The 69,194-nt window shown below is 38.6% G+C and overlaps 9 protein-coding genes and 1 long non-coding RNA gene across 12 annotated transcripts; 1 reads left to right on the top strand and 9 right to left on the bottom strand.

The window, feature by feature from the left end:
• Window positions 1–428: 428 nt before the first annotated feature.
• Window positions 429–3,184, bottom strand: LOC114824470 (U-box domain-containing protein 9-like). Its single transcript, XM_029101597.2, has 2 exons — window positions 2,615–3,184; window positions 429–1,770 (listed from the first exon to the last, which is right to left on the bottom strand). Exons 1-2 carry the CDS (start codon window positions 2,948–2,950, stop codon window positions 691–693), a joined length of 1,416 nt encoding a protein of 471 aa, XP_028957430.2. The 5' UTR covers window positions 2,951–3,184; the 3' UTR covers window positions 429–690.
• A 705-nt stretch (window positions 3,185–3,889) lies between these two features.
• Window positions 3,890–9,631, bottom strand: LOC103451403 (U11/U12 small nuclear ribonucleoprotein 48 kDa protein). Of its 3 annotated transcripts, none has more exons than XM_070820082.1 (6): window positions 9,508–9,631; window positions 7,587–8,982; window positions 7,052–7,166; window positions 6,643–6,750; window positions 5,323–6,058; window positions 3,890–4,274 (listed from the first exon to the last, which is right to left on the bottom strand). In XM_070820082.1, exons 2-5 carry the CDS (start codon window positions 8,933–8,935, stop codon window positions 5,342–5,344), a joined length of 2,289 nt encoding a protein of 762 aa, XP_070676183.1. In that variant the 5' UTR covers window positions 8,936–8,982; window positions 9,508–9,631; the 3' UTR covers window positions 3,890–4,274; window positions 5,323–5,341. The 3 variants fall into 3 exon arrangements, with proteins under 3 accessions (XP_070676183.1, XP_028957428.2, XP_028957426.2); XM_029101595.2 differs by having other exon boundaries at window positions 3,890–5,218; window positions 9,508–9,629; XM_029101593.2 differs by lacking the exon at window positions 9,508–9,631 and having other exon boundaries at window positions 3,890–5,218; window positions 7,587–9,018.
• Window positions 9,632–9,806: 175 nt separating this feature from the next.
• LOC114824469 (pentatricopeptide repeat-containing protein At5g18390, mitochondrial) lies at window positions 9,807–11,599 on the top strand. Its single transcript, XM_029101596.2, has one exon. The coding sequence runs from the start codon at window positions 9,845–9,847 to the stop codon at window positions 11,216–11,218; it is 1,374 nt and encodes a 457-aa protein (XP_028957429.2). The 5' UTR covers window positions 9,807–9,844; the 3' UTR covers window positions 11,219–11,599.
• Window positions 11,600–11,664: 65 nt separating this feature from the next.
• LOC114824468 (probable UDP-N-acetylglucosamine--peptide N-acetylglucosaminyltransferase SEC) lies at window positions 11,665–20,328 on the bottom strand. The gene is made up of 28 exons (XM_029101592.2): window positions 19,832–20,328; window positions 19,385–19,530; window positions 19,172–19,270; window positions 19,029–19,079; window positions 18,656–18,772; window positions 18,466–18,522; window positions 17,845–17,964; window positions 17,636–17,698; window positions 17,462–17,540; window positions 16,862–16,971; window positions 16,714–16,767; window positions 16,559–16,626; window positions 16,362–16,464; window positions 15,726–15,928; window positions 15,468–15,564; window positions 15,025–15,096; window positions 14,822–14,898; window positions 14,607–14,723; window positions 14,429–14,513; window positions 14,179–14,346; window positions 13,794–13,904; window positions 13,625–13,711; window positions 13,389–13,516; window positions 13,185–13,267; window positions 12,857–12,962; window positions 12,604–12,750; window positions 12,267–12,387; window positions 11,665–12,148 (listed from the first exon to the last, which is right to left on the bottom strand). The coding sequence occupies exons 1-28, from the start codon at window positions 19,986–19,988 to the stop codon at window positions 12,035–12,037; spliced, it is 2,940 nt and encodes a 979-aa protein (XP_028957425.2). The 5' UTR covers window positions 19,989–20,328; the 3' UTR covers window positions 11,665–12,034.
• A 2,313-nt stretch (window positions 20,329–22,641) lies between these two features.
• LOC114824541 (ankyrin repeat-containing protein BDA1-like) lies at window positions 22,642–23,448 on the bottom strand. Its single transcript, XM_070820304.1, has one exon. It carries the CDS (start codon window positions 23,446–23,448, stop codon window positions 22,642–22,644), a length of 807 nt encoding a protein of 268 aa, XP_070676405.1.
• Window positions 23,449–29,530: 6,082 nt separating this feature from the next.
• On the bottom strand, window positions 29,531–33,716 carry LOC103451097 (probable leucine-rich repeat receptor-like protein kinase At5g63930). The gene is made up of 2 exons (XM_008390529.4): window positions 30,301–33,716; window positions 29,531–30,170 (listed from the first exon to the last, which is right to left on the bottom strand). Exons 1-2 carry the CDS (start codon window positions 33,227–33,229, stop codon window positions 29,785–29,787), a joined length of 3,315 nt encoding a protein of 1,104 aa, XP_008388751.3. The 5' UTR covers window positions 33,230–33,716; the 3' UTR covers window positions 29,531–29,784.
• A 4,553-nt stretch (window positions 33,717–38,269) lies between these two features.
• Window positions 38,270–44,243, bottom strand: LOC114824466 (uncharacterized). Its single transcript, XM_029101590.2, has 13 exons — window positions 43,750–44,243; window positions 43,476–43,647; window positions 42,914–43,131; window positions 42,635–42,695; window positions 42,273–42,345; window positions 41,819–41,896; window positions 41,522–41,679; window positions 40,810–40,978; window positions 40,108–40,573; window positions 39,536–39,970; window positions 38,983–39,186; window positions 38,675–38,808; window positions 38,270–38,548 (listed from the first exon to the last, which is right to left on the bottom strand). The coding sequence occupies exons 1-13, from the start codon at window positions 44,122–44,124 to the stop codon at window positions 38,392–38,394; spliced, it is 2,700 nt and encodes an 899-aa protein (XP_028957423.2). The 5' UTR covers window positions 44,125–44,243; the 3' UTR covers window positions 38,270–38,391.
• Window positions 44,244–45,925: 1,682 nt separating this feature from the next.
• Window positions 45,926–48,279, bottom strand: LOC103408677 (GDSL esterase/lipase At5g18430-like). Its single transcript, XM_008347510.4, has 5 exons — window positions 47,943–48,279; window positions 47,652–47,782; window positions 47,259–47,501; window positions 46,820–47,072; window positions 45,926–46,334 (listed from the first exon to the last, which is right to left on the bottom strand). The coding sequence occupies exons 1-5, from the start codon at window positions 48,217–48,219 to the stop codon at window positions 46,102–46,104; spliced, it is 1,137 nt and encodes a 378-aa protein (XP_008345732.3). The 5' UTR covers window positions 48,220–48,279; the 3' UTR covers window positions 45,926–46,101.
• A 12,872-nt stretch (window positions 48,280–61,151) lies between these two features.
• Window positions 61,152–63,409, bottom strand: LOC103434237 (GDSL esterase/lipase LTL1-like). Its single transcript, XM_029101589.2, has 5 exons — window positions 62,854–63,409; window positions 62,620–62,747; window positions 62,208–62,450; window positions 61,837–62,089; window positions 61,152–61,627 (listed from the first exon to the last, which is right to left on the bottom strand). Exons 1-5 carry the CDS (start codon window positions 63,080–63,082, stop codon window positions 61,395–61,397), a joined length of 1,086 nt encoding a protein of 361 aa, XP_028957422.1. The 5' UTR covers window positions 63,083–63,409; the 3' UTR covers window positions 61,152–61,394.
• Window positions 63,410–66,393: 2,984 nt separating this feature from the next.
• LOC114824465 (uncharacterized) lies at window positions 66,394–67,645 on the bottom strand. Its single transcript, XR_003772800.2, has 2 exons — window positions 67,371–67,645; window positions 66,394–66,977 (listed from the first exon to the last, which is right to left on the bottom strand). It is a non-coding gene; the product is annotated as an uncharacterized lncRNA (long non-coding RNA).
• Window positions 67,646–69,194: the final 1,549 nt, after the last annotated feature.

The following is a 69,194-nucleotide window of genomic DNA, read 5'->3' as shown; positions in this document are numbered from 1 at the left end:
GCATGATGTGAGTTGTCCTCTAGGGTTTATAATGGCTTGTAGTGAACTGTGGTTTGCATTTTTCTTTCCTTTTTATTTTTATTTTTTATTATTAAAGTTCGTAAATCCTATTAGTGCCCACTAAACATGTCGTTATCGAACATAATTATGGTTTAACGACTTAATCCAGTGCTTAAGTATTGTATTAAAAAAGAAAAGACGTCGGAAATTAAGCAGCCTGCCGACGCACTTAAAATATTAGGGTGGAAGAAACTATGGAGGCCCTACAATTAATCACCATTCAATCACAAAATCCAAAAGAAACATTATATTTATGATGGCATTTCAAAGAGGCACAAACCTGACAATGTAACACGTGACGAGAGAGATATGAACATTGTGATATACCACCGTTTCTACCCGAGAATCGGAAAATGAGCCGGAAAACACACAGAAACGATATGTACTAGTTGTGATTTCTTTTGCCATCAAAGAGAGGTGAAATTCCAATGGCCCTTACATGTCTAGAAATGGACTAAAATCTTATGGACCAAAACTTTGCCTAGGAAAATTTCAAGTAATGTGTACAAATCTGTGAGCTCTTTTCTGTGTACAGGTGGAGTATAGTACGAAATATACGACATTTACATGGGGTGTGATAGGGTAATACCTTCTTGGGGGAGAAAAAAGAGAAGAAAAGTTCGATTTCTGTCAAGCAGTGTGCGTTATTGAACCGGTCCTATTCAGCCTTTCAAGAATTCCGCTGGCCTTTCTCTTCGCCCTCGAAGTGCCGGTTTGTACAAGTCTAGAAAATGTACCATTAAGCATTTCCTCTTCCTTAATTTCCTTCAGTTTGGTCCGGTCAGCAAAACAGATTGTGTAAAGGATTGCGACACAGTTCTCCTTGCTGCGCTCGCAGTCGCTCTCCCTTGTGATGCCAATCAAGCAAGGCACAGCGCCAAGCTCACACATTTCCTGAACAGCTCTGTGATGGCTGGATAGCATTGCAAGTATAGCTAACAACTCTGCAACTAAAACACGATCCATAATCTTCTTCAGAATCACCCTGACTGCTCCAGCATTGACGGCCCTTCCCTTATTTTCAAGGACAGTACACAGGCTGAATACCGCCGAAGCAGCATCCTTCATTGCTAATGGATGCCCCTCATCTAACAGGTCAATCAAAGGCTTTATAGCACCTGATGCTCCAATAGTAATCTTGTTGGATTCAATTGCTGATAGTGTGAAGAAAGTTGCAGCAGCATTGCTTCTTGTTTGAACAGTTCCAGATATTAAGGATTCAATAAGCAGACAGATGACTGAAGCGTTCTCTGCAACTAATCTTTTGTTATTGTCATGAATTGAGAGGTTTAGTAGTGTGGTGATCAGATCTTCTTGAAGATCAGGATGAGCATCAACCTGTCCCAGTGAAAGTGGATTGAGCAATTGCGGAATGGTCTCGGTAGACTCGCCAAAAAGTGCCCGAAATGATGAACTTCGCTTTGTTAGCAGTCGAAGCTCTTTTGCTGCTGCTTTCTGATCAGATAGAGATGATGACATCTTCTCAAGCAGTGAATTCAGATATCCTCGGTCTGCATTGGTGACAAGTTGCTCATCAATATCCTGAACAGGTTTCGGAAGCTCAATTTCACGCTCCCTGCACCATTGTGAAATCATTTCTCGAACCAGGTGATTAGGGGTAAGGACAGTATGAGAGATGACTTGGTTTGTTTGAGGGCACGTTCTGTGGCCTTCGTTCAACCACCTCTGAACGAATGGTCGATCAAAAGTCTGTAATCCAATAAAGATATGTAAAACATTAGAAACTGCATGAATTCAAGGTGCTACCAACCAAAGGCGTGAACTCAAAACATCTGACAGATACACGAATTCTAAGATCATACGGTCAAGGAGGATGCTAGCGATGCTACCATATTTGCAGGAGCGGTGATCTGATCCTAAATAATTCATAAACGCTACAAAACGCAAGTAAATAACTGTTTCTATACCTACTTTGTATATGCAATGAACAAATTACTCATTGAGGTTTTATAATCACAGCTCATCTCAGAAGTTCAGTTGAAGCAGTAAATCCCTATTCGATCAATACCAGCATTTCGCGGAGATAAACGCACAGCATACATATGTGTGTGTAGCATTCGCGGAGATAAACGAATAACATACATATGTGTGTGTGCATATGTATATATATACAATACAAACACATATATCAAAAGAAAAACTACAGAAGTTTCCTTTGGGAGTACTACTCTCGTGATCAAACAATTTTTCGACTTTTCCCATTACAATGGAGGAATGACAACATAAATTACTGACAAGACCATTAAAACTCCGACAGTTCTTCATATCAAACACATAGTAGCAAACAGTTTCACTGCAAAGAAATTGCACAACAAATTACCGCAGAAAACAAAACAAAAAAAAATCTTGAAATCCCAACTCCAAAAATGAAGAACCAATCTTGATGCGAAAGCAAAAACGAAAATCCCCAATATAAGAACAACCCAAATCTTAAAAACACGAAATTCCTGCATGCAAATTCGAATTAGTCACGAATTCCTCAAAATTTTCACAGATACAGAAAAGAAAAGTTGTAAATTTGTGAACCTGATACCTCGCCAGTGGCCAAGACAACAGGGTCGGCCATGAGCTCTCCGGAAATGGGACATCTGAATTCTTTAGGAACGGCAGCAAGAACACCGCCGCCATGGCTACCGCCTTCAGCGAGTTTGAAAGAGAACGACTTTTGGGACTTCAGGTCTTTCAAAGAAGCCAAGGTTCTGATGGCCTCGTCGGCTGTCTCGACCCTGTAGTCATCTTCGTCGACAATGGCCTTCACCAGCCTCTCCAGCTGCTTCTTTATCTCCACGGCCTTCGCCTTCTCAGCCGCCGTGGACGCATCGGCTTCGGTCACAGTTCCCTCGCCGGAGACGAAACCTTTCCTGGCCATTTGCGGAAGAAAGAAGAAAAATTGAGATCAGTGGTTGCTGTTACTCTGATTATTCGTCTCAGATGAATGGGACGTCGAGAATTGTGGACCGCAGCTGCAGCTGCATCATCTCGTCAGTCAAAGGAAGGAGAGAGAGAAAGACAGAGAGCGATGCTCTGTTTTCCTGGATTTCTTTTTGTCTTGGTTTTCTGTGTGCGACTGACTGAAATGAGAGAGAGAAGGAAGGAGTGTGACACGCAAAATTCCCTTTCAACTAGCACGTCTAAACTGGACTTGGATTCTCTGCCCTCCCATTTCGGTGCCCTCTCCGTGCCCTCCTGTTTTGTGTGGTCACGGTTAATCCATGCTAACATTTTATATTGTTTTTTATAAAAATAATAAGACAAAAAAAATAGTAATATAAAATATTGACGTGGTTTAACGACCACACAAACATGAGGGCATGGGGAGGGCACCGAATTGGGAGGGCAGAGAATCCAAGTCCGTCTAAACTACCTCAACATTACGAACTGTAGATTTTTTTAACGAAAACTAATGAAAATACTTGAATTTTAACAATAAGGATAAAATAAAAGGTAAAATGAATAGTAATAAACTGTACTGAAAGCTTTTCGTTAAAATTCTCATTTTTTTAATGTCCAAAAAACAGATCGATACACCATATATTATTATTATTATATAAAAGAGTGAAAGAGAAGTCTTTTTAAAGTATTCATCTACTTGTATAATGAAATATAACGTATGTGTCCGTATTCCGAGCACATTGAAAAGTCTCTCACTGAGACTGGATGGTCAGACGATATCATGGAGAATAAGCCTCTGTATAATTGGAGGAGTTCAACCCAAATGTCCAAGACAAGTGGCTATCCAATAATAATAAGTAAGATAATGAGCATTACCATCACTTGAGATGGCCCGAACAGATGATTTTAAGTACCATTTGGATAAACTTAACAAATTTACTAATAAATATATAATTAAATAGCAATTTACATAATCTCTACAAAATTAAAAAAGACGAGTACATAACAAGCATTCTTCTTCCATCTACATATTTCAATGAAGGTAAGAAGAAGCCAGGTTTCCGACTTGCACTGCTTCCGATTTGTAAGAACTCGTTGAATCAATTCATCGGAGAACTGCATTCCATGAGCAAAACAAAACCATTGCATACAACTGAAGGTCAAGGCACCAGTAGTATGCTTCATCCACTTATGTCATCACTCTCCATGTTGACATAACCAGAGAACAGAGACGTTCGGAGCATCGCGCTTCCTTTCACGAACTTCTACATGCTAGCAGAAGCTGGGGGCATTTTTCATATCTACAAGGCAAAGAGACAAGGGTATCAGAAAATTCAACCATGACATCACATGTAATGCTGTATACTACAAAACTGGAGTAGAAAGCAAGTAACAAAAAAAGGAACCGGCCGGGGGGGGGGAAGGAGGAGGAGTTGAAAGCTTCCCCAATCGAAAATACAAGGGCCGAGAGATTTACAATGATGCTATTCTTTGCAATCCAACGACAAACCTGTTTACCCTTATTTGCAGATTGGGATCTGATACCATGGCCCTCTGTCAGACAATGACCCAGCCGGTCTTTTGAAAGGATTTATGTTATGTATACTTTTCTGTTCTTTTTTAATGCATGAAGCTTTAAGTGCAAAGAAATAGAGAAAATATATCACTTGGGTAATCGGATTCCCTTGGACAAAAATGCAGCACATACATGCGCAACATGGAAGTAATCGGTGAGACAATCAGGTAGATTTCTCAGAGAGAGGTTAACAGGATTAACTTGGTTCATCGATATCATTAATGTACTTAATTTGGTTTGGTCAGAGAGAGGTCTGGCCCAAAAGAAAATTCAGAGCGAGGTTAGCGTGTAAAGAAACAGGATTGACATGTAAGAAGAGTTAATAAGGTGGTGGTGTTTTGTCTCACTTAGCTAGACTAACAATTGCTAAATGCGAGACATCACAATTGCAAGGGTTATCATATTGAAACCGACGTAAAAACAGATAAGAGGAATGCAGTAAATAACAATCTCAACTGATAACATGATTTTGACTAATGAGGGTAAAAATCATAAGGAATATGGGAATATAACTATTCCATCAACTTATCATCTACTCAGAACGTGAATGAGCGAAGAAACAAGGACAACTGAAAATATCTAAATGCTTAACAGCTCATAAAAAAACAGTCAAGGATACAAAGGAGGATACAGGTGAAGTTAAAATTGCTGAAGCCTGATGACTTCGGGCTGCAAATTTGGTCAGTAAACCATGTCACAAAAGAAATGTCACCTTCAAATTCAAGTGAGAGCATACTATAAGTACATAAAAAAAAAAATCAAGAATAACTTACCGACATGGCAGTCATATTTCTAATGGTAGTCGGGAATTTTCTCTGTTTCAGAACGTCTGCCTGCTCTAGCATACTTTCTGTTAGTAGAGAGATCGTCTTCATATATATCATGAGGCTCCAGAGGATCATATCTATCATCAAACGTATTTTGTTCCATAGAGTTTGAACTGTGATTCTCATATGTGTATCTATCCCTTCGAACTTTTGATTTCAGATGAGAACTTGACCGAGAAGATGATCTATCTTGAAACTTGGATATGCCAGAAGATGACATTTTGGTTTCATAATGCTTCATCTTTGTCACGTCCAGATCATCTCGTTCCCTGCGATTGCGAGTATGTCCGTGTGACCATCCATGATCTCGGCGACTTTCTGGACTTCTCGAATGATTTTCTGTATCGCGCCTGTCCCTACTGACACTTCTCTGATCTTCTAGATATTCATGGCGTCCCTCAAGACTACGTTTTGGTTTTTCGTGATCCTTAGTATAAGCATCCCTGGCTGTTGCAGAACGAATAGCATCACTAGAATGAGACTGTTTACTGCTATGATACGGGGTACTTGCCGCTGACTCATAACTTCTTTTTGTTGCCTTATCAGCATCCATGGTGATGTCAGGAGCTGATGGTAGCTCCAATGGAATGTTCCCTTTCCCTTCAGTTCCATTCTCAAAGCACTCAATCCCACCAGCTTTCTTCATTTCCTCCATGTATACCTCTATAATATCCCTCATTTTCTTCAGAAAGTTTAGAAGTAAACATTAAATGCTAATAAAATAAAAAGAGCAAAAAACTGCAGACGTAAATGCTTCAACAGTGAAAAAAAAATGATTTTCTTTAGTTATTCCTATTTTCCTACCATCAGTCCAATAAATCACAACATATTAAAATCAATTATTTTTAGCTCCACTGACCGAGTTTGAAACATAGATCACTCAAGGATTACCATTGTTTCTATAAGTACACTCAAAAGAAATGTTCTTGATGTTTTACCCACCTCAGTACCCTCCCTGCGTTATTGTGTGGTATCTTTAGTATCAATGTCAATGTCATATATTAGCAGGTAGAGAAGTGGAAATGTATCCTTTTAAGACAATTCTTTGTATCTAGGTTTAATTTCAAACATCGAGGGCTTCTGATGAGGTTTTCTTAGAGTCTAGTACCCATAAAATTCTTTTCCTTTTCAATATTTTGTTTGTTTTTCTTTTGTAAGAACTCAAGAAAGCCACAAATAATACTAGCCAGAATAACTAAAATGATATGCGTAGTATAAAATAAGCAACAAGAAATAAACATTCCACAAATATAAACTGCGCCATACCTGCAAAGGTGTTCCCTTCACCTTTTTACCACGATATGACATTCTTCGTCTTTTGTAGTCTCGTTCTTCTGCCAATAACTCTTCTCTAGTCTTAGTCTTGTTTGTTTCCTTGAGTTCAACCAACAAAGAAGAACCAAATTCAGGAATTTCAGGCTATTACTAGGTTTATTCTTCATCTAATTAAAACCATACTTTAAAATGCAATAATCGCTAGAAAAGACAAGATCTTTAATCATGATAGGATACTCTCTACACTGTTGAAATTATTTTTGATCTCTCTGAGAATCTTTTACTTAATCTAAAATGGCAAGAAAGAATCCAGACTCCCAGCAGAGAGATAAGCTGAATCACTTTAAACAAGCATCGTGTGTCTGCTAAGTTATCTTGAAACAATGATATTATCCGGTACCTGGTCACGTGATTTCTCCTGATGAATCCCATCATGGTCAATAATGGGTTTATACTGACTTCGGTGTTTCCGTTCCTCATGAGCTCTCTGTGATACATAGTCATGATCAACCACCCTACAAAGAAAGACAGTACATGAAAAACTTAGCATTTCATAATCAATCCCAAAAACAACAGATATGTCAAATATGGAACTGACAAATAGCCATATGAATAAGAGTCTAAGACTTGTATGAGTGTAACAACCCAGTTGGAATAAATGTTAGCAAAAGGACAGTTTGCTCCAAACAGCATAAATGGCCAATAATAACAAAAACAAAGTACTGGCTATTTTACAAAGGTTTCTATGAAGATCCAAAGCACTGGCAGATCCCTGGCCTTTTTAGTTACTAATAATATTTCTTCTAACAAACTCCCGTGTTTAGCACTTGTTTCTATTCACCTCCCTCTGCTATGCTTCAACTAGATTTTCAACATATTAAAAGTAAACCTGAAAGCAAGCTCAACATAAAAATGAAATTGAGCATAGTGCATACCGTTGATATCTAGTAAGGGTGTTTGAAACCCGTTGTGCTTTAATTTTTTCTTCTAGCAAGGACCTTTCATGCAATGCTGCAACGGCTGCTGCAACCTGGGACACAAATACCACCCTACCGATAATGTTTTCCTTCATCATGCTATTCCCTTCATCATTTGTGTTTAGTGGTTTCATAACTTCAGCATCCCTCACACCATTGCCATTGGCATCCAAATTCAACGAACCCCCTTCAAAAGCAGGAGACGCTATCACCTGTTGGTCCAATGGGAAAATTAACGAGCCCACTGCAGCATCTGATATGCATTTCTTAAGGACGCTTATGACAAAAACTTTCCCATTTTGTGCACCATACAGTATGGAAAGCTGAGAGGCCAGCCACCTCAAAGCTTGAACCAGAGTGGGACACTCAAAACTTTTACTCTTTGGATCTCCTTTCTTTACCTTACTTAAAGCTTCCCTTAAAATAGCCTTCAAGCACAACTGGAAAAGTACAAGTATATGATCCCTCATAGCCACATCAATCACAACTCCAAATTGTGGTGAATTTGCAATCACCCATATGGCTAAATCACATTCTTTAACCACACCCAACCCCAAAATGACACAAAGAACACAGTACGAGTACATAAAAGGAAACTCATTCCAGCCCGCAACTTCGGATTTAATAGCCCACAACTCAGATGGAAGAATTCTACACCACTGGTTGTCAAAATCCATAACCTCTCTCTCTCCTGGACCAATAAAGTTTGCACACTCAGCTGACAAAATTAATGGAAGTGTGAACATTCTGTTGACACCATCCAGAGCAGAAAAGTTAACGACACTAGGGCAATCATTGTAGAAGAAATTGGAATCGAAATCCGCATAGTATTGCTCCAACGACAAGCACAGGTCAGCCTCTGAGCCATTAACTGTTTGAAGAAAACTTTTTCCAGTGTGGGATTGCTCAGAGGATTTGAGGGTTTTGGTGTAGTTGCGAGGTGGGAGAGTGTCATGCTGGAGAGGGTGAGGATGGGAAGGGCAGTGGAGGGAGTGGGAGAAAAGAGAGTCAGGGTGCACACGGTGGTGAGGGTTGAAAGGGCAGGCGACAAGGCCACTATGTAAATTATGGTAACTTGAGTTTTCGAGAGGGAGGAGAGCGGAGAGTGAGTCAAGGGTCTGGTTAGACTCGCAAATGAGGCTATCGAGAGACGAGATTGTGGTCAAAAGATCAGGGGGCAGAGGATGAGTGAGGATTCCGGGAGGTGTGCTTTGTGGCTCAGAGTGGAAGTAATCGGGGTTAGGATTATGACTTGAAGGAAGGAAAGTGAAGGGTGGGTGGGAAAATTGAGCAGGAGGACGGTTCATGGCGGATTCTAACCAATGTCCAGCTCAAAAATTCACAAAATTTCCACCTGCAATTTTATCCGATACAATGATACGGTACAAAATCAGCTGCCAGAAGTTCCCAACATATAAGCATGCATATACACGCAAACACACACACACACACACACACACACACACACACACATACATACATACATACATACATATATATATATATATATATATATATATATATATATATCATATGGGTCGAAATTCGTATGGTATAAACAGAAATAATCTCCAGATAAAGAACTGAACTAAATAATTTTGAAGATTTAAGCATTTAAAAGAGCAAATCACACCATACTAAGAGAAATATGTATACAATAATACATGAATACAAACATATATATACACACATACATGCAGATATATATTTATTTATTTATTTATTTATTCCAAATATTTCATGAATAAAACCAGAATCTCAGTAAATATTTTCTACAACCATCTTTAAACCACCAAATCAAATCTTAGCTTGTTTTATCGCCATCGAAACGGCAACGTTTGGCTTTACAAGTTCGACGAAGAGAGGGAGAGAGAGTTACCCGATGCTGAATCCAAAGCGACGTCGTTTGCTTCCTTCTTTCCAGCCTGAAAGCAGCGAGAGCTGAGAAAGCTTTCTGCTTTCGTTTCGAGATGTAAGCTCAGAAGGTTGAAGACGAAGAAGAAGAAGAAGAAGAAGAAGAATACGCCACGACGTCGTTTCCTCAACTATAAAAGGGCCCAATTGGGGTAATTTCGTGAATACCACTAAATACATAATGTCTCTTATACCCTTCAAAATACAGAATTTAGCAATGGTATTATTGGAAATTCACACTTCACTCCCGCTCTATAGTAAAATCACTCAATTTTGCAACCTCTTTGGAAGCAGAGAAACATATGTTGGGCGCCGCCAAAAACTTACCGGTCCTCCACAGACCGCAACCACTCCGCCGCCTCCTCCGCCACTTCACCACCGCCCTCAATGCCGCCCCTCCAAACGGCGTCGTCCCGACAAAAGACGACTACTTCTCAGCCATCCATCACATCTCCAACATCGTCCGTCGCGACCACTACCTGGAGCGGACACTCAACAAGCTCCGAATCGCCGTCGACTCGGACCTCGTCTACCGCGTCCTCCGCGCCTGCTCCGCCCACGGCACTGAGTCGCTCCGATTCTTCAACTGGGCCCGGACCCACCACCCCACCTACCACCCCACGACCCTAGAGCTCGAAGAACTCGCCAAGATCCTCGCTCGCGCCAAAAAGTACGAATCGATGTGGAAGCTTATCGAATCGATGCAGACCCACCACGGATTAACCCTCTCGGAAGAAACCCTCTGCTTCGTAATCGAAGAGTACGGCCGCCACGGCCTGGTGGATCAGGCGGTGGAGCTTTTCAATCGGGCGCCGAAGACCTTCCGGTGCTCCCAATCCGCCGGAGTTTACAACGCTCTGCTGTTCGCGCTCTGCGAAGGGAAGCTCTTTCATGGGGCTTATGCTCTGGTGAGGAGGATGATCCGAAAAGGGGTTGTTCCGGATAAGAAGACGTATTCCATTCTGGTGAATGCTTGGTGCTCCAATGGGAAAATGCGGGAGGCCCAATTGTTCTTGGAGGAGATGAGCAGCAAAGGGTTCAATCCGCCGGTTCGCGGCCGCGATCTTCTCGTCGAAGGGCTGCTCAATGCTGGCTACGTCGAGGCTGCGAAAGGGATGGTAAGGAAGATGGTGAAGGAAGGATTTGTGCCTGATGTTTCTACTTTCAATGCATTGATGGAGGCTATATGTAAATGTGGGGAGGTTGATTTTTGCATTGATTTGTATTGGGAAGCAAATGGTTTGGGGCTCTGTCCTGATATCAACACTTACAAGGTGTTGATTCCGGCGGTCTCGAAGGTGGGGAGGATCGATGATGCGTTTCGGCTTCTGCATAACTCGATCGAAGAGGGGCATAAGCCGTTTCCGAGCTTGTATGCTTCTATAATTAAGGGAATGTGCAGGAGGGGGCAGTTTGATGATGCATTTTGTTTCTTTAGTGAGATGAAGGTTAAGGGGCATCCTCCCAACAGGCCGGTGTATACCATGTTGATAACGATGGCTGGACGCGGAGGGCGGTTTGTTGAGGCTGCGAATTACTTGGTGGAAATGACTGAGATGGGGTTGATGCCGATTTCGCGGTGCTTTGATTTCGTTACTGATGGATTGAAGAACTGTGGGAAGCATGATATGGCTAAGAGGATCGAACAATTGGAAGTTTCTCTCCGCGGCGCGTGATGTGTCGATAGAGCGTTGAAGATGACGGAATTTGGCAGTTTTGAGGATCTAGTGGCTATGTGCATTGTGCGTTGCCGGTTGTGCTCGAGGAGAAGGATGAGGCCCCTGCTTCCCGGGGTACGATGAACAGAGTGCATGGACGAAACAATGGCCTTTTGGTACTCAATTGGTGTACACGATGAACGAGCGTGTAGCACGCCAACAGTCTACAGAAAAATTGACTCGCGGAGATTTAACATTGCTACAATTTGTAAGATAAAGTATGAGATTATGATACGACCCAAAAGCTTTGTGTAATTTAGAAGATAAATTATTATGCTTCTGGTTCATATTTTTTATAAACAGTGCAATAAGAAACGTAGGACAGAATTTGCTTGCAAACTGAATGCCAAAGAGAGACAAGTTTTTGGGCAAAACTTCGGTTCAAGCCGAAAGAAAACGGAAAATGTCTCAGAAAGATGTAGTTTACGATCGAAAATGTAAAGAACGAGCAGACGGAACCAATACATCACCCTTAATGATACGACGGTTGACGCGGGAGACATAAATCAGCACACAAGTATACCATCTCCATTACATAAGAAACGTACAAATCACAAGATTATATAGTGGATGGAGGGGGATGGTGTGGAGGGGGATGGTGTGGAGGGGAGCAAGTGGAAAGAGCGACATACTGAATACTGCTACTCTCTCCTTCGACTCGAAACATGTCCAGTTTGGGTAATGATTATATGGATCTCCTGATCCATTGAAGCAACTTCCCTATTTTGTTTCTCTCCTAAGCTATCTACAAATCCCGTCTCTAACTTCGCCCTTCTATCTATCGTAGGGGAACTCTAAATCGTTCTCGGTGACTTTGAAATGCTGCGGCTTCTGGCCCGAGCAATGCAGATTCCACATTTTGAAGTAACTCCTCTCCAGATTCCTCACCTGCAACAGGTTGTTTCAAGAGATTATTACCAATTCTTTAATTCCAACGGTTAGTCTTATGCGACAACAATTTGAAATTACAACTGATAAATGCACAAGACATGCTGCTTTAACTCACCCAGCGTGCAGTGTCGAACAGAGGACAAGTCAGTCGAGCTGCCTTGAGCTTGTTGGCAAGAGCACGGAGCTTTGGAGGATTCAACGCCAGAGACACTGCCTTCTCTTCATACTCTTTCATGCTATAGGAAGTCAAAACAGGAAAGGAAAATTGTTACAAACTCATGCATACTTGTGACAGAAGCCTCTGGTGAAAGGACAGAAACAAAGCCTTCGGAATCAAGTATTTTGCAAAGTGACAAGGGCTCTTCGAAAACGGTGGATGGTAAAGACATCATTTTATGAAATACTTGCATAGCCGTTAGAGAGTCTGAAGGTTGCCCATAAAAAAGGCATACCTGCTAACAATCATCTCATCTCCCAGTCCAGTGGCGAGACACAGTGATCCAGCAACCCTGGTAGCCATCTTTTCAAGGGGAAGGGTCACCATCGGCAGACCTGCCCATAGAATATCCGTGCCTGTCGTATGTGCATTGCACAAAGGCCTAAAGACAAAAACTCCCACAATCAATATTTTAGCTTACTATGACCAGTACACAATGAAAGAGAGCCTTCAGATTTCTCAATGGAATCAAGGGAAAAGAAGATTACGTGTCAAGGAATAAATCTGCCAATGCACTCCGCCTGATATGTTCACCTTTCATAGCAACATCCGTGAAGATGATTTGGTCTGGCTGGACTCCTTGATCAACAGCATCTGAACAAAGTCCAATAAATAACAAAAATATCACAAACGGGTTTAATTTTTTGGGTGAAAACCAGAGCTTATGGCCCATTATTAAATGGTTTTAACTTCAGACTGAAACATCAAAGGCTGTGTTATTTCTTTTACTCGGACTATGTATTCTGAAATGGTTGCAAAAATGAGGTTTAAAGGAATGCGATCAATTAATATAAATTAGTAAATCATTGCACGTACATTTACGAAGTCTCGTTTCGCCTGCAGCTGGGAATCTGAGGAGCCAAAGTGCACTGTTGGGTACACATTTAAGAATATTGCACCTAGAAAACATAGAAATAACTCGTGAGATGATGAATTATGATTATGTACAATATGCACTAATATAATTTTTGGTTCTATAGGAATTGTTTCTATGAACATGGAGGCATATGAAGATATTACCAAGTATTAAAAATTTCAGGATCCATTTTGTACAACTGATTGAAGCATGCGAATATAAATTTATCCTCGGGCAGCCCATAATCCGATCGCTTGTGGCGGCAGCTTGGATCCAATACATCTTGATTTTTCTGAACACAAAATTGAATGGTGATTCAGGTGCCATGTAGCTTTGCTCAAGTTAATAAAATAAGAAAACAGACTAGAGAACTTTCTGTAATATGATTATTCACACCAACCTGCTTATAATCATTCACAAAGTAGCAATGCGGGAGATGAACAATTTTCTCAGAATAAATATGTGCGTAGCGTAAAGGTGAAACGAACTGAAAGCAAAGAAAGAGCAAATCAGACAACTACAGCCAACAAAATTGTGCTCTCCAAGACATAAGGTGGCCCAATTCAAACCTCATCAGTGACTAGATAATCGATGTAATTTGCCCCCGTGGTACCAGGGAACCCCATGTATGAAACCTGAATGGGAGCTGGCTGCATAGCAAATATCTCATTTCTTGCCCCCTGCATGATGAATATGTCATTAAGTCATTCAAACAAATAACAACAGATATATGTTACAAATGCAATCATTAGAAGCTGAGTGTAGAATAAACAACTACAATTAGTTGAGGTACGATCATAATCATAAGAAAAATGTACAATCATAGTTATAAGAAAATATTAACAAAATGTATCACACAAATAGGCACATTTTCTAGGTCTCCTTATTGCTTGCTATAAGGTTTATCAAAGATTATTTGAGGACGAGAAACAGAAATCAACAGAAGAAGTATACCTTTGTATAGCCATTGAGGTTAATTAACACTTGTATCTTATCTTCATTAATCATTTTGGCAATCATATCTGATGACAAAGAAGAGACATCGATAAAGTGCTCTGCTTCAGACTGGATGCGTTGTCTCCATTCCGTTCCATCATTTGGACTCAAGGCATAACAGAAAACCTATATAATAATGCTAAGTTTAACAGGCAGTAATGAACATAAAAAGAACCAATAAGAGAGTACAACTGTACAAAGTACAAACCTCAACATTGTCCTTGTTATGCATCCCAAACACAGATCCCATAAGATGTGACAAAGGGTGATTACCAAAGTCACTGCTTACATATCTGCAAATCAAGAAAGGTCCTCACACATTTAAGGAGAAGTAAAGGAATGGCAAATAAAGCGATTAGTCTTAAGCATATCCTCTCAAAACATACCCAACCCTTAGTCTCTGAGGTCCTCCATTATGCCTTATGGGGACAGGAGCAGGATGGTTGAAGGGAGAAAGTCCAAATCGGGATGCAACTATGGAGCAGTGTGCAGCATATTTACGACTTTGAAAGAGAGAACAAACTTGTGAATGAGAAGAAAAATAATTCCTGCTAGTAGCTATTGCTTCTTAAAGCCTAAAACACTGAACATACAGCTATACCTAATTTCAAGTGCCAGAATTGGATCAATAGGATATGCTATTGCGTGGAAAGGTTGCACACTAGGCAGAAGAGACATCTGAAATAATAAGCAATTATCATTCAGTTAACTCCGAGCAAAGTAATAGTGATAGAAACAAGACTAGAAATGAAAATGATCAGTTTAACAAAATAAAGAGTACAATGAGGATATATCAAGACTGACATTAATCTGCCTCCTGATTATGCCTTCCACTTCAGAAAACATTTTGTCACGATCCTCCCAATTGCATACACACTGGAATATACAATCATATTAATTTACATGTAAAGATTTCAAAATCTCAGCTGCATTGCAAACAACACAAGGCATACAAGTAGAAGTGAAACATAGATACGCTCATCTACTTTTGATTACCGCATAAATGCCTTCATGTTTCACTTCTACTTGTGTAGTCATCAACAAGAATAAAACCAATTCTACGGTCGTCGATACATCCACGTAACTCCAAAAGTTTTCAAGTGTACAGGCACGTGTGTGCACATTTGTCAGTGTCCAAGAGCAAACCAACATGCAGAGTTTAGATTCATTCAAATTTCTGAGAAAAAAAAACTAAACATTAAGAAGTTCGAAAAAATCACTTCACTTCCATCAAATTAAGATAATACCTGTAATGTATGTAAAAGATTACAAGTTGCCTCTGGAAAATCAGTTCGAAGAAGCAATGCCTGACTATAGCTCTTAATAGCAGCCTCAACATGTCCACTGCAAGATGAGTTCAAGACATGTTAGTTCCACTTCCACACAAGGGCTGTGATAGTTTTCATATCCATCTGAAACATCAAGCTACTTCACTAAAATTTACTCGGTTGGAGTTTGTTATAGCCCAAAGATGAAATTCCCTGATGTAAACACGAGTACCATACCTATCCTTGTAAGCTGAAGCCAAGTTTGCATGAGCTTCAGCCATGGTTGGCCGGACAGATATTGCATGTATGTAGTCCTGAATTGCTTCACTGACTCTACCAATCTCTTTGTATGTGTTGCCCCTATTGACAAGCCCATCAGCTGCCAAGGGATCAATGCGAAGAACCTCATTGTAGCAAGAAATTGCATCCGCATAGTTCCCCTGTGATGAAAGCATGCATAATAAAGAATTAGAGCAGAATACAAATGATAAATAAAAAATAGAGCAATTCTTATTTTGATGCTTTTAGATTTTATTTCTACTCTTAACCTTAGAAACCAATCCTTTCTTGTGAGGGTTTCGCCTATGATTCCTGAAAAAATGGTTATTACAGCCCTCCCCCTAAAATGACAGCTTTTTGGTGTGCGGAATCTTCATCTTTATAAAGTTTGCATGGATTTTAGTAAGAGGAAAATAACAGGTCCACATTTTCCAGAAGCTTTGAAGCAGCAATTTTTTGTAGTACCATCCTCCCCCCTCTATCCCAACCCAAAAAATGGCAGTTTTTCTTTTTTTGTTCGAAAGATACACCCACACCCCATGGGGGGAAAAACAAACTTGCAACAACCTAAGAATGGTATCACATAAGCAATACCTGTTGCTTATAGATGATGGCAAGATTATTAAAAGGAGCAGACAATCCAGTTGTTACGGTCAATGTGGCCTTATAATATTGAGCAGCAGCAGCCACCATGTTCCTGCATATACAGTACTTTAATTGTTAAAATCCCGAACTAATTGTTTCAACATTAATAAATTAATAAAATTCACAAGTATTTCAAGATCGCATACCATTCCATATAAATATTCCCAAGGTTTGTAAGCGCTTGTGGATGGTTAGGTTGTAAAGTAAGGCATTGCTGCATGCAGCAATACAAAAGGTTAAGTAAAATGGAAGATCATATGCAAGCAATTCAAACAAACCTAACACCACAGGTTGAACCTACGTTGTAGCATTGAATTGCTTCATCCACTCTGCCAACGTCTTTCAGAGCATTGCCCTTCAAATGGTGGGAAAAAAAAATTAAGTCAGTGTAAGTTGCAATTACAAATCCGAAAATCATAATTTATAAAATTAAATATATTAGAACCAACCAAATTATTGTAAGCCTCCAAAAATCTTGCATCACAGGAAATGGCTTGCTTATAATGTAGGATTGCCAGATCCAGTTGACCTTGCTCATAATACGAACTAGCTAAATTTCCTGCGCCAAACAATTCAATAAAGGTCAAAGAAAATCCATGAAACTGCTACCACAATAAAAATATATCTGAACAGATGGAAAAGGAAACGAGGATTCCTCAACAGAGTTCAAAACAAGTTAAAAAAAAAAAAAAAAAAAAAAAAGCTTTTAAGTTACAAATATTTATTACACTGAGATACATAAAAGTAGTCAGTTAAGACAAGAATTTAGCCATAACCGACTCATCCATGTGCAATAATTTTAGGAATAAATACCATTCTCTTTCTACTTAAAGGAAATGTTTCAAATCCATAATGCCAGATTACAAGTTATTATGCACGTAGACCGTTAAGCGTTGAGACAAAAAGCAGCTGTCAACCATATCCATATTACTACAAAGACTACTAGGGACAAAAAACAAAGATTTCTCATAAGGAAGAACCATGTAATTTAATAAGTCAAGAATAAATAAAAAGATGAAAAAGCTAAGACATGGTAAGATATTACTCACCGAAAGCCATTGCATAGTTGGGTCTTGTCTGGAGAGCACGCTGATAACACACGATTGCCTCCTGAGGCAGTCCCAAAGCCTGGAAAAGGCAAAAGAAATAGCTTGTTTTTCTCCAACACAAGTCCAGCCACTTGCACCTACCCAACCTTACTGGCATTAGGCATGACAGCTTACCTTATAAACATTCCCAAGGTTGAGATACGCATCTGGAAAAGCAGGTTTGAGTTTCACAGCCTCCTGAGATAGAAAAGTATACAAGGAAAAAGAACACAATTTAAGAACAATTCTAAATAGGGCAATCATGTATTGTACTAAGATGTAAAAGAATCATCACATCACAAAGTCAGAAGATGATTAATGGGTGAACACAAAATTTATGATACCTTATAGTACTGCAGGGCTCTATTAAGATCACCAGACTCCATGAAAAGACCAGCAAGATTAGACCATGCAATAGCGAAGTGTGGTTGTATACGTATAGCCTCAAGGTAGCAACTGTATGCCTGCACAAAAGGTTAGAGTCTGACTATTTGCAGTCTTGGGGTTGGGAGTAACAACAAGACCATCATCTGAGCCCTGGCCTGGGGACAACAACTTCATATCTGTTTTAACTGTGAATTCACATACAGTTCCACACATGAATTATTCCATCAGTGACTTTACTTTGAGATACATTACAGAATTTAAATGTTGAACAGAATTATCATTCCAGTAGACTGTTGAGAAATCCAAATTTATTTAACCCCACAAATCTGGGCAGGGGAAAAGTTTGGGCCAGGTGGATATTAACTAGAGCAGTAGCTCAGACTTTCAGTACCACATTCTGTATTGGATCAGAACAGAAAGTGATACAACGGTAGGTCTAGGCAAACAGTATGGAAGCTAGGGAAAAGAATAAACAACAGCCCTAAATCCTATACAGCACAATCTACATTTTAGCTTCCAATACATATACGCTAACTAAAACATAATGCAAGGTAATACATTCATTTTCTAAGACTTACCTCTTGCACCAATCCCCGTGCCTTCATTAGATTTCCAAGATTACTATGGGCATCAACCTGTATACCAATTTCCCACTGTAGTTAGCTTGCAGATAACATTGAAAGTAAAATAGCGTGGAACCTTGGATCGGACAAAACAACAACAAGAACATCCTGTTGTAAGTCAAAAACAAACACGATAGAAGCCTACCAAATGGGGATTTAATGCAAGTGCCTGGCGACAACACTGTGCTGCTTCTTCATGTCTTCCTTTCCGCATGTATGCACTAGCTAAGTTTGACCATGCATCACAGAAGTTGGGACGAAGCTGCAGCCAAGAAAAACTAAGATCAACAAACTACACAAGAGTATGAGAAGACAAGGACACCTAAACCATTCAAACTGAAGCAGAACAACTTGAACTTTATAAACAAAGGACATCCAAAATGTTTAAGAACCAAACCAGGGTAATTTGACCCTATAAATTACAAACTAAAAGAAAACTCAACATCCATTTTAATCCCTTTCTAAGGTTTGAGGAAATGCAAGTATAGTCAGAAAACAGTACAAAATAGTATACAAACCTCAATGGCAACCAAATAATAGCGAATAGCAAGGTCATTATTTCCTTTTTCCTGCATAAAGAACAAACCAACTCAACATTATGGACAATTATTCAACAAGAAAAAATGGGTGAAAGTAGGCAACTATGCATTCATAACATTACCTTCCAAGCATTAGCCATGTTCCCATAACACTCAGCGAAATGGGGCTCAATTCGAAGGGCTTCTTCATTTTTGGCAATACACATATCAAAGTCATGCAACTGGAACGGAATAAAGCACACATAAAATTAATTAATTTCAGGTTCCCAACATCAATAGAAGGGAGAAAAACCAGTGAAAGAAAAAGAGATTAGTTTGGTGAATTAAAATTGAACCTGATAATAGATTGCACCCAAAAGCAGGAGATTGTCGGTGCGAATCGGGTTTTTCTCATACACGATTTTGCTATGCTCTAGTGCCTCCTTATAGTTTCCAGCCTTGTACATTTGATGAGCAACAGTCAAATGTGCGTCTTCATCAACTACATAATCGAATAATTCATCAATTAGCCTCAACTATCAGAAATTCAAATAATTTACCAAACGAGCACCTCCGACGCCACCCAACCTGGAATAATTGATGAAAACCCTAACCCTAAAATTCGAAATTTAGCTTTTCCGTCAAAGTCTTATCTAAAAATTAATCACCTACAAAGCAACATCGATTAAAACACCCCCAAAATTGCAACCGAAGTTTCAAACTTTGATTAAAAAAACAATTTAGAAGTTCATATTCCGATTAAAAAAATGAGATTAGACAAAATTGGGATCAGAAAATTGAACCTTCACGAGCCTCGTGATGAGGCTTGAAAGAGACCAAGCTGAGCGACGACGGCTCCGGCTTGATCCCAAAGGTGTCATCGCGAGCGACGCCGAAGTGAGCCCTAGAAGCTCCGACCACCGCCGGCGGCTGACGAGCCTCTCCCTTAACCGTGATCATCGTGGCGAACCTCCTCCTCACCCGCCCCCGATCACTACCATCCAACTGCGATCCGACTGCCCACAACTCTCTCTCGAGCTGTCCGGCTCTTCCCCTTTGCTTCTGAATTTTTTTTTTTTTTTTTTTTTTTGGAGCTCTGAAGTTTGCGTTTGTACTATTGGAAGAAGCGGCTTTTGTTGGAAGCGCTTTTTGTTTTTCGGTGCTTTTTTGGTGCGGAGAACGGAGGACAACACGACAGAGAGGAGTTTAAATAAATGGTGGAGAAGTGGGGCCGAGGGCGCGAGCGATCTGGGCCGTCGGATGCGGAGAAGTGACTGATATTTGGGATTGGAATTTGGATGTCGTGTCGGTTTTCTTAAGATTCAATTAACTTATTCGGAGTTTGTCACCCATAAAAGGAAGAAAAACTTAAAACGTGTTTTGGGCACGTAATCTTAGGCTGACTAATGAATGCAAAAGCGCGTACATTTAATTACTTTGGGATTAAATGTAGTTGAATAAGGTTAACTATTGTAAATGGAAGAGACACAACGTCCATTCAAGTAGAGTAAAATGAATAAATGTATATTTATAGTTCAAAATATAATGAGTGTTTATTCAAGTATTCATCAAGTCTTTTACAATTTATTGAAGAAGAAAAAAATAAAAGTTATCTATTTTTTGTCTAAGCGAGAGTTGCAACTTAAAAGGGTTTAAACGATATTTCTTAATTTTCAAACGTCCAATGATTAATTAAGGTCGTAAACAATCGTCTAGCGCCTAGGCAGATATTATGTAGAGTAGTGACCTAAAGTAACCTCATTTCTTAATTTTCAAACTTTTAAAAATTTAAATCATATTATTACTCGCTCGTTATGAGACTAAACTCACTCTCTACCCCTTAGTGTAAATAATATCGTTTGTTTAAAAATAATAATATTATTTGTTTAAAAAAATATAATAATAATTGGAACAATGATCAACCGTACCTAAACGGATAATTTCAGAGCATGGACCTGAAGTAACCCACATCCGACTTCTTACATTTTTTACTTGCGAATCACATGGAAAATTTTTATAACACACGGGAAAATGGCTTCTTATCAACCATTTTTCTCATAAAAAAGAGAGAGAAATAAAAAGTTGCTGACAAGCCTCCATTGGGCTTTTTTAACATTAGCCATTGGGTCATTTGAATCCGATTCAGCCGGAGTCTATTGGACCAATAACAAGCAAAGTATAGTCGGGTCAGGCCCAACATCTATCAAGTTAGGAACAGAAGGGAGGGAACTCCTAGTAAACTGCAATCCAATGACTCGTTACCCCACCCCTACACTACAATCGTAGCATCTTGTACCAATGTTACAATGTTATACATCGATTTTTCTCCCCCATTATATTGTATAAGGGCCACATAACGTCTAAATGACAATGTACCTATTTGGTAGGGCGCTCTTGCACTTAATTCTACTGTTAAGATGTGTGCATGGACACGCTTTGATTACTCTTGTTGCCAATGATTGTCCTGTTTCTTTTTAGTAAATGGATCCACTCATCATTTGCAAACCAAAAGGATTTTCATTGTTCGAATTTCATAATATGGATTGTTTAATTTCTTAATCATTTCAGTATCATTTTTATAAAAAATAGTTTGAATCGGAGATATTCTTCCAAATGTATATCAAATAAATGCATGAGTATGTTTTTTGGCATATACACCCTCAATTTTTTTATACATGTGGATAACTAAGCGATATTCGATAATTTCTTGTATAAATGATTTTCAAATGAAAATTATATGAAATTTGTGAAAATCATACGTTATTTGCACGGGGTGATTATGTACATCCACTTGATCGGTAGTTACAAGTATTATTAATTTATTCATACACACATATACATATAAACTCTAATTTTATATCATTTTCTTCTTAGGATAGTACTTGTGTTCCCGGCTTGGAGGAATCCACATATTCTATCATTTTGATTAATTTATCTTCATCATATAAACTTTATAATCTGAACTGTTCAATTTATAACGGATGATCCACTTATTCCTTTCAATTTACGGTCGTCAGATCGAATGAATTGAAAAAAATCAAATGACATAAATCAATATGGGGTGTATGAGAGGTAAAAAAAAGTTGTGTGGATAACACTACCCTTTAGAAACCTTCATTTGAAAATCATTTCTATATAAATAAAAAAATTGAATCAGAGATCGTTTGATCATCGAAATCTAGTCAATTATTTGACTAGATTTATAAATCTTCTTAGGATAATACTTGTCTCCCCACGACTAACGTCACATAGAAAACCAATTCCCTCATCGAAATCTAGTCACTTATTTGAGTGGGTGCAGCTGCCATGTGGATATTCTAGATAATTACATTAGGATAATGATAGGGAGATCAGATTTCTAAACCAAATTTGCGAACCAAATAATATGTCACCAATAGAGAATAAACATGTTAATCAACACTTAATAACAATTTAATCATCAATAATCACATTATTTGGTTTACCAAATTTAGTTTAAATTTTTTTCCCCTAGCATTACCCATTACATTAATCATGAAAAGGATAAGTTAATTAAAAAGCAGTAGTGTATTAGACAAATCATAATATCCTTAAACTAGTTCAATTAGCAAGTCAAGCTCATTAGCATTCTTAATCAATAAACGATCGAGAGTTGACCCGGCCGCGTCACTCTTTTTCGCAACCCGGAACGGCGGGCCTCTGCCTTTGATGGCATGTAAAGCCAGTTAACTGCCGCCAAGTCTCGCCCTCTCAAAGCTCCGCCGCTGCGAAGAACATCCTCCGTTTTCTTATCCTCGGCGTACGATGATTTACTAATCTTGGGGAGACGCAGCACCAGATCAAGAGCCGTGAGACCACACTCGTTCACATCATTTAATTCCGTAACTCCACTCCCAACCAAGCATCTCACCACCTCGTGCCGCCGTTCAGTGATGGCAACGTGAAGAGCTGAATTCCCCGTTACGTTCTTCATGTTAAGGATCTTCCTCTTCATGTCTACCGTGATCATTGGTGAGTCGACCGTCAGTTCCACCAAAACATGAATCGCTTCGACTCGGTTGTTTTTAGCAGCAAGGTGAAAGGCGGTCTCTCCGCTTAAGGTTACGTCTTCAAGGCTCTCAGGACAAGCGGAGATGATTTCTTTCAGTATTTCAACGCGGCCGCAGATGGCAGCGCAATGGAGAGGAGTCAAGTCACGTTTTCCTCCTCTGAGATGGCAGACTGTCGCTCCGAAGCGGCAAAGATTCTCCTTCACAATGTCCAAGTATCCGTTCGCAGACGCTATGTGCATCGGAGTGAAGCCGCCCTGGTTTCTTAATTCGGCGAAACAGGTCTTGTTAAGGAAGCAAACGTCACGCTGGCCGCCACCGCCATTGGTGTTTCGGCGCGAGAGCAGTAGCATGTTTCCTGCATGAGAAGCCTCGTACAGTGTTTGATCCATTGGTAAATTCTTGCCAAATTATTGTGTACAAAACTGAACCATCTATTAAGTAATGTAAGGGGTGGCTGTAATTTCCTAAATGGTGTCGGATTTTTCATGTCCTATTGCAACTACGAGGAGTCAAATTTTTTTCTTTCCTTTTCCTTCAAGGAGTGGGTGTTTTGGAGTCAGTTTAATTTTGACTCACTGCAACGTAAATTAGTAGCTGAGCAAAAGCAAGTACGAGAGATGGGGAAAAAAATAGTAACTTGACTTCCAAGTGATTAATATACGTGCTGTTGATCATCTAAGATGTAGAATGCACCATACAATTTTCTGATTTTATGTTAAATACTTACACATAATAAATAAATAAATAAAATTCTTGGGTATAATTATTCGTCTCATGTCATCTGCTCGTGCAAGATAATGAAAATTTTCATTTTGAGTCTCACATGGGTCCATTTTGAATTTTTGATGAACCCGAATGCAAAGCGTTGATCCATTTCTCAAATAAACAAAATCCATATATCCAATTAGTATATTATAAATTAGATGTAATTTTAATTAATCTTTACTTTGTGGTTCACAATGTCCTAAATGGTGTGGGATTTTTACTTGCCTATTACAACTAGGAGGAGTGAATATTTTGAAGTCGGTTAATTTTGACTAACTGACTGACAGCAATATTAATTAGTATCTAAGCACAAACAAGTAAGAGAAGCCAAAAAGCAAGTAACTTGACTACCAAGTAATTAACCAAGCTGCTGTGAGTTAGATTTTGTAATTGAGATAGAGATTGAGAATACACTGTATTAATTGTTCTGTATTTTGGTGAAAACACCCTAAATTCGCGTCTCATACGGATCCATTTTGGTGAACCTGAATACGGAGCGTTCATCTAATTTTAGTGTTCGTATTGATTAACTAGTGATCTAGTAACTGCTCACATGGTTCTCCATGAAAGTAGCATGGATTAACGTGTAAATCCACATTAATTAGCAGAAAAATAAAAGATATATCACCCCTAATGTAATATTATCCCTTAATCTGCTGATTGTGTCTCCACAGCAAGCCTTTATGGATACATAACCAAAAATAGCCATAACTATAGCAAGCACACAATCACCACATTCCATCGTCTCACAACCAGAGTTAACACATTCCCTCGACTCACAATCGGAGCAAAGAAGCCCGTCGAAATCGCTAGGAAGTGGCAGAAACTAACTGCTATCGGCCATGCCGAGCCAAGAATCATTGCAGTATAATGTATGGACATAGCAGCAGCACCACTTCAGGGACTACTAGAGGTAGAGGAGAGCTCACTTTGTGGTTTGTAGAGAGCTAACGTCAAACGCTTTCATTTTCCATCCATATATTGGAAAATGGATATCGATCTCCATGAAAATAACATGAGACTAAGAACTTACCAACATGGTATGTTTTAATCTACAGAAAAACTAATACAAAATCAATCCTTAAAATATGAAATTCATCGTTACATCATAAACACATCCAGAAAATCATCTATCCATCAATAAATTGAGAATATAACATACAACAAAAAAGAACTTAAGAATCACATATTGAACCGTCAAATATAATCTTCTATAAAAATGTGAACAAAAAAAAAATTCCTTCATTAAAAGTTAAAGTATCTACAAAACAGAAACAGCAGTCTCAGTTTTCACAAGTGTTGCGTTTCTACTTCTTGGTCGTGGATGATTCGATTACTTCCTCGCTGGCACTAGCACCACGACTACTACTACAACCGTTTGTATCTTTTTTCCCCTCCTCATCTTTCTTCATCATCGACGATTCAGCAGCTTCTTGCATATCAGTAGTACTAGCACCACCATTAACATTTTTTTTAAGCTTAACCACTGCCAAGCCCAGAGATTCTTGGTTGCCAAGATCGGGATTGTTAACTCAAAAAAACCTTCTTATTCGTAGAAATTGAGTTCCAACCCTTATTTAAGGCAAAGCTAAAGCTGCTTTTGGTTTGAGTAACCCACTTGGTCAACCCTAAATCGTCATGCACCATTAAGCATGGATCTACTACTCTCACATATATTACTCCGTTGTTCAACCTTTCATCGTCTTGGCCCAGAAAGTTCTTATTGATCACTTGATCACGCGGCATATAGGATCTCACTGCTTTCGGGAGAAGCCAAGAATCAATGGAGTAGATGGCCATACAAGTACTAGAGAAAAGGTCATTGTACATTTGAATACAAGTGATCCTACTAACCTAGCTACATTCTTTTTTCCGTCTCCGAAGATTGCATTACAGCACACATTAATATATGCACAGGAGGTTTAGTTGCTGTTAACATGACCTTAAATGAAACTAGCCCGTAATTGAAACATATATACTCTTCAAATGTTAAGAATCACTTACTGTGGAAAAATACATAAGAATAATAACATAAACCATCTAATCTCTTCCATAAAAATATGAACAAAAGTAACCCTCAATGAAGACTAAGGATCGTTTTACACAACAGAAACATAAGTCTTAATTTGTCTAAAAGTTACATTTCTAAACTTGAGGTTTAGGCTGACATGCTTCATGGCTTTAACCGCTGCCTGCAGACTCTTGTTCTTGGCCTTAGATGATTCAATAGCCTCCTCACTGGCGGTACTGCAAATACTATCTTTTTTCCTCTCTTCTTTCTTGATCATCGCCAAGTCAACCGGTTCCGGCATCTCGGTACCCGTACTAACATTGGCATCTGTTTCCATCTCATCATTCTTGATCACTTGCGATACGATAGCTTCCTGCCTATCAGTACTTGTACTACCATTAACATCTTTCTTGGTAATTGCAGATTCAATTACTTGCTGCCTCTCAATACTAGTACTAGCATTGAAGTCTTTTTTCACATCACCTCTAATCTTAACAAGTGCGAATCCGAGACCTTCTTTTTTGATATCAGGATTGGGATCGATATATCGAAACGACCACACCTGAATTACATCGTTTTCATTAAGCCCAACCTCCTCATCCTTCAAAATTGTTCTCCACCCCCTGCCTAGGACATACGAAAAGCTGCTTTGGGTATGAGTAAACCACTTGGCCAACCATAATTTACGCTCCTTTAAGCCTGAATCTATTACTTTCACTTCCAGCACTCTGCCGTTCTCCAATCTTTTCTCATGTTCGCCGAGAAAGTGCTTATTAACCACTTGATTCCTTGGCATCGAGAGACGGTCGTGACCATAGCTCAAATCAGTCTTGAAAAGTTGCTTCTGGATCATCAATTGCACTTGGAAACCATGCATTGATTCAATCTTTTCCTTGAATTCTTTAGGCAACTCCGGCGGTGGTAGAGGAATTGAAGGGGATGATAGTTTCACGCTCTCTGCTTTCTTGGCCATCTTCTGCTTCTTCGTCCTCGCTTTCTTTTCATGATCTTCTTCATCACAATCCTTATAATATACGTACTCATCTTGCATGCTTCGGCTGCTGCTTCCGAAATTATGCTTCTTGATTTTCTGATTGTTAGAAGCAGAAGCAGCTTTCCGCTTCTTCGATTCTGTGGATTTCTTGCCTTTGTTTTGAAAGAGATCAAGCAAAACTTTCTGTTCGAGCATAGAAAGTTCTTCGTCTCGGTTTTTCGCAACCGCTTTCACCTCCGCCAACATCTTTGTAAAAGACTCAACTTGAAGCTTTCGCACATAATCCAACGTAATCTTCGTCGCCATTTCGGTTTCTTGGAACTCAAAAGATCACCACTTCTTAATTGGGATTAGGGTTTGTGAGAGAAGATGGAATGGAGATAGCAGAGACGAATGCTACTTGAATATTTGGGGCGCAAGTAACAGAAGTAGTGTGGTTTAGGGTTTTTAAAAGGAAATAAGACCCCTTCCTTATCGATCAAGGAAGAAGCTCCAACTATTTCCTAAACCTACAAGGACAATATTAATTTTAGTTTGATCCTTAATTCACCTGGATTAATTAATTAAAATAACTTCCTAATCTCCGATAAGGATTCATTTAAAATTTGATAATTGGGATTTTCTACTCTCTTTTCCTAAAACATGTTGGCAATGTCTGTTACCTTTAATTAATAGGAAAACTAATGAAAATGGCTTGAAAACGTTGAGTTTTAACGATAAGGACAAAATAAAGGGTAAGGTGAATAGTATCAGGATTGACTTTTTAGTGTAAAAATATGATTTTTTATTAAAGTGAATAGTACCGGTAGTTTTTCATTAAAGTTCCCTTAATTAATATACGGTTTAGATGCTTGGCGCAACAATTATCCTGGATTTGGTTCTAGTTGGAGCGTGCTGCGGCTTTGCCCAAAACCATGGTGTTCTAGATGCTCCTTTAGTTATTTCTTTTCTTTTTCCTTTTGGTTTTATTTGCAGAGATAGGTGATGGTGGTTCAGATCCAGTGACTCTTCTCCCCTCCTGTGTGACGATTTTGGTGGCGAAATATGGTTGGGCCGGGGATACTTTCTTGTTGTGGGTTGAAGACTTTTGTGATATGAAACCTTCGTTGAATTCAACACAGAGTTGGTGTTCTTAGGGCGGCTGCTCTTGTAGCTGCTGACGAAGTGGTTGCGGCGGTGGCGGCATTCTGCTTGATAGGGTGGGTTATGATTTTGCTTTTATATTTCGTCTTATTGTTGAATGTGCTTCTTGTCTATTCCAATTTTTTGTTATGATGTTTGTTGTAACTTGTACGAGGCCGTTTCTCATTTAATAAAATTATATGTTCTTTCGACAAAAATAAACAACTATCTTAGATTTACTAATTTGCCCATACATGATTGAGTGAACTGCAGAACTGTTAAGTGAATTACTACTTTTTTAACTCTGTTTTACTAATTAACCACAAAATTATATTGTACAAAATTATATCAAGGATGACACATGTTTTGATTATTTGATGATTAAAAAACACTACCTCAAAGTTTGAACAGAGTACTATTCGACTTTCGTTTGCGGGAATATTTTTATACAAGCGATATTAAGGAAGGTGGAATCGAGCTAGAACCTCGAGTGCAGAATTAAATGATGAACTAGTTAAATATTGGATATAATGATGATTATGGTAAAATTAACAATTAATTGAGAACTACCACTTAATATTGGATATAATGAATTAATGATGATCAGACTAAACTATAATTAATAATTAATTAATATCTTTAGATGTAGTAAATTAGTAATGATGATTATGGTAAAATTAAACTAAAGTGAGTAATACCAAATCAACGAGAAATTTTTTCAATACGCCAAGAATACGGTCCGGTGTACCAAGTGTTATAATATAAGTGGTTGAATTTTTTTTCTTCCAAATATCCAACTACTTGTATTATGAAACTTGGTGTACTGACTATGTTCCCGACACATTGAAAAACCTCTCCAGATCAACCACCAAAAACCGCTAATCAAGACAAGTGAGCAAAAAGAAGTACCCCAAAGAGGAAGTAACTTGGCCGCCAAGCTAGTCATCAATTGGGAATATATATACATGAAGCCTAGCTATCTATTGTTTCAGACAAATCTTAAACCTATCTAGCTAGTAGTAGAAGAGAGAAATTAACCCTTTCAATCAAGGCAGCTAAGCCTCGGATATACATCATGCAATCCCGATCAATTAGGCGGATGCAGATCAAAGCGAATGCGAATATGAAAGGCCTAGTAAATAGGCTCAAAAGTTGTGTTTTTTCGACGAACAGTGGCACTGATGACAATGCTAAGCATGTTCATCATGATCAAACCACCTCCGATCACCTTAATGACAGGCGTATTAGGCAGAGTCAAGGAGTATGGAACCCTGATTTCGACAAAAGAGCGCTTGTTGATCCGAGGTGGGGATATTGTCAAGGTTTAGGGAGGATACTACTGGATTGGAACAAGATATGAGGGAGTTAGTGGCAGAGCTTGCTCCAACTACTGATATATTTTGCAGTACTAGAAATTGTAAGTCTAGATGAAGCTATAGTTGCAAGTATCAGAGCACTGCCGTACAATGAGCTGCAAGGCAGGTTTATTAGATCCAGCAAGAGAAGAGATGCTTGATAGTTGTCAACGACATTTCGGGCGTTGGAGAAACAGTATGTATTGTACTTGAATAACAGAGCAAACAATGAATCAAAAACTGTATAAAGTTCATCAAATATAGATCATAACAGATATAGACTGCTTCCTGTATGAAAAACGGAACATGTTATCCACGTAAATGGATCGAGAAGAGAAGCCATAGGGTGTATGCACAGGGAGAAGCTTATTGTATTTGTTTAAATAATACAGGGATGAGTATATATAATTGGCAATTAAAAGTGAAAAACTCATCCTGGCTAAACCAAAATCACCAGAAAACTTAGGATTAATTGGAATTAAGGTTCAGTATTATCCATGGAATTGGTATCATGATTTGATGAATCACTTTCAAAGTGTCCTTCCCACTCATTTGACCCAATAAGCATGGAAACAACTTGTCTCATGGTCGGGCGGTCGAAAGGGGACGTACTTGTGCACATCAAAGCAATTTTCAAGACATTAATCATGTGAGAGACCGTACCTTCATCTTGTAAATCTAATCGAGCATCGAGTACTCCTGAAGACAAAGAATGGTGCAGAAAATAGTTTCTTACCCACGTTACCAGGTCACCGCCTTCCTCTATCGACTGTACAGGCGTTCTTCCAGTCAGCAGCTCCAGAAGGACTACTCCGTAGCTGTAGATGTCACATTTTTCTGTGACTTTCAAAGTGTATGCATACTCTGGAATCAAAAGATTATGTATCAGTATCTATAGCATTAATCATCCGTACTATAACAGATAGCGTTCGGGGGTTATATCAATTGATCTTCTGAGCAGTATTGTATTAAGATTAGTTAAAAGATAGCTTACCAGGGGCAATATATCCATAAGAACCTGCAACTGCAGACATAGTCTCAGAGTGTGGCATGTCGATCACTTTTGCCAACCCGAAATCCCCAACACGAGCTTCAAACTTATCATCAAGAAGAATGTTATTGGACTTTATATCACGGTGAAAGATCTTCGGTTTGCAATCATGATGCAAGTAAGAGAGACCCTGAGCAGCCCCAAGAGCAATCATGAACCTCGTTATCCAATCAAGACTACAAGATGTTCCATGAAGCAATTCTCCCAAGCTGCCTCTTGCCATGTACTCGTAAAGCAGAAGATTGGAACCCTGGTGGTAGCAGAAGCCGTATAGCTTTACAATATTTCGATGCCTGATTTTTCCTAAAGTTAAAATTTCAGCATGGAAACTGTTATCCACATTGCTCCCCTCCCTGTTGGATACTACCTTCTTAACAGCAACTATATGACCCCTCGGTAAGACTGCTTTGTACACGGTCCCACAAGCTCCTCTTCCAATTGCATAGCTCTCATCAAAATTTTCAGTCGCTGCAACCAAGTCTTGGAAAGTGAACCCTGCAGCCTTTGGGCAAAAGTACATATCCAGAACCGGCGAAGAGAGTGATTTTTCTTGCAATGAAGCAACTACGCTTGTGGGACGCCTCATGACATATACAAGGATTGCAATCAACATGAGAGAAACACCACCAATAGCTGCTGCAATGATAGCGATGATTTTACCCAAGCGGGGGTTTTTCTTCACCATATCCGGAGTAAAAGAGAGTGAAGATGGTGGTGTTTTGCATTCACCAAGAGGACCGCCACAGAGTTCTTTATTCCCAACAAAGCTGTCAACAGTCGTATTCTGAAAGAGCCGTAACAGAGGAATAGGCCCCGTCAAGGCATTGTACGACAAGTTGCAGCCAAGTAGACTCAAAAGATTCTCGAAAGAACCTGGAATTTCACCGGTCAAATTGTTGTTATTGAGTAGAAGGAATTCCAGTAAGATAAGATTCCCAAGTTGAGGAGGTATCTCGCCAGAGAGGTTGTTAAAACTGAGATTTAATGCAATCTGCAGGCTCGAAAGGGCACCCAACTCAGCTGGGATGCTACCAGAAAATGAGTTGCCACCCATTTGTAACTCAGTCAAACGCACGAGGTTTCCCAGCGCAACTGGTATGTTCCCAGAAAGATTGTTTTCAGAAAGCTTGAGAAGCTCCAATTGAGAAAGTGTTCCTATCTCACTTGGCAATGCATCTGAAAAGTTGTTATTTCTAAGATCAAGCCGTTGAAGTGTTTTACAATTGAAAATTTCGGGCGGTATCCTTCCAGAAAGAGAATTTGATGAGACATTAAAGATCACCAACTGTGGGAGGCTACCAATCTCTCTAGGCAACTCTGATGTGAAGTAGTTGTCCGAAAGGTGCAACGTTTGCAAAGTTCTGCAGTTACCAATTTCCGGAGGAATGGCGCCGCTGAACTTGTTCTGATTCAACTCCACTGTAGAAAGGTTAACCAGTTTGCACATTTCGGATGGAAAAGTCCCCGTGAGGTTGTTTCCAACTAGACGAAGCTGCACCAATGACTTGCAGCTTGTGATTCCATTTGGTATATTCCCAGTGAGCCTGTTAAACCCCAAATTTAACAATATCATGTTAGAATTTCTGCAGAGATGACGAGGAACTTCCCCTGTTAGGAAGTTTTCGGATAAGTCAACCACCCAAAGCCGGCTATACACTCCAAGGCCTTGAGGGATTACGCCACTCAGCGAATTGTTGAACAATTGCAGCATGATCAGTTCAGTCAAGTACTGGAATCCGGTAGGAATTGAACCTGTTAAAAAATTAATAGAGAGGTCGAGCTTAGTCAGGTTTGTAAGACTTGTGAACTCATCTGGAATAACTCCTGTGAATTGGTTCTGGAAAAGATAAAGCAATTGCAATCCCTCTATCTTACTGAGCTCAGCTGGGATCTCTCCTGACAATAAGTTCTCCGAAAAATCAATCTCTGTTGCTAGAGAAAGATTGCCAATCTCTCTTGGAACTGTCCCATTCAACGTATTTCTGTAAATATACAACTTCTCCAGATACACAATGTCTCCAAGCTCCTTTGGAATCTCTCCCACAAGCTTGTTCTGATACAGGGCAAGAATTTCCAAATTTGTACAATTGCCAAGCTCCTTTGGAATAACCCCGGAAAGATGGTTACTCCAAAGAATTAATGTTCTCAGATTCTCAAGCATCCCGAGCTCCTTAGGCATTTCTCCGGTTAACTGATTTTCCGCTAGACCAAGATACTGCAAGCTCGCACATCCACCTATCTCTGCAGGCAAGCTTCCGGATATCAAGTTCTCCCCCGCCCTGAAAGTCGTCAATCTTTTGAGATTTCCAAGAGAGAGCGGCAGAATTCCGCTAAGATTGTTAGAGTACGCAATCAGCTGGGACAGGGATGAAAGATTTCCAATTTCTTCATGGAGAGGCCCTGATAATCTATTGTTGCAGATATTCAGTACTCGTAAACTTGAAAGTCTAGCTATTGCCTTCGGAATTTGACCTATAAACTTATTGTTATTCAAAGCTAGAACCTCCAAACTCGAGCAATTTCCGATGTCTTTAGGTAAAGTCCGAGCCAGTTCATTGAAAGAAAGATTAAGATAGTTCAGGTGAACCAATCCACCAATGCTCGGAGACAAATAACCTGAAAGATTCATGGAGTTCAAGTCAAGAGACACCACCACCGGATTGTATCCGTTGCTGCAATTCACACCTCTCCATCCACAAGGTGTGAAATCATTGGGATTCCAACTACCAAGATGATCAAACCGATCAACCAATCTGCTCTTTACTTCTAGAAGATATTGACCCTCATCGTTGATCCCCTCGGATTCGAAAACCATAAGGGCAACAACAAGAACAGTTATAGTAATCAACAAACCATATGACATATTCACCATCACCACCAAATGGAATTGAAAACAATAACCCGAAGTTTGCAGGGTTTCAGCACTCACAACATCACTTTCTTATCAACAATTCCATGATTTTTTCGACGAAAACTAGAATTCGAGAAGTTAACTCAACAAAAATGAAGGGTGATCACAAAAGAAAGGATTCAGGTTTGAGAAGGATACAAGGGTTTTGATAACATGCAGGGAACTAGATAGGGACGATGATTTTACATACCTGGAGTTGATGACCAATAGAGGAAAAAAAAAAAAGGAATCCCATCAAAGAGAAGCAATGAAAACTCAAGAAAGCAGCAAGAAATGCTCTCCACTTTCCCAAGAAAATAAAATTTTCTGGGAAAATTCATTGGATGTGTATGGTTGGAAAGGTTGAACTTGACTTCTCTATTTTTCTCTTTGAGTAAATAATAAGTAATCAGGTGCAGTGAATTGCCAACTTTCTATCTAAAGATAATCTAAAAGAAGATAAAAAGCCAAGTGTTCATTCGTTTTGTCACCCTACAGAATGATTCAGAAGATCCACTTGTGTGAATGCGGAAGAGAGATAAAGAGAGAAAGAGAGAGAGAATGAGATGCAGAAATGGCCGACAAAGCATGCATAAGCTTTCTACTCTCTCACTCCTCTTCCATAATATTTTAGTGCTTCACGAAAGCCAACTGAGATTGTTTCAGTTTTGTATTTCTCTGCTGCTATTGTACTATCATAAAATACATGAATTGTTTTTTTTTTTTTTTTTTTTTGTACATCGATATTTTTACAATAGAAGAGGGAACTTCGATTAAGCTACACAATGGGCTGCCTAATTAGATAACTAAAGATGCTTTCGATAGCGTTTAACAAGATAATGGCTTGTTAGAAATTGTTTTAAAAATAATTGGAAGTATTTTTGTGAAAATATTTTTGGAGCTAAGCATTAGTAAAAATGCAAGTGCATCTTGCAAAAACACTTGAAGTGTTTCGTGCGAGAATCATCAGTTATGTGCCTTCTAAAAACACTTTCAATCATTTTCAAAACAATTTTAATTATTTTAAAAACACTTTCAAATGAGTTATAAGTTAGGAAATTGTGCTTCTTTTTTGCTTCTTTTAATAAACACTTTATCCTTTATTAAAAAAATTAATGTGCTTCTAATAAAAGCATTTCCAGAATCAATATATTTGAAAAAAAAAACATATGAGACTCTTGAGTCTTATTAGTAAATGGTTAGTTGCCATGATCTAGTTTTGAGCAAGTCAAACTTGACCTCATCTTCATAGCTTGCTTAAGATAATTAAGCTCTAATTAAACTTCTAATTATATATATGATGATATGATTGAGAGCCACCTCAACATATACAGCACTACCCCTTTCGGTCTTCGAACGCCTTTTCCACCATAACTTTTGCTTTGTTTCTGTATTTTTGTTTGTGCTACCACGTAGTTTTTCCGTACTTGTTTTGGGTTGGAAAGTGTATGTGCTTTTATATTTTTGAAGATGATTAAGCAATTTGTTTGTTTTTCTTTTGCTATGAGTCATCAAGACTGCGGATGTCAACGTGAAGTGAGTCCTCCACTAATAGAATATCATGATATGATGTTATATTGGACAGAGACTCAGAGGGCGTTGGAAGGGAGTGAAATGTACTGTCACACAGGGCCTCAAATTTGAAGGGGCCCCAAAATTTTTGCCATCTAATGTTATGTAATAATGTTATATATTTAGAAATTTGTTTTTGTTAGTATTTTAAAATCTTATTATGCATTCCTTATCAGAGTAAAATTTGTCATTTTTAAATATAAAAGGGCAATGTTAGGGAGACTAAATTTGTGAACTTAATGATGAGTCACTAATAGGAAATGATCACGTTCATAAATGCTTAAGTTATAATACAATCATCAACTGACATGTCATTTAATTTACAAAATTGTGTCTACAAATTTAGTATCATTAGTGTGACATCCCACATCGTCCAGGGGAGTGATCCTTAAATGTATATTCTCATCTTTACCTAGTACGAGGCCTTTTGGGAGCTCACTGGCTTCGGGTTCCGTAGGAACTCCGAAGTTAAGCGAGAAGGAAGCCAGAGCATTCCTAGGATGGGTGACCCATTAGGAAGTTGCTCGTGAGTTCCCAAAAACAAAATCGTGAGGGAATGGTAAGCCCAAAGCGGATAATATCGTGCTACGATGGTGGAGCAGGCCGGGGAAGTGGTCCCTCCCGGGCGGGGATGTGACAAATGCTATCAGAGCCAATCCATGGTCGGAAGTGTGCCGACGAGGACGTCGGGCCCCTAAGGGGGGTGGATTGTGACATCCCACATCGCCGAGAGGAGTGATCCTTAAATGTATATTCGCATCCTTACCTAGCACGAGGCATTTTGAGAGCTCACTGGCTTCGAGTTCCGTAGAAACTTCGAAGTTAAGCGAGAAGGAAGCCAGAGTATTCTCAGGATGGGTGACCCACTGAGAAGTTGCTCGTGAGTTCCCAAAAACAAAACCGTGAGGGAATGGTAAGCCCAAAGCGAACAATATCGTGCTACGGTGGTGGAGAGGGCTCGGGAAGTGGTCCCTCCCGGGCCGGGATGTGACAATTAGCATCACTTAATATAAAAATTTCTAGTGCAATGATATATTCTAATTGTCAATAATAACACCCTAAAAAACAATAGTTTTCCAATTTTATTATATAATAAGGTTATCATTCAAGTGAACTTTAAAGTTAGAGTTTTGAAGGGTTTTTTTTTTCTTCATGTTTAGTTGTTTTAGATTGAACTGTTTTTTTATTATCTAGTGAATATTATGTTTGTAGCTTTTTTACTTATAATTAATGCCATTTGTAAACTTGTAATCGGTGAGTGCTAAAGTTTATTTTGATTTAAGAGATTATTTTCTAACATCAATACATCGTCTAATTTAATGATAAGTGATGATTTAGACAACCCTGAAATCTCAGAGACGACTTCGTTATTGAATTGTGACGCTATGTAACGGTGGACCTATTTATGAAATTGCTCTCTCTTCTATATTAAAGTTTGAATTCACCTATTTGTAAATTTTAGTTTAGGTTAAAAATTATCTTTCTTAAAATAATAACAATAACATGGATGGACCGATACATATATGTATATCTAGGGTTGACTCCTTAAAAAAGTAAAGAATAAAATGAGTGTGAAGGAGGAAGAATATAAACACGATGTGACGATAATTATTCTCAAATTTAATAAATAAGTTTATTTAACTATTAATCTTCTTAACCTTTTTTTCACAAATAAAAAAAGGACTAATTGGTGGATTGATCACAGAAGTCCAACCTTCTGGATGCCAAAAAGGCTCGCACAGACTTTCAATCTTCTTCTGATCACTATTGTATGATTCACCAATGCTAAAAAATTCTTCTTTAACTTTAACTTAGCTAAAAATAAAAAAATAAAAAAAAAACATGAAGACATTGTAGCTACACATCAAGGAACGAAAAAGAATGGTTGAGATTTTTCAACAGTCCACTTGTAAAAAAAAATGTTTAAGAAAAAATTTTCATAACGTAAAAATATTATTCTTACTATTTATTTGTACTATTTTTCTAATAAAGATGAAACTTATATGCGTTGGCGACCTTACCTTTAATAAAAATATAGTACAAGTAATAGAACAACAGTACAACATAGCACTTCTCTATGTAACGGCTTTAACAGTGATGTCTATCTTTACCTAACATTAGGTATTTACTTTTAAGCCTATCCAAGTTATATTTGGGTTTGGCTTGGCTGGATCACCGACTTTTCTTTTTAATTATTTTGGTTTATTTTATTAAGAACTAGTATATGGGCACACATAAAGTGTATGAATTTTTTTTTTGTTTTTTTGTTTTTGAAATAGAATGAGAGAGGAAGAGACTGATAGAGAATGTGGGAGTGAGAAGTTTTTTTTTTTTTTTTACATAATTTGCAGGTGGGTTAGAGGCAAGCGAGCAGGAGAAGGGGATGAAGGAGGTGGGGTGGCTAGAGCGGTTGAAGATGATTATATATATGTTAGGATTACATATAGGTGAGGTTTTTAAGAAAAAGAATAGCAAAATTTGATAGTGTGAAATTACATTTATGTCCCATATTTTTTATTCATGTTCTGTTTTAATTAGAATGTTAAACTGATAATTTCATAAGATTTGATTGACAATGAATATTTTATTAATTAATAGAGATTAGTAGAGAATAAATTAAAAAGGTGGCAAAATTTTGAAAATAAACCGTCACATTTGACCGTTTATATGAGTTGGACATAGTAGCTCACGATATATATACGTCATTGCTGACGATCACCCTTCACACTGTCCCACGTTACTGTTGAAATTATTTTGTATGGAAATTGCCGCATATGGTGCGCAAGAATTTATCAGGTATGAATACTCTCAGCTTCCAACTGTTACATTTTTTGAGGGTCGCGTGATGGTAGAGTCTGTTAGGGATCATCGTTTGGTCTACAGCCCCAAGAGGGGCGGCCCGAACCCGTCGGACGGGGTTTGGGTCTGTCATTTTTTCAAAGTACTCTGCTATTTTTTTTAACAATACGATATTCTTAACTATTATAATCTATTATAATAGATTAAGATTCTCTACCCTCTTAATCTCTCTATTCTTTCATCTCTTTCTATTTGAATGGTCACGGTTAAACCACATCAACATTTTATATTGATTTTTTTTATAAAGATAATAAGATAAAAAGTAATGTGTGAGAGGAGAGGATGTGAATAGGGGGTAGAGAATCCTCCTCCCTATTAGAATAGAGATTCGAACTTGGAACTTGGGAGCAAGGCACTCGACATGGATACACCATCCAAAGGGTGCCTCATACAAACCAGAGAATATGATTTTATGCGATTAAAGAATGTTTTATTAATTGGTATTGTTTACTTGCCTCCAATTTAAAAAAAAACGTTTTTTTTTAGAAACATGTGTTGAGCTGTTTCTACTTTTTGCTGTTTTGAACCCATGATTTTGAAAAACAGCGTTTTTTTTTTTTTTCATTTACCAAACACAAGTGGGGCCCCAACTTTTGTAAGAAGCTGCTTTTAAAAACATTTAAACAAGGGCAAAATTTAGTTCTAGTTACACAGCAAGGGAGAACTGTTGACAAATTTTAACCCTTGCATTGCAACTACCGTTGACAGTGCTATCAGGTTGTCCGCTTAGCAGAAATCACCCTGTCCAATGTCTCGTCTGGGACTGTGATTCCGGTCGTCTCCATGTCTGCAACAATTGCAACAATTGCAACGGCTGCATCTAGCTCCCCGAGATCAAGACACAGCGAGATGATTTCATCGTAAAGAGGACTGCCATGGAAGAGAAGAAAACATGATGTAAACACGAAACCTCGAATACATGAGATCAAATCAGCTTTGACAAAGCTACCATTTGTGCGGATGGATGTGCACTCAAATTACGACACATGGTCTTACCTGCCGAATACATAACCAAGACTATGCGTCGTCTGTAAGATCTTCAAGAAAGCTGACGGCAAAGGAGCCCTTACCGCTGCACGCAAAATCATGGCACAATCACCAATGGTGGGTGTTCCACCCAATTCCATCACCTGAAATGAAATGCAGTACCTATTTCAGATAGCAGAAGGAAATAACCGCCTGTTTATGCTTTTGCTTAAGTTATAAGTGTTATGAGGGGATCAAGTGACAGTTAATGAGAACGTTGGGAGAAAACGAAAAACAGCATTGCAGGTGAAGAGTGGAGTATGAATATAAGAACTTGCCTTCATCATAATTTTAATCGCCAGCTCAACTTCCCATTCCTGTGACCATCTTCTAGGAGCTCTGTTCTTCAATTCTTTTTCCCACGTCCAACCCCAAGCATCAGCTAGCGTGTACATGTCAGATTCGTCAAAAACTTTCCTTTTCCTCAGCTCCTTAAATGCCTCGAATATGTCCTCAGGAAACCAGTCATCGTCATTATCATCCTGCATCCGTACACAAAACGTGTTTAGATATATCTTTAGATTACCTTTCTAAGGTAGAACTTTGAGTCCTAAAATTAAATTATGGTGCACTCGTCAGATATTTTATACTTGCATACACGTCCATAAGCAATGTGCATCGTATGTAAATTACGTGAGGGCCGACTAAAACTGATATTGTAAATGCAAAATGAACTGATAGTCCAGAACAGTCATTAAACTTTCCATTTTCGTATCAAAAACGAAAAGGAAATTCAAAGATTTAGAAAAATTAAGTTGATGAGTTGCCCATATGCTTCATATCCCAATGAAAAAAATTATGTGAAACACAAATAAAACTACAATGTCGTACCTCAGCTGACATTCGAGATCTTCTCCTTGCTTTTTTGGATGTCGTACTTGTTTGGTCAGAATCTTTCAACAACTGCACTCCAATCATTTGAAGAGGTTTCTTGGCTTCAATTTCTTTTTCCTTAACTCTTTCTACATCCTGTCTCTCAGCTTGTTCTACCTCTACCTCTGCCTCTACCTCCTCTTCTTCCTCCTCCTCCTCATCGTCGTCATCATCATCATCATCCTCATTATCATCGTCTTCATCATCATCATCGTCAGCTTCGTCATTCTCCACATCTTTTGCAACATCATCAACAGTGGCACTATCCGAAACATCTAGAGCCTTTTCTTGATCAGTACCCAAGCCTTCTCCCATGAAACGGCGCTTCCAGAACTCTGTATTTCCTTCTTCTAGCTTGATACGTGAGATTAGTTCATCAAGCTCTTCATCAACCTGTAAGATGATGAAACACATTCAGATTTGATCAGTATAGAGTGAAGTTTCAAGTGCAGCCAAAATGGGGAAGCATTGCTTTCAGAGTATGCAACCCCCCAACATAAGAAGCAAGAAGAATAAAAAATTAGATAGACCTCTTCTTCTTCCTCCTCCACAGGAGGAACCCAGAGGGGTCGACCACGAGAGCGGTTTATTCTCCTTGCTTTTTGGACACGCTGGTAGAGAACATTTCTGGTACCATCAGTTGGCAGACCTTGTGCTTCTAGTTCTTCTTTCAATTCAGATACAACCATCTTACTAGCAGCTTTGGGCTTTAAAACATTCGTGTCAGGGCCCTTTATAATTTTCCTTAACCTCATCTCAACTCTAACATAATCTGACTCAGAGGCGTCATCTCCTAAAGCTGCAACTCCTTCATTTCGTAGCGTTCTCAAAAGCTTTCTGTGGTGTATCTTCCACTCCTCAAGACATCTTTGCTTGAATGAGGTTTCAATAGGGTTTGAATATATAAACCCATCAACATCAGGATCTAGTGGAGTTTTCCCTCTTCGAGGCACCCATCGCTTGCGCTCACCGGTAAGCCCACCCTCTGCAATGTACCTGATACAACAATTTAACATCATGTGATGTGTTTGTTAACTTGATATACATACCAAGAATTTAAGCTTTGGGAGTCCGGTATAAGTCAAGCTTGGTTGTAGCTCCCGATTCTCGTATAAAAAGGGGGCCGTATCCATCTTTATTGTTTATTTATGCGTTAACTTGTAAAGTGCAAAACTAAATTAATCTTGCACATAACAACCATTGTAACTATTAACACATATGGAGCCACCAACCTGGCCATGTAATCTATCTCATGTCCAAGTTCAGCTTCCTCTTGCAAAGGTTCAATCCATGAGCTCACCAGTGTCCGGTACTTTCTACTCAAAATCATAGCTCGTGGTGGAATTGTTTGGTCGTCCGCGGCCATGGCTTCTAAAGCTTCTAGCAACTCGACCATTCTTCCTGAAGACAAACAGAATCATCAATCACGGCAATAAGTTATATTCAATACTAATAATGAAAGATCCATACAGTGTTCCAAAAAATTACAAAATGTTGATAGAACATAACAGGTGGACCAAGACGTCAATGCCAACATGCTACAATATATGATAGGTTACTGACACCGCAAGTCAAGAGAGTGAATCTCAGAAAAGCTTCATTATTTATTTGTTTGCCTAAATTTCAGAAAATATAGAATCCAATATTCGGAGTAAAAGCTTCAGCTTTCATAATTCTTGTACTTCCGCAATTCCTTAACGTCACATGAACCATAAAGAAATTGATTGCTTCTGTTAATATATTGCCCTTAACTTGTTTGATATACAAACGAAAGAGCTGAAAAGAAACTATTACCATGAAAATTTTGGTCATTGACCAAGTGCAGGCTACGTACAATACAGTGATAAATGGTTGCAGTGACTTATATCTCTAAGTATTAGGTACACAGAGCGAGAAGAAATGAGATTACTCTTGTTCAGAATACAAAATGAAAAATAGGTATACCTTCTCGACATAAAGCTCGAAGATACAAAGACAGGGGGTCCCCAAAGTTTCCTTCATTATGTAAAGCTTTTGTTCCTCCTTCAAATCTTATGAGGGCACGAAAATGCCGTATTGCCTCTCGAACTACACAATACTTTGTAAAGCACTCAACTAACAACCTGAACATCAAGGTACAAAAATACATTTCGAAAGAAAAGAAAGCGAAAATGATAGAAGTAAGATTCAATGTAAACACAAGATGCTGGTTTAATCTGACCATCAAGGCATAACAATATACTTCAAAAAGAAAATGCTTACGCATGGGTTTTCATATTAGGCTGCAAACGCTTGTGGTCTTCAACCATCATGCCAAGTAACTCAGCAACATCTTGTACTCTACATATCATATTAAAACCCCAAGGTAATGACGAATACCATTGTAAAGAACATATTGAATTAAAACCTTGAGCTCCAAAGTTGTCAAAATTCCATAAAATTATATAAAAGTATTATAAAAACATAGAATTGATTTTAAAAGTAAAAATTAAATCTCTCAAATAATGCACTTCGCATAGAGAACTATATGCTATGAATCAGCACATTGACATCTAAGCACTAATACATAGTAAAGAGGGCCGAGCTCGTTCTTATACTTATCATATTCATATTCATCATATCTAAAGTTTTTTTACGTTCACTACATAAGCTAGGCAAAAAATATTCATAATTCTTAAAGAAACGTAGCAGGAATTATTATGGCTACAGACGCTACCTGTCATAAGATTCAGCTCTGGTATATGCTTGAATCACCCAATTATATGTCTCTGTATCAGGTTTCATGTGTTCTGTTTTGTAAAGAAAACTATAAGATTAAACCCTGAAAAACCGAAAAAACAAAGGCTTCCGAGAAGTATTAAACTTGAACAAACAATTATAACTCTGCGTCCAGAAATGTACAACTCAATTTCACAATCCACAAATATATTAAACCACATGTTCCGCTGAAACCAGAAATACTAAAAGACATTTAGCTGAAGTGATCACCGATTCGAGAAAGGCCATAAGGTATTACCAAAATCAAAAGCAAGATTCATAAATCACAAACAAGAGATTTCAAAACATAAAGAAACAAACCATCTCCATACTCCATGTTCTCAAACGTAGCAAACGCTATTTCAGGAATTCCGCAAGTAGCCTATATACATTCAAAAGGAAAAAAATTACATGAATAAGACTGGAAAAGGAACTATAATTATAAACAAATAGGTCATAAGATGCTCGCAGTAATTCACTAGCAAAATGTGGACACTTTAATCAACTGCTATCCCTATTGTAATTTCAAATCTTGCCTGGAACTGTATAACGTAGAAATACAACACCGAAGATAACACAATCCAGAAAAAAAAGAGTCACCTGCACACTAAGAAGACAATTGAAATGAAAGGTTGTTGCCATCCGCCCTGCAGCCTCCATTTCATAGGCAATATCCAATGCATTAGAATGATCCCCAGCTTTACAATCCTCCACAATAAGAAGATCGTAGACCTCATCAGTTGCTCTGAGCCCACCTTTGGCACCCTTCAAGAACACTTTGTTGGCATCTTCTAAATGGCGGGTCCGAACGAGCTCCTCTGTTCACATACATAGATAAGAAATCTCCACATTTTAAGGAACAGATATTAACGGCCTCTTCGGGACTGCTTCTGGTCATAAGCGCTTCTGCTAGAAGTGATTTTATGATAAAAGTGTAGAAATTCTTATTAAAAATTTACGTGCTTTGTGGAAAACACTTGGAAGTGCTTTTGAAGAAGTACTTTCTAAACCACAAGCTTCCTCAGAAAGTGCTTCTACGACCCAAAAGTTTTCTAACCAAACGTATTCAGAGACTCAAAAGCGTTTTTAATTATCACAAAGCACTTTTATCCCTTCCAGAAGCAATCCCAACCCCTAAATAATGTGCAATTCATTAGTTTACCAACAAGAAGAAGCCAAGCTTGGCGAATGTCGTATTGCAATTTCTCCATGGCAGCAAGAATTTCTAATCCCCTTATAGCTCGACCTTTTGATCCAAACAGCCGAATCAGCGCAATGAACGTTTCATGGAGAGGCCGAAGCCCCGTACTCAATTCCCTTCTCAGTGATTGCATCTAAAATTCAAATCAAGCGACAATGGAAACAACATTATCTCAACAAAGTAATGGAAATTAAAATTGAAAAATCAAATTTTGAAGAACAAGTAATGTACATACCGCCCCCTCGGCGTCTCCGTTGAGAGCGTGAGCTACGATCAAGCCGTGGAAGGAGCGAGGGCCGGGGGAGAGGCCGGCGGCAACCATGTCGTAAATGACATCAGAGACTCCATTGGCGTCGCGATTGCGAGCCCGGACCATGAGCTCCTCCATGAAAGCGAAGCGGAGGTTCTTCTCGGCGGCGGAGGAGGAAGGGGAAGGAGAAGAGGAGTCGTCGTCGCCCTTGGTCTGCCTCCGCTTCCTTCTAACTCGCTTCTCGGGGGCGGAGACCGCCGAGGCGCGTACGACGAGGGAAACGGCGTCGTTGGGGCATTTGAAGTTGCGGGGGAAGGCGGGGAAGGAAGTGACGGAGGAGGGGAGGAGGAAGGCGGACATTTGGAGGGCATACGGCAGTGGATAAGATGTAAAGGCGGGTGCTTTTGTTTCTGACACTTAGTGAGGGAGTGACGAGCGGCTGAGCGGGAGGGGTTTAACTGTTTTTTTATTTCCTTTTTTCCAGGGGTTTAACTGTTTTCTAGTTTTTTGTCCTTCGAATTTTATTTTCTATTTTTTTATCAGCTCTTTTTATTTTATTTTTCTTGCTAAAGTTTTTTATTCTAGACTTTAGTTAACGAAACGGGAATTCGAATGAAATGGGTACACTAATCACGAACTGGTGATTTAGTAGTAAATGATGGATTGCGAGATTTTATTCAAACTAAAAATTAGAGATTTCGAGTTCAAAACCTGCAGATGGTGTGGAAGTCAAACTTGTGGTCAGAAATAGGTGAGTCTTTACGGTCCCCAAAATGAGTGGATAACCGTGGTTTGTCACGAAGTGTCCCCCTTTAAAAAAAAAAAGGAAAAAAGAAAGAGATGGGTATCTTCACCAATTGACTTAATTTACAATTACAAATCTAAATAAGGTCTACGAATTGTGTTATTATATGTCGAACATTTATAATATGTGGTGCTATCATACACTTATTCTTACCTTTCACACCACTTCTGTTGACCCTGTTATTTGATCATCTTCCATTTATTCGATTCAGAAGTCAAAAATTAAGAAAGTGTGTGGAAGGTAAAAAGAAGTTTGTGGATAGCATTATAATTTGACATCCTTTCTATTTTTTAGATCAATTTAATTATATCAATTTAGCAAAGATAATCATATATTATTATTATTATTAAGAAGGATAAGATGAGGGTTAGAAATTTTACAATAATTTAGGAGAGGATGAATTTTGAACCCAAATTATTAGACCACATTCAAGTGGAGACAAACACTTGTTCAAACAACAAAAATCATTTGAATTTGTTTGATATATTTTCTAATCTTCTATGTTCTAAATCTTTATGTCCCAAACCCAAGTTAACTGTTCTAAAACAAGGAAGAGAGATTATAACTCAAATGCATGCAACATGCAAAAGAAAGGCACATTATTTTAATTAATTGACATAACTCTGATTTGCTTATTTTAAATCTTTTCATTGCGGTATTACATTCATTTCTACCAAAATTTATCACTGGATTGGGTTTGATGGAAGCAAAATTCCTTCATTGGTCTGTTAAAGATCAACACCAGCCCATTAAGATCAGTCGGTACAAAGGAACTAGATTGGTCTAGTTCAAACATGCATGGTTTTCTCAAGAAGATTCTATAATGGGAATATGCTAGAAAACTCTAGCAAAGAAGGTTGTTCCTTAAGTTGGTGGAAGATTCTAGAAGAATGGTGAGGTTTCCACCAACATGCAAGATTAGTGTAGATAATTCTAGCTTGGGAAGTTAGTAGAATTATCTAGATAACTCTAGCATGATGTTTCCATGCTTCTCCAAGGTTCCATCCATGCCTATAAAAGGAGAAGGCATCCACACCATTTGTATCAACCAAGTAACCAACAAACCAAGAAGTAGTAGGCAACCAAGTGAGAGTGAGAGGTAAGAGTAGTCTTGTAAGAGTGTGAGTGGTCTAGAGTGTGTCTCTAGAAAGTGAGTGAGTGTCATAGCTTCTCAAGTGTGTCCTTGATAGCTTGTGAATGTTGTAATATTTTGTGTGTGTAATATAAGTAATTTGTTTACTTGTGTTGTCTCTCCAACACTTGTGTTAGAGTTGTGTACTCTAAGTTCTTCCCAACATGGTCTTACAATTTGATCCTAACGAATCGGATTAAATTGTAAAATGTACAAATGAACGATTCTAAATTGAACTTCTTGTATGTAGGGCACCATCTGAATTATTACGAAATATTGAAATTGAGACATTTGACCAAAGAGAACAAAGCAACCTGAATTATTGTAAGTATAATTATTAAACTAAACAATGACTTAAATTGTCCAAAGAAAATTAGAAAAACATATTAATTCTTTCAGGTCAGGTGGTGGAGTCCAAGGCCAGGATAGTACTGAGGTTCATGGGGCTCATATAGTCAGTTGAGCCTGTGGTGATCATCTCTGCATACATTCTATTAGCCTTTTCAGATGGATGAAAGGCATCCCAAAACACATACAGGTTTCTGTTTGGGCACAAATTGGACAGAAATGTGCAGAGACCTTGTCCATTGTAGGGTCCTTGCCCACAACATGCTACCTTCGATATGGTAAAGCCTGCGGTGAGCACACAACCGTGCGTTATAATATGAGTGAATGACATAATTAATATGCCTCGAATGTAAGGAGGCTTGTAGTTATAAATAGATATATGTGGAATAATATGACTAGGTTAGTATCAGTCTCTACTGTTGCTTTTTATTAAGCACTTGTTTGAGCTTGCTTTTTTCATGTGAGATTGCTTATGTAGAAATTCATTTATGCGCAAAAGTTCTTTTGCTAGAAGTGCTTTATTAGAAACATGTTGATATTTTTGTTAAAATCCTAGTGTTGCCTAAAAAAAGAACTTCAAAAGTGCTTCCTTAAGAAACATCTGGCACATGCTTCATAAAGAAGCACCTGACATGTGTTTCTCCATGAGCATTTTCAACTTTTGCAGTCAGACGTGCTTTTAGTTATCATAAGGTACTTCTAGTCATTTCAAAAGCAGTCAATATATCATAATTTAAAGACGAAAACCAATTAAATTCATGAATTGGTACCAAATGCTTGGGGGTTATTGATGAAATCTGCATGCATTTGCCTAGTGTTGGCAGATATGAATACATCTTTGCCAAGTTTCTTGTTGAGTCCGGCCAACATTTGAGTGAGTTGTGGGTTGTACAGGGCAGCAGCTCGTAGAAGTTCAGCCGAGCATCCTCCATTCGTGCTTCTAGCCGCCAACTCTGCCGGAGCACACCCCATCGGTCCTGTACCAGTAACCAGAACTCTACGTGCTCCGAGTTGATATAAATTCTGCCAAGTTAACTAATTAAACTTCTCTTATATTGAGTAATTTTTCTGTGTGATTGTCACTAGTCGTGTGGTGTTACGTCAATGCATCCGTATATTATAATACAAGCATTAATAAGATTATGTGACAGTACAACAGTCACACAAACAAATTTATCGTGTATTGGTGCAATGATTAATATTAATTACCATGAGAATTTTTCGGTACTCAGAGATGAGAAGCTTGACGTAAGTAGGGAGGGGGAGGTTGCGAGATTGAGAAATGGAAGAGGCTGAGTAGTAGTTGTTGACGAAATCGTTGCCGCCGACGGTGATGAGGACAAGTGATTGGCTTATGAGTCTTCTGGTCTGCTGCTTTCCGACCAGGGCTTGCACTCTTTGCTGGTATTCTTTGAAGTAGTTCAGTTGCCTAAACATTCTGAGTATATCTAGCTGCATGGGCAGTGCAGAGCAATCAAATTATCTCAATGAGCTTATCATTTTTGAGTAGTTATTTTGCGGTACTGTAATAGGGCTACATGACATAACTAGTTCATATGTTATAGTACGAGTTAATACTACTATTAGTGTGTAGTGACTTACAAACTGAGCGCCAGTTTCATTGAGAATTCCAACTCCCGCGGAAGCGAAGTTTGCACCAACAAGTAGCCTTCGTCCGTTAAGCTGTGGACTCAAGTATGGCATTGGGGGTTCTCTTGAGCCAATTTTCTGACCTTAATTATCATGATCATGTTAACTAATTAGCTGTTAATTAAAAAATAATAGATGAATTAAGTGATCACGTTAACATGGTACGTACACATAAATTAATTGAGGCCAAATTAAGCATACATATCTGCATGCATGCAGAGTTAATAACTGTATATACTTAACTGATAAGGTCCGGGATGATGAGGCCATTAGAGAAACGGCCGGTGGGACGGTGAGTTGGAAAATCGATTCCATAAGGGTAAGAGTCGGCTCGAGCAATCGATATCAGATAGTTGTTGTTGCCATTGTCGACCAGTGAATCGCCGAAAACAAAGAATGCTCGACTACCCTCTGCTACTTGAACCATTTGAGGACCAATACTGTAATTACTAACAATAACAATCAAGTAAATCATCAGTCGGCATGTAAAAATCATCGACGATGAAGAGGCTGCAGCCATTGATACGCTTAACTCTGTGGTTTGGTCAGGATCGATATATATTGCAGTGTAAAGATTGGGTTGGTTGGAAGTAATGAATTGACAGCTGAGAATTCATATAAAGCAAACTATGTAGGGCACGCGTAGTACGTGCATGGAGTTAATATTGTTAGCAAGAATTGTATTAACCCTTGAGCGTCTTTGTAGTGGTTAGGTTTAAGGGGGAGGTACGTGGTGACGTCGAGGAGGGGAAATAAGTATCTTGTCACACCATTTCTCACGTAATGAGGGATGTAGAGAGAAACTAATTAAGGAGTTTAGAGAGGCGTATTACATGAAAGACATCATCATCAATATCGAAGTTTATCCTCTGTGAAGGAGGTGCCTTGACGTCGAAGAAATTGAGAATAGTACTGTAGGTCGATCGATATCGTTCTTCCAACCTAGAAGAGAAATGTAGGCACAAACATTAGAAATATACTCTAGTCTTTATAAATCACTTGATAGTTCTGCTTAAAAGATGGTCCGTGAAATTGACCCTCACCATCAAGATAGTCCATGAAATTGAAAATCAATCAATGTATTCCCTGAAAATAGATGTCGCAAATCAATGTGGTTCTTTCGTCACAATTTTGTTAAGTGTTGATGTGTCACATAAATGGGCCCTATGAGTTATTTTTCTCACAAATGATCTTTGAAATTAATGACTCGCGACATCAAAATGGTCCCGGAAATTGACTTGCGACATCAAAATAGTCTCTGAAATTGAAGATTGATCAATGTAGTTCCGCAAGTAAAGTCTCAAATCAATGTAGTCATTCCGTCACAATTCTGTCAAAAATTCTGTTATGTGTTGATCTGACACATAAATGGGTCACACAAGTCTAATTAAATTTAAAAAAATTATAAATAGGCTTAATAGTTTAATAGTTAATAAAAAAAATTGTCAACCCAAAAACCCAGTCCTACAATCACCTCCGATCACAGTCCACATTTCTCTACCTCATTCACTCTCTAGTCTTTAAAAAAAATCTCAATACACCCATCTTTATACATTCGACACCCTTCACTGAATTGAACTTGGATCGAGATCACCTTTGGTGATGGCTTGGCCGATTGGTCACGACTTATGGGACATCACCATTAACATTTAGGTGATCAACATCCTCACAACCTTAATCTTGGAGAGGTTGTTCGGCGGTTCCCGGGTGGTCTGGTAATGCAAAGAACGACGAGGTCTGCCTTGAGATAATGAGGTTACAAACAAGGTGCGTCTATTGTTGGTTGAAAACTATTTCCACACCCCCTCTTAGGCCTTGGTTAAGCCTTGTGCCTAGAATTTATGGAAGGGATCTCTCTTCGGAGTATGCCCTACTATAAGAAAAAAAAAATCCATAGTGCAAAAACGCTTTTAGACAATTTTTTAATTAATTATTAAACCCATATTAGCACATAATAATTTTTTTACATAATTGTAGCAGAAGAATCATATTGATTTGCGACACCTATTTTCAAGGACTACATTGATCGTTTTTCAATTTCAGGGACCATCTTGATGATGTGGGTCAATTTCAGGGACTATTTGGGATAAAAACCCGTAAATCTTGTGGGGCCCATTTATGTGTCACATCAGTACTTAATTGAATTTTTAACAAAATTGTGACAGAATGACCACATTGATTTGCGACCATATTTTCAAGGACTACATTGATTACTTTTTAATTTTAGAAACCATCTTAATAATAAAGGTCAATTTCATGGACCATTTATAATAAAAATGTATTCACAAACATCACAATTTTGTTGTAAACTATCTATATTTATTAGAGGATTGTTAATTGGCTCGGGTATTTTATTGTATATAGGTAGGATATAATAAAGATATGAAACGCTCGAAACTTGGCGCACCAACAAGAAGTATGTGACATGCATTATTAAACTAGATGGAAATAGAGTAACTTGACCAAAACAGCTAGCTACAGCAAGCAGGCACAAATTTCTCGGGAAAACTGAGAAAGCCTTGCAACTTGGAAGAGAAAAAAGTGTAACTTGCTAAAATTATTCACCGACGGATACTTTTGCGTAGTCAACTACTCAAATTGGTGACAACAATTTGCTTCTCATTTTTTCATAATTTAGATTACGTTAATTAGAATATCACTTGTACATATCAGAAAAAAAGTATTTTTCATTTATGCACAAAGTTTGAGACTCGTAATGAATTTGAGGAAGTGATTTCCACACACTATTTTTTATTATTCTCACTCTATAACCTCATGTTCATTTTTGACTTTCGAATTGAAGGATCAAAAGAGAACCGAAAAGAAAAAAAAAAGGGAAATTATTCCCTTGAAGTTGTAAGAGATACACATTCAAGACGGAATATTAATCTCTCTCAAAAAATAAAATAAAGTACCAATTCATAGAAAGCAGGTGGAAACTATATTCAAATACAGCAGTTAAACAAGCACTCATATATACTTAAGGTTTAAGAAAACACCTATTTTCAATGACTACATTGATTGCTTTTTAATTTTAGAAACCATCTTAAAAGTGAGGGTCAATTTCATGGACCATGTATAATAAAAATGCATTCACAAACATCATAATTTTGTTGTAAAATATCTATATTTATAAGAGGATTGTTAATTTGCTCGGGTATTTTATTGTATATAGATAGGATATAATAAAGATATGAAACGCTCGAAACTTGGCGCACCAACAAGAAGTATGTGACATGCATTCTTAAACTGGATGGAAATAGAGCAACGTGACCAAAACAGCTAGCTACAGCAAGCAGGCACAAATTTCTCGGGAAAACTGAGAAAGTCTTGCAACTTGGAAGAGAAAAAAGTGTAACCTTGCTAAAATTATTCACCGACGGATACTTTTGCGTAGTCAAATACTCAAATTAGTGACAACAATTTGCTTCTCATTTTTTCATAATTTAGATTACGCTAATTAGAATATCGCTTGAACATATCAGAAGAAAGTATTTTCCACTTATGCACAAAGTTTGAGACTCATAGTGAATTTGAGGAAGAGATTTCCGCACACTATTTTTTATTTTTCTCACTCTATAACCTCATGTTCATTCTTGGCTTTCTGATTGAAGGATCAAAAGAGAGAACCGAAAAGGGAAAAAAAAGGGAAATTATTCCCCTAAAGTTGTAAGAGATACACATTCAAAACGGAATATTAATCTCTCTAAAAAAATAAAATAAAATACCAATTCACAGAAAGCAGGTGGAAACTGTATTCAAATCAATGTATTAAAAGCGTGAGGCGTGGGCGAGGCGTCTGAGGGATAGCCCAGCCTAGGCGTGAGGCGAAGCCTTACGGGACCTTAAATAATAGGGAATTGTTGAGAAAAACAGAGGAAAGAGGTGAGAAAAACAGAGGAAACAGCAGGGTTTTAGATATAAGAGTAACAGACTTGGCCAAAACGACGTCGTTTTGGGCCAAGTCATTTAAAAAAAATTAAAGACTTGGCCAAAACGACGTCGTTTTGGACCAAGTCTTTAAAAAACAAAAAAAACCCTCCTTCTTCTCCGCGGTCGTCTTCCTCGTGAAGACGCCGCACACCTGCAACCCTAAACCCAGATGGCAAAGCTTGAAAACAGAGCATTCAACTTCGATTTTGGGTCGGGGATGGATCTGGGAACGCCCTCCAACCGCCTTTAGGCGCGCCTCAGCCGCCTAGTCTCGCCTCGACCACGCCTCGACGAGTTTTCGCCCACTCCCACTGGGCAGAGGTGTTATCACTCCCGCCCCTCCTCCAAAGCCGTCTAGGCGCGCCTCGGGTCGCGTCTTTTAAAAAATTGGTTCAAATATAGCAGTTAAACAAGCACTCATATACTTACGGTTCAAGAAAACACCAGTTAACATTCCTAAACTTTGGGTGCTCGAAAACACCAGTTATACAACAAAAATCACCATGCTTCCTACAGAATTACGTCATCGCATTCATCAACTTCGGCTGCCTGAAAACACCAGTTACATGCTTCCTACAGAAGTACATCTTCACTCAGAAACTTCAGGTGCCAGAAAACACCAAGTTACACAACAAAGTCACCATGCTTCCTACAGAGTTACAACATCACATTCATAAACTTCAGGTGCAATAAAACACCATTGCAAGACCTAACATGCAGATAACGCACAGTAAAAAGAGGATCAGGTTCATGCAAAGCTCGATCGAGGAACCCTTGTTGAGGGTTTTCTTCATCCAAATGGAGATGAAAAACACAACGGTGTTGGTCGCTTCAAAGAGTCGGAAAAGGAACTGTTTCTCGACAAGAGTTTTTGAAGGAGTGAATTCCAGCATATAGGGTTGCCGAGGCAATTAGTGCTGCATAATGCTCACCGTCCCGCCTTGCTCAGTTGAATGCGCTTCAGCCTCTTTTGTCTCAGGTGCCAATGCCATGGCAACGGTATCATCAGAAAATAAACCTAGTGGTGTTCCGCGTCCTTTTATTCTAACACCGAACAACTAATCTCGCCTAATCCTCTATACTTCGAAGAATGCATAATGCATATACTCAAATGGAACAAAAATGCAGAAGAGCATCACAAGTTCACAACAATCATAATCTAAATATGTGGCGTTCCGGCGTCCTTAACATTGAAGAACTAATTTGTCCTAATTCTCTATTTCTTTAAAAACACATATACTTAAATGGCAAAAACAAAAAGAGAATAGTAGCATCACAAGTTCACAACTTAGTCATTCAAATGTATAGAATAAATCAACAGTGTAAAGTACCAAGTAACATATTCATAATAAACCGTTCATTTACTTGATACATTTCCCGATCATTTAATTTATATGCTCAAGATATGTTATTCGTAAATGGAGGGATATATGTGCATCCCCCCTATCAAACCTGTTACATCAAAACTTTTCATTCACGAAAACACCAGTTAGACAACAGAGTTACCATGTTTCTGATCGAATTACATCAGCACATTCATAACCTCCAGGTGCAGCAGGAGCAAGAAAACATTTTCGCAACGCCTAGTATGTAAACAAGGCACAGTAAAGGGAGGAACGGCTTCAATGTAAACTCGAACGGGGAACCCCTGCTGAGGATTTTCATCATCCAAATGAAGATGAAAAACCCTGCGGCGTTGAAGACTTCAAAGAATTGGAAAAGGAGCTGGTTCTTAACAAGAGCGCGTGAAGGGTAAAGTCCAGCATAGAAGGTTGCCATGGCAATTAGTGTAGCCATAAACAAATTCATCTCGCGTTGCAGACTTGCATTCTCCTCTGCCTCCAGCGCCAAGGGGTTGGTATCATTGCGGCAATAGGCATAGGAAAATCTCGGAAAATGTAATCAAATTGCATCCAAACAGCCTAGTAAAGAACAGAAAATTTACTTAAAAGCATAATCTCAACAAATATATGCTATAACAGAGGAACATCACAAGTTAAATGAGAATATAAAACTGTGGTGTGTTCCCGATTCTTTTCGACTAACACAAAAGAATTAACCTCACCGATTCCTCATTTACTTTGGGAAAACAAGAATACAAACCTGTAAATCGTAAACTTTTTTCGAAAAATACATGGCAAAAAAAACCAGAGGAACATCGCGAGTTCACAACACTCATAATCTAAATCAATAGCATTCAACAATAAAACCAGTTGCATCTAAACCTGGCAAAGAACATACCCTGGTTTGCCGGTCAGCCTTCTACCCCTGCGACCCAAGCCAACCAAAGCAGAAGTTAAGGCCAATAGCATTTGCTTCTAACTTTGAAGAACTAATCTCGCCTAATCCTCTATTTTTCCAACAATGCATATACTTAAATGGCATGCAGAGTAGCATCTCAAGTTTCACAACAAGTATAATCAAAATGTGGTGCTCCGGCATCCTTTATACTAACACTGAAGAACTAATCTCATACGTGAAGTTCCAACGTTTTTTAGATTAACACTGGACATCACAAGCTCAAAACAATCATATACTAAAACAACAACATTCAATGATAAAACAAAATAAAAAAGTAAAATTAAATTTGAAGAAAAATGACCTCTTTGGCATGTTCATCCAAAAAAGTCAAGAATCTGAAACAGAAAAGTTTAAAATCGTTAATGGCAATTCATTGACAAAAAAAAAAAAAAAAGGATTAGTAAAAAAAATGAAACTAAAATCCAAGCTCCAGTCACCACCAAACCTCAAAAACCCTAGATCCGAAACATAAAATATCTCTAGGGTTAGGGTTTAACGGTCTGGAAAGAACACACGAACAAAAGAAGGTTCTAGAAACTAGAAAGTAGAGAAGGTCAGGGCTTCTTTTTCTACTAGTGTTTATTTAATTATTTAAATTTACTTTTTATTAACGAGCTGCTTCTAGTGCTATGGTTTGTGTGACAAGAGTTGAAACAGGATAAATAATAAAATAAAAAACTGCAGGAACCGTGAGGAGAAAGAAGCGATGTAGGAGGGTGAAAAGGGCGCAGTGGCAATTGGGATGACAAAGGATGGGAAGTTACCCTAGTTGGTCAATCTTTTTTTTTTTTTTTGGGTCGAAAGAACTATTCATAGAAACAGAAAGGCACAAGGCCAAACAACAAGCAGAGAGTATCCTCACAAACCCAGGGAGCAGAAACCAAGATAAACAGGACACAATGAGACGCCAACATACAGGATCCCAGCATCATCCCATCTACCCATGCAAAAAACCCCCACCCATTACATTGGAGGACACGGAAGATCGTTCTCATTCAAAACACCCACGAGCGAAGATGGAGGTCTTACAACCCAGCCGAAGCCGCACATCTCTGAAGATATATTCCTGGCAACGAAATCCGTCGCCCTATTTGCTGATCGTGGAACCCACAACCAGGAGCAAGATTGAAAACTCCTCCCAACCTCCAAAGCACGGCTAAGAATTGGGAGCAGGTCCTAATCACAACTCAGATTAAAAATTTAGGGTTTGCTAGCATGCGCTTTGGATAGTTCAAACCTAAAAGTGCCTTTTAATGACTGAAGACTTTTTTTTTAAAGTGTTTTTTAGCTGGCTGAAAGCAATTTTCGTAAAAACGTTTTTAGAATCAATCTTTGGTAAAAATGCAAGTGAATCTTGTAAAAGCATTTCAAGTGCTTTTGGATACAAAAATATTTTCTCTAAAAGCGATTTCAGTCAATTTAAGAACACCTTTAAATGAGTCATAAAAGCGCTTTCATTTTGGAAAACGGTTGTTTGGCCAAAACTTTACAAGTGTTTTTAGTTAAAAATAGAAGCACTTGGAATGGGTTTTAAAGAAACACCTCCTCCTAAATGTGCTACCAGGTGAAAACACGGGAAGTATTTGGCTCCCTTTAATGAAAATTTTTCAATTTCTAAACTATTTTTATTTTTCTATAGGGAATTGTTATTAGCATTCTAAAAATCTCATTATACATTCCTCACAAGTGTATTTTTTTCTTCTAATTATAGATAATTTGGAGTGCCAAATAAGATTTTTGGAGTGCTAATAACAATTTCTTTTTTATTTAGACAGTCTAAAATGCCTTTAGACTTTAAGAAAATATCAAAATTGTCTTTACCAATTTTTTCTAGGTTTAACGCTGCCATATAAAAAACCCGAGTTTTTCAGATCGTGCTGAAGACTGAAGCAGTCAGTCTCTTGGTCTGCATCTTCCCCAAGCCTCTCTCCATCTTCATGCACATACATTTGAATTTAACTATTTTGTAAATGCTAGTTTTATTTCAAATGTCTATTGCCCGCAACTGGTAAATTGAGTGGTCCAGTCTTCATGCATTGATTGAATTTGACTTGAAAACTCTAAACCCACGTTAGTAACTGAGACTTATGATTGACAGATGAGGTGTCATAAGGCCTAAAAATACTCTTCTTTCTCATTTGTTCTTTGTGTCTGCTAGCTTTCTATGACTGCTCCTATTTTTTATTTTTAAGCTTGTAATTTTGGATCTATTCCTTCTTCTTTGTCGAATCCACTCCCTTCTTTATAATTAAGGGAGGTGTAGTCAACTTAGGATTTGGAGGGATTTTAATAGATTTTGTTAAGTGATGAATTTTATAGGATTATGAATCCATATTGATTTTGGAAGATTTGAGAATATTCATATAACAGATTTATGTGGATTTTGATAGATTTTGAAGCGTTGAATTTTAACCGCCAAATAAATCAAATAGTTAAAAATGTATCTAGATCATAAATCTAAAAAAATGAAGCTACATTTTATTCATGCTCTGAAGATGCATCCCTTTGAGCCGAAATAAAAAATCAAGATTATCATATAAACCCAACTATTCGAAAGTCTCCCGCTGCACCCTTACAATCCTATTTCCCCCCACTCCCACTTTATTCTTCTTTCTTTCCCGTCCCAGCTAACCTCTCTCCTTTTAATCTTCTTCATTTTTGTTTTTTTTTTGTCAATACTGCTCTAATCTTGTTTTCCGCAACTCTCTCTTACTCCTCTTCCTTCATAACCCAATTCTAATTCCCCTTCTCTGCCATGAAAAAAAAATTGCACAAAATTGCAGAAAGAATGTAGAAAAATTGCAAAGATGAAGGAAGAAGACAAGGTGTGAGAGGAAAAGAGAGAGATTTTTGGATTTGAAATCCTAAGGTGTGAGGTAGGATTCTATTTGGTCTTTGATTATATATATTTCTTGCTCTCAAATCCCACAAAATCCACAACTTAATGAAATCCTACAAAATCTTTAAGTTTTCAATACACCTGAATTTGGATGGGCTTTAAAAATGACTATTAAAATCTTGATTGACTGCACACTATGTTTGGATGAGGAAAATAAACTTGGAATTTAGATAAAAGTAAGAAATTATAAATTGACATACATCAATTCTCTTGTTTGGATTCATAAACATAAAAATTTAGAATTTCTGCATGGAAAAAGAACTTGGAATTTAGGATCTCCAATTCCCAAGTTTAAATTCCATGTAAATAAGTGTTATTTCCCAATTTCTATGATTTAGAGTTTAAAAATAACAAATTCCGTATTCAATTCCATTGTTCTTTTAGGTTAACCAAACAAGAAAATTCACAAATTATAGAAAATAAAATCCTATCATTTCAATTTCTGTCATTTTAAAATTTCTTAGTAATCATAAATCTCTTCATCCAAACCTAGATTTGCATGGATTCTAAAAATCCTTTAAAATCATTTGGTTGACTATACTAGGATTTTGAAAGAGTTTAAAATCCTTCCAAATCCGAGTTTGACTACACCGCCTTTAATTAAGAATTATAACACCGATTGAATCGGCTTCTTATTCCTATTTTAAGTTTTTTTTATCAATATCATGCACTAATATGACATAGGGCTGGGCACGGGCCGGGCCGGGCCCAAATTTGGAGGGACCGGACCGGACCTGTATGAAAACACAACGGGGCGGGTCGGGGCGAGTAATGGGATTTCAAATTTTGGAACCGGACCTAACTCGACCCGTTTGAAACGGGTCGATTCGGGCCGGGTCCACGGGTCTTAGCACAGAAAGGAACGAATTGAAGCCTGAAGGTTGTGTTCCTCAGCAAATAAAAGAAAACCATACCAACGCAACGCGTAGATCAAGATCCAAAGTATCAGATAAATCAACAACACATAGATTCCAAACACATCATTCAACCAAATTAAGCATGGGTAATCTATGAATTATTGAAAAAATGGGCTTAAGATCTTCTCCGAGGATGAGTTCTTCGTTGGGATTGAAGAAATGGGTGTGGACAGAGATAGTAGTAGTAGGTGAATGACGCCCATGACGTTCAAGACGTTTAAGCATGGGTAGTCTACAATTATTCAGTCCAACCCAACAAACAAATTCATATAAATAATCAAAAAGTTCAAGAATTTGAAAGAAAAATGGGTTTTTTGTTTGTTTGTTTTACCAGCCAATTGAAGTAGGGAATGAAGCTGATGACGCCCATGACGGCGAACCTGGCATCGGTGGAATCCGTTGCCGAACCGCCTTCGGCATCGTCATCGGGAATGCTGGCGGGAAGCACCAGCGACGAGAGCATGTAGGCGCCAATGGCGGCGACGAACGGCGCGTCGTTTGAGAACTTCGCTCTGCAGGGTCTGTATCCGGTGAGCTTTTTGTTCTTCTTACTGTTTGGGTGTTTGCTGGCGGAGAGGAGAGAGGGTCTGAGGCTGGAGAGCTGAGGAGGAAGCGGCGACGGCGGTTTAAGAGAGTGGAGAGTGGAGGAGCAGTGGATTGCGGCCATGGCTTGGCTTTAGAGAGTGGAGGAAGATGCAACATCTTCTGTGATCTTGACGCAGTCGAGGGGTAGGAGGGAGAAGAGAACAAGAACAGAGAAAAAAGTGGGGGGAATCTGGGAGTGGGGGAAGAAGATGACTGAAAAAGTAAAGCAATTGCTTTGTTATGGTAGAACGGGTCGGTTCGGGGCCCCGACATTCTCAAATTCTGGAACCGCCCCGCCCCTGAAGATACCCTCTCCCCGCCCCGCCCCGCCCCGTTTTGTCTCTACCAAATTTGGCCCCGCCCCGAACCCGCCCCGAATCGACAATACCCGCCCCTACCCGCGGGTCCTGTACCCGTTTGCCCAGCCCTAATATGACATAACTGTGTCAATTCTTCTTTTATTTTTTTAATCTTCCTCAATGAATCCATCTCTTTTGCAACGGAGACGCCGTGTAACATCCCACATCGCCCAGGGGAGGGATCCTTAAATGTATATTCTCATCCCTACCTAGCACGAGGCCTTTTGGGAGCTCACTGGCTTCGGGTTCTGTCGGAACTCCGAAGTTAAGCGAGAAGGAGGCCAGAGCACTCCCAAGATGGGTGACCTACTGGGAAGTTGCTCGTGAGTTCCCAGAAACAAAACCGTGAGGGCGTGGTCGGGGCCCAAAGCGGACAATATCATGTTACGGTGGTGGAGCGGGCCCGGGATGTGATCCGCCCCGGGCCGGGATGTGACAATTGGTATCAGAGCCTAACCCTAGCCGTGGTGTGCCGACGAGGACGTCGGGCCCCTAAGGGGGGTGGATTGTAACATTCCACATCGCCCAGGGGAGTGATCCTTAAATGTATATTCCCATCCCTACCTAGCATGAGGCCTTTTGGGAGCTCACTGGCTTCGGGTTCCATCGGAACTCCGAAGTTAAGCGAAAAGGACGCCAGAGCACTTCCAGGATGGGTGACCCACTGAGAAGTTGCTCGTGAGTTCCCAGAAACAAAACTGTGAGGGTGTGGTCGGGGCCCAAAGCGGACAATATCATGCTACGATGGTGGAGCGGGCCTGGGAAGTGATCCGCCCCGGGCCGGGATGTGACACGTTGACGATAGAGCATTCCTTATTTGCAAAAGTTAAGGCCTTTCTAGTAACCCTGAGGGAAAAGAACAATATCTTGCTAATGATTGGTAGAGGATTGCTCTATTGTCTGCGTTTTCAACGCAAAGGAGATGCATGTTGTGAGGGCGAGCCCAAGCCAACAAAACTCCATGCTTTACAAGAATCGAGGAGGGAATGTCTATTGATTGCAGACTTACTCTTACTTTGTTTCCAAAGAGACTGTTTTTCTATCAATTCATTTGCAGTTTTGTTTTTTTTTTCTTGAAAGACTTTGGGACAACCATGGTCACTACACACAAAGATAATTCAAGAGTTGTTAGTTTTTCTGTTATAGAACATTTGGTCTATTTAAAACTTGTGCCCACATCAAAAGCTGTTTTTACCTAACGCTGATGTTGAGTGAATCTCATTGGAGAAAAGAGGGAGTTTGTATGTGCTTATAAGAGATTGGACTACTTTATATATTGTCAATTGATTTTGTGGTGGAACTACAACCTTCTTCATGGTATCAGAGTATGTTGTCCTATATGAAACCTAATGGTCACACGTGCTTCACGTCACTCGATTTTTGTCCACATGTTAGGCTTGAAAATCCGTCACATGTGAGGGAGCGTGTTGAGAGTGAATCCCACATTGGGAAAATGATAGATCTTACATATGCTTATGAGAGATTGAACTACTCCCATATTACCAATTAAATTTATGATGAAACTCCAATCTTCTTCATAAACTTGCCTTATTTCAATACCAAATTACCAACACTGGTTTCAATTCAACAAAAAATTCCCACACATAATTGTATGAAGCTTACTAGCTTAGCATGCATTCAAATACCCTTACAATCATGAGCCAGCATGCATTGTGACCCTTTTTTCCATCATTTTCAACCTTTTTTTTTGGCTTAAGTATTCTTATTAAACTTTTCGTCTCATGTTACCAAAAATTTTAAAAATTCATGCTCCCAATATTTTCGGCTTGAACCTAGGTGTCCTTCCAATTTTTTACATCTTAGTAAGGTCTAGTTTCTATTTGTCTCTATGGTCTAGGCCTGCCAGCCTAATCCGGGTTCCGGAAGCTATTGATATAAGCAATATTGGAGAAGGGAGATTAAACACTAAACTTCGAGCGCATAAATAACTACTATTAACTCCTTTTGGTTAAAAAAAAAAAAAAGGAACTTTTGAATAGTTTAGGAAGAGATTAGACAAATCACGCACCCATGTAACACGAAGAAATGGTCGTGGTATGTTCAATAGCTACAAATAAACCAAGATCAGCAAATATGATCAAGCAATGTTGGCTGTCCCAAATCGGCCAGAGGGAAGAAGAAATAAGAGTTTAAATATGATTACTCTACTTTAACCATTACTCTAAATAATATTGGACAAGTGATAATTTCCAAATTGGGGATAGTATTGTTGGAAGAGGGGTTCTCGGTCTGTATTTTTGAAAATTGCACATGGTATTAGAGCCTAGGGCAGGTAAGTTCGTACAACCACTTGGATAATACCAAGAAGAGTATAAATATGATTACCCACTATCTAATAACGAGACATTTTATAATAAAACCCCACCTAATGGATTGAGCAAGTGATGATAAATTCCACAAGCAATGAACAAAAAGACTGAATGTAAATTAAAGATGATTGTACTTAAGTTGGTAAGTTTGACATTATCACCCTGGGGGAAATCTTGCAAATCAAACCATTACAAAAACTAGAAAGCAATTGGGAAGCCAATCAGTTTTTAATCACTAGACATCCCAGCGACGCACAAACATAAATGGCAGATAGTACTGGCATTCAACACAGATCATAATCTAGTACACATAAATATAGTTTCAAATGGAAATAGTACACATAAATATTAGTTTCACATGGAAATATGTCTTAGGTCCTGGAATCCAAAGCCAAGATGGTGCTGAGATTCATGGGGTACATGTACTTTTCATCCCCTGTCATAATATTCTCAACGATCAGTCTGTTCCCCTTTTCGGACGGATGAAATGCATCCCAGAAAGCGTATAGGTCGCGGTTTGGGCACAAATTGGAAGCTCTTGTGCACAGCCCCAAGCCATGGTAAGGTCCTTGCCCACAGCATGCAACCTTTGATGTAGTAAATCCTGGACAACAAAAATTAAACAAACAACTTTATGTCACCAACACAACAAAAATGCATAGTAAGCGACAAAATGATTGGTGGGGTTGAAAATAAGCGTAGATTAGGAGATTCCTGAATAGGTTAATCTTTCGAACAAAACTTAATCCATGATCATAATATTAGGTCATGAACATAAAATTGATATAAATGTATATTGTATAATTAATTTACCAAATGCTTGAGGGTTCTTGATGAAGTCATTGCGGGTCTCCTGTACGTTGGCAGCAACGAAGACATCAGAACCGAGTTGGCTGTTGACTGATCTCAGCATCTGAATGAGTTGGGGGTTGTACAGAGCCGCCGCTCGTTGCAGCTCCGCTGCACATTCTCCGTTCCTGCTTCTCATGGCCAATTCAGCAGGCGCGCAGCCTAGCGGTCCTGTCCCCGTCACCAAAACCCTTCGTGCTCCGAGATCATACATTTTCTGTAAAGTTATGACACAAAGAATGATCAAACTACACATAATTGTAAGTCATTAACAGTTACATTGTCGCTTAGCTAGCAAGTTCTTTTCGAACTTAGCCAAATTAGGAGTTGGTTACCAAGAGAATTTTTCGGAGCTCAGAAATGAGGTATCTGACATAGTCTGGCAGAGCAAACTGGCGAGATCTTGCGGAGAAAGGCACTAGGTAGTAGTTGTTCACAAAATCGTTGCCGCCGACGGTGAGGAGGACGAGTGCTTGATTTACAAGCTGTTTGGTCCGTTGAGGTCCGATTTGGGCAGACAACCTTCGCTGGTATTGTTGGAAGTTTAGCAATTGCGCTGGCATTCTGATTATATTTGCCTGAAAATTTCACACATATCCATCCATTACTAGTTCAAAAAAAAAATTGTTGGTTGACAACTTTACCAAGGTAATTAATTTACTAGCATGTAGCACTTTTGTGCCCATGACGGGCACTAAAGAGCTAATCTCTCGCATGATCCTCTATTTGGTTTAAAAGAAAACTTACAAATTGAACCCCAGTGTCATTAAGAATTCCAATGCCAGCAGAGGCAAAGTTTGCACCAACTAGTAGCTTTTGCCCTGTGAGCTGTGGACTCAAGTATGGCAATGTAGGTTCTGCACCAAGCTTCTGACCTATATACACACACGCACAAACATATTAGGTCAATTCAGTACATGTGAATAACAAGAAAATAACTCGAAAAATCGTAAAGAAAAAGAGAATGGAAGAAAACCTAACTGATATAGTCAGGAATGGTGAGGCCGTTGGAGAAACGACCGGTGGGTCGACGGGTGGGATAGTCAATGCCGTAGGGAGGAGAGTCGGCACGAGCACTGGTGGCTAAGTAGTTGTTGTTGCCAGCGTCGACCAGTGAGTCTCCAAACACAAAAAAGGCACGAGCCTCAGCACCACAACTCAACATTCCCAACGCCATGACCACACAAAAAATGGCCAATGAGCTAGCCATGGAATTGGCTTTTGACTTCTTGGGAGTAACCTGACGAAGAAAATAGAAAGGAGTTTGGACTAGATCTTTTCTTATGATCGGACAAAGATCACAGTGTTTGTGAGGAAATTTGAATAGATGAGAGGGAGGTTATATAGAGGTAGGGGTGTTTGACAATTGGAGCAAAATCTTAGGCCCACTTGTACAAAAGCAAAGCTATATTGTAGTTTGTTTTTATGGCAATACCTTGTATGGTTGGCAATGCAAAAGAAAAATAAAAGCTAAGTTTGAAATTTCTGCTTCCTGTTCTAGTGATCAATTGAAGTGGCTTTTCGACCAAGATTTCATAAATTTGGTCAGTATTATTTTGGCTTTAGGTTAATCTACTACCAAGTCAACTCAGAAATGAGAAAAATTTGGTGTAATTGTCAGTTGGGTCAGGCTCATCAAAGTATGTACTCGAATCCGAGAGAGACTACCTGCACGATCCGTTACTATAAAGATATTCAAAACCATCAATGCATTGGTGCGTACATATAGAAAGTTAAAAATTCACTACAATGCGTTATTGATTTAGAATCTTGCACAGTAGCTAGTGTAGAAAAGTCATGCTCCTACAACTAAGGATAAATACACACTATTATGTCCATAGCCTGACGAGTGTTTTCGACACGACCATATACCCAATGACACAACAGATTTTCTAGACAAGCTAGAGCACGCTTGCATCAAATCTATCAGATGTATAATAGTTAAAACAACTTCAATTAAACTTGCATATACGCTGTTCAAGTTTGTTCTCTAGCTCACCTTCAACCTCATTTTTACAGTTTTTGCTTTTCAAACCTTGTGTGCTAAAGGTCTAGTAGTGTTGGAAGGGATCAAATTAACCTGCTGCAGAGAAATTGTTCTTATTTGAAAACACTAGTATTCCATGAAGAAAGTTGGGTTCCATAATAAAACTCATTGGAAATATGAGGAGTAGTTCAACCTCTTATAACTCCTTACAAGGTTTCTCCTTTCACCAATGTGAGACTCTTTTACCTTTAAATCCTCACACGTCCTCTCACGTGTAACAAATTTTCAAGCCAAACACATGAACAACAGGAATTGGGTGATGTGGAGCAAGTGTGACCGTTAGGCTTCACACGTGGACCAACCTGCTCTGATACCCGAAGGAAAGATAGGGTTTCACCTTAAACCAATTGGCAATGTTGGGAGTAGCTCAACTTCTTGTAAACCCTTGCAAGGTTTCTCCCTTTACCGATGTAAGACTTTTTTACCTCCGCATCCTCACATGCTCCCTCGCATGTGGCAACATTTTCAAGCCAAATGCTTGGCAACACAAATTGAGTGACGTGGAGCAAGTGTGGTCTTTGGGCTTTACACGTGGGCCAACCTACTCTAGTACTAGGAAGAAAGTTGGGGTTTCATCATAAAATCAATTTGGCAATATGAAGAATAACTCAACCTCTTATAAACCCTTGCAAAATTTCTAGTTTGACCGATGAGAAAACATCAAATTAATATGACAGCAATTTCACATGCAAGTAAACGGGACAGGTGGTGGTCAATTATTTGTGAAGAAATTTCCACGCTCTTGAATGACATTTCTTCTTAAAACTTTGCTTGTGACAATTACCATACCAACATCGCTATATATAATGATAATTCAAATGTGCCTTAACAAATTTGTCTACGAATGAAATTGAGGTTTTACCATAAAATCAGTTCGCAATATGGGGATTGAGAGTAGTCCAACTCTCTAGCTATAAGGACATACAAGCTTTAGTAAACTTCTTATATAAGATATTTATTCATATTGCCACACACCCTCTCACGTATAACGAGTGTTCAAATCTAACATGTAAACATCACAAATTGAAGGACGTAGATCACATGTGTTGTTGAGCTTCACACATGGACCAACTTGTTCTGAGATACATGAAAGAAGTTGAGGTTCCACTATAATACTATTAATAATATGGGAGTAGTCAAACTCCTTATATGTCCTCAAAAGGCTTGGTCCTTTCTTGATGTAGGAGTTTGGCCTTTCACTGCATCTAGTTGAGTTGAGAAGGCGAAGAACTTGCATGAAGCAATGTATATTTCTCGATCTTGTCACGCATATGTCACGATGTATGCAAGTTTCTCTTGGTGAAAAGATACTTTATAACGCAAGCGCGTTCTACTACTTAATAGAATTGCATTTGGGGCCCCAGAATTTACTCCTCAAAATTATTAGTACGTCTAGAGTAACATGCATGAAGTAATAATAGAGCTGAGGGAGCCTTCATAATACCAACTACTACACAACATCTTCGTACGAAATAACTTTGCTGGGAACGGTTCAACTAACAAAAAGAAAAGCCCTAGCTTTCCCGAGGGTTGCAAGTTTTATTCAACTCTTTTTCTCTCAACCAACTTCAGGTGCCAGAAAACACCAGTTACACAACAAAGTCACCATGCTTCCTACAGAGTTACAACATCACATTCATAAACTTCAGGTGCAATAAAACACCATTGCAAGACCTAACATGTAGATAACGCACAGTAAAAAGAGGATCAGGTTCATGCAAAGCTCGATCGAGAAACCCTTATTGAGGGTTTTCTTCATCAGATGGAGATGAAAAACACAACGGTGTTGGTCGCTTCAAAGAGTCGGAAAAGGAACTGGTTCTCGACAAGAGTTTTTGAAGGAGTGAAGTGCAGCATAGAGGGTTGCCGAGGCAATTAGTGCTGCATAATGCTCACCGTCCCGACTTGCTCAGTTGAATGCGCTTCCGCCTATTTTGTCTCAGATGCCAATGCCATGGCAACGGTATCATAAGAATATAAACCTAGTGGCGTTCCGCGACCTTTTATTCCAACACCGAAGAACTAATCTCGCCTAATCCTCTATACTTCAGAGAATGCATAATGCGTATACTCAAATGGAACAAAAATGCAGTAGAACATCACAAGTTCACAACAATCATAATCTAAATATGTGGCATTCCGGCGTCCTTTAGAATAACATTGAAGAACTAATCTGTCCAAATTCTCTATTTCTTGAAAAACACATATACTTAAATGGTAAAAACAAAAAGAGAAGAGTAGCATCACAAGTTCACAACTTAGTCATTCAAATGTATAAAATAAATCAACGGTGTAAGTACCAAGTAACATATTCATAATAAACCGTTCATTTATCTAATATGTTTCCCAATCATTTAATTTATATGATCAAGATATGTTATTCGTAAATGGAGGGATATATGTGCATCCCCCCTATCAAACCGGTTACATCAAAACTTTTCATTCACGAAAGGAACTAAATCACATCTGCGCTATTGATGAAACTGTATTCAAATACAGCAGTTAAACAAGTAGTCACAAATCTTGCAAATCCACTACATAAACTTCAGGTGCCCAAAAACACCAGTTAATTAACATCATAAACTTCGGGTGTTTGAAAACACCAGTTACACAACAAGGTACCACGTTTCTACACAATTACATCACATTCATAAACTTCGGGTGACCGAAAACACCAGTTAGACAACAGAGTTACCATGTTTCCGACCGAATTACATCATCACATTCATAACCTGCAGGTGCAGCTGGGGCAAGAAAACATATTCGCAACGCCTAGTTTGTAAAAAAGGCACAGTAAAGAGAGGAGCGGCTTCAATGTAAACTCGATTGGGGAACCCCTGCTGAGGATTTTCATTATCCAAATGGAGATGAAAAACCCTGCGGCGTTGAAGACTTCAAAGAGTTGGAAAAGGAACTGGTTCTTAACAAGAGCGTGTGAAGGGTAAAGTCCAGCATAGAAGGTTGCCATGGCAATTAGTGTATAGCCATAAACAACTTCATCTCGCGCTGCAGACTTGCATTCTCCTCTGCCTCTAGCGCCATGGGGTTGGTATCATTGCTGCAATAGGCATAGGAAAATCAGTTGCAGATCGAACGGAAAATGTAATCAAATTTCATCCAAACAGCCTAGTAAAGAACATAAAATTTACTTAAAAACATAATCTCATCAAATATATGCTATAACAGAGGAACATCACAAGTTAAATGAGAATATAAAACTGTGGTGTGTTCCGGATTCTTTTGGACTAACACAAAAGAACTAACCTCACCAAATCCTCATTTACTTTGGGAAAACAAGAACACAAACATGCAAATCGTAAACTTTTTCGAACAATACATACTTCGTTGGCAAAAAAACCAGAGGAACATCGCGAGTTCACAACACTCATAATCTAAATCAATAGCATTCAACAATAAAACCAGTTGCATCTAAACCTGGCAAAGAACATACCCTGGTTTGCCGGTCAGCCTTCTGCCCCTGCGACCCAAGCCAACCAAAGCAGAAGTTAAAGGCCAATAGCATTTATTTCTAACTCTAACAACTAATCTCGCCTAATCCTCTATTTTTCAAACAATGCATATACTTAAATGACATGCAAAGTAGCATCTCAAGTTTCACAACACGTATAATTAAAACGTGGCGCTCCGGCGTCCTTTAGACTAACACTGAAGAACTAATCCTTCCTAATCTTCTATTTTCGAAGAACGCATATACTCAAAGGGACCAAAAAAAAAAAAAGAGTAGCATCACTAGTTTACGACAATCATAATCTAATACGTGAAGTTCCAACGTCTTTTAGACTAACACTGGAAAACTAATCTCGCCTAATCCACTATTTTTTTTCAAAGAACACATTGACTTAAATGGCAAAAAAAATGCAGAGTAACATCACAAGTTCAAAACAATCATATACTAAAACAAAAACATTCAATGATAAAACAAAATAAAAAAGAAAATTTAAATTTGAAGAAAAATGACCTCTTTGCCATGTTCATCCAAAAAAGTCAAGAATCTGAAACAGAACAGGATAAAATCGTTAATGGCAGTTCATTGACAAAAAAAAAGAAAGAAAAGAAGAAGGATTAGTGAAAAAATGAAACTAAAATCCAAGCTCCAGTCACCACCAAACCTCAAAAACCCTAGATCTGAAACCTAAAATATCTCTAGGGTTAGGGTTTAACGGTCTGGAAAGAACACACGAACAAAAGAAGGTTCTAGAAACTAGAAAGTAGAGAAGGTCGGGCTTCTTTTTCTACTAGTGTTTATTTAATTATTTAAATTTACTTTTTATTAACGAGCTGCTTCTAGTGCTGCGGTTTGTGCGACAAGAGTTGAAAGAGGATAAATAATAAAATAAAATGGATAATTATTTTATTACCTCAAGAGTAAACTGCGGGGACCGTGAGGAGAAAGAAGCGATGTGGGAGGGTGAAAAGGGTGAAGCGGCAATTGGGATGACAAAAGGATCATTTTCCTGGAGATTCTGGGAATCTCGTGATTATGATCGTTCATCGTATATCGAGCAATCAGTTTTAGTTAAGTACTATTTATATTTAATTTTAAATTTTAAATGATTTCTGATCGCATGATATACGATAAACGGTCAGATCACGGGATCCCATCCTTTTCCAAAGGATGGGAAGTTACCCTAGTTGGTCAATCTATAGGGGTTAAAAATGTAGGGTTTGCTGGCATGTGCTTTTGGATGGTTAAAACTTATAAGTGCTTTTTAATGACTACAATTTTTTTTTTAAATGTTTTTTAGCTGGCTGAAAGCGATTTTCGTAAAAACATTTTTAGAGTCAATCTTTGGTAAAAATGCAAGTGAATCTTGTAAAAGTACTTGAAGTGCTTTTAGACACAAAATCATTTTCTCTAAAAATGGTTTCAGTCAGTTTAAAAACACTTACAAATGAGTTATAAAAACGCTTTCATTTTGGAAACGGTTGTTTGGCCAAAAATTTACTTGTGTTTTTAGTTAAATAGAAGCACTTGGAGTGGGGTTTAAAGAAACACCTCCTCCTAAATGTGCTGCCAGGTGAAAACACGGGAAGTATTTGACTCCCTTCAATGAAACTTTTTCGGGACAAACCTCCTGTATGGGCAAAGTCCACGAGGGTGGCGACCATTACAGCAGACTGGACAAACATTATAATCATGGCCGCATTTCTGAGTCCCACAAAAAATGCAATTATACTTGTAGACGAAAGTCGGAGAGTCTTCAACAACCTTTTTTTCTTCTTCAAGTTGGAGTTGACTCAGAGTGTCTTTAAC

The sequence above is a fragment of the Malus domestica genome, chromosome 04 (genome assembly GCF_042453785.1).
Source record: "Malus domestica chromosome 04, GDT2T_hap1".
In the NCBI taxonomy this organism is placed as follows: Eukaryota; Viridiplantae; Streptophyta; class Magnoliopsida; order Rosales; family Rosaceae; genus Malus; species Malus domestica.
The sequence above is the reverse complement of the archived record's forward strand: the minus strand, read 5'-3'. Positions and strand labels throughout refer to the sequence as shown.

Bases quoted from the DNA above. Each gene is read 5' to 3' on its own strand.
- LOC114824470 (XM_029101597.2), bottom strand. From the start codon at position 2,950: ATGGCCAGGAAAGGTTTCGTCTCCGGCGAGGGAACTGTGACCGAAGCC. The intron at 1,771-2,614 runs GTATCAGGTTCA...ATTGGATTACAG, and splicing joins TTGTCTTGGCCACTGGCGAG to ACTTTTGATCGACCATTCGT.
- LOC103451403 (XM_070820082.1), bottom strand. From the start codon at position 8,935: ATGAACCGTCCTCCTGCTCAATTTTCCCACCCACCCTTCACTTTCCTT. The intron at 6,751-7,051 runs GTACCGGATAAT...GTTGAACTCAAG, and splicing joins AGGAGAAATCACGTGACCAG to GAAACAAACAAGACTAAGAC. The intron at 6,059-6,642 runs GTATGGCGCAGT...AACTTTCTGAAG, and splicing joins TGAAGGGAACACCTTTGCAG to AAAATGAGGGATATTATAGA.
- LOC114824469 (XM_029101596.2), top strand. From the start codon at position 9,845: ATGTTGGGCGCCGCCAAAAACTTACCGGTCCTCCACAGACCGCAACCA.
- LOC114824468 (XM_029101592.2), bottom strand. From the start codon at position 19,988: ATGATCACGGTTAAGGGAGAGGCTCGTCAGCCGCCGGCGGTGGTCGGA. The intron at 16,768-16,861 runs GTTGGTTCTAAT...CACCATTTGAAG, and splicing joins TGGAGGCTTACAATAATTTG to GGCAATGCTCTGAAAGACGT. The intron at 14,347-14,428 runs GTTTGTACTTTG...ATTATTATATAG, and splicing joins ATAACAAGGACAATGTTGAG to GTTTTCTGTTATGCCTTGAG.
- LOC114824541 (XM_070820304.1), bottom strand. From the start codon at position 23,448: ATGGATCAAACACTGTACGAGGCTTCTCATGCAGGAAACATGCTACTG.
- LOC103451097 (XM_008390529.4), bottom strand. From the start codon at position 33,229: ATGGTGAATATGTCATATGGTTTGTTGATTACTATAACTGTTCTTGTT. The intron at 30,171-30,300 runs GTAAGCTATCTT...TTTTGATTCCAG, and splicing joins TTATGGATATATTGCCCCTG to AGTATGCATACACTTTGAAA.
- LOC114824466 (XM_029101590.2), bottom strand. From the start codon at position 44,124: ATGTCCGCCTTCCTCCTCCCCTCCTCCGTCACTTCCTTCCCCGCCTTC. The intron at 42,346-42,634 runs GTTTGTTTCTTT...TTTACAAAACAG, and splicing joins GAACATGGAGTATGGAGATG to AACACATGAAACCTGATACA. The intron at 39,971-40,107 runs GTCTATCTAATT...ATCATCTTACAG, and splicing joins TGGAGGAGGAAGAAGAAGAG to GTTGATGAAGAGCTTGATGA.
- LOC103408677 (XM_008347510.4), bottom strand. From the start codon at position 48,219: ATGGCTGCAGCCTCTTCATCGTCGATGATTTTTACATGCCGACTGATG. The intron at 47,783-47,942 runs GTTAAGTATATA...ATGATAATTAAG, and splicing joins CATCATCCCGGACCTTATCA to GTCAGAAAATTGGCTCAAGA. The intron at 46,335-46,819 runs GTACCAATTCAT...TGCTCACCGCAG, and splicing joins CAATAACCCCCAAGCATTTG to GCTTTACCATATCGAAGGTA.
- LOC103434237 (XM_029101589.2), bottom strand. From the start codon at position 63,082: ATGGCTAGCTCATTGGCCATTTTTTGTGTGGTCATGGCGTTGGGAATG. The intron at 62,090-62,207 runs GTAACCAACTCC...ATAACTTTACAG, and splicing joins AGCTCCGAAAAATTCTCTTG to AAAATGTATGATCTCGGAGC. The intron at 61,628-61,836 runs GTAAATTAATTA...TTTGTTGTCCAG, and splicing joins CAAGAACCCTCAAGCATTTG to GATTTACTACATCAAAGGTT.